The sequence below is a fragment of the Gossypium hirsutum genome, chromosome A05 (genome assembly GCF_007990345.1).
Source record: "Gossypium hirsutum isolate 1008001.06 chromosome A05, Gossypium_hirsutum_v2.1, whole genome shotgun sequence".
Classification (NCBI taxonomy): Eukaryota; Viridiplantae; Streptophyta; class Magnoliopsida; order Malvales; family Malvaceae; genus Gossypium; species Gossypium hirsutum.
This window is the reverse complement of record NC_053428.1, coordinates 97,133,029-97,199,421: the sequence shown is the minus strand read 5'-3', so window position 1 is coordinate 97,199,421 and position 66,393 is coordinate 97,133,029. Positions and strand designations below refer to the sequence as shown.

Genomic DNA, 66,393 nt, shown 5'->3' with positions numbered 1-66,393 from the left:
TAAGGCTTTATTTATTATTAAAGTTGAAAAAAACTAAAATATTGATAAATATATAATTTTTTCAAATCAAATTACAATTTTACTCAAATTAATATTTTTTATTTTTGGAAAAGGCTTTTTTAATGTAATTACATTTTATTCATCATTAATTTTTTTTACATCATGTCTAAAATTAATATTTTATCTACTCAAAATTACTTTTATAAGGCAATGCTAAACACGATCAAAACTTTTCAAAAACAATTTTCAAATTTATTTTTTAATAACAATATTCAAAAGCACTTTCAACTTCAATGACAAATTGACCCTAAAGTAAATTTCTACTCAAATCTATTAGTTACATTTAAAAATAAATAACGTTTCAATTCCAAAATTCTATATAACGATGCTTGCGAAACGAGATCGTAAGTTTGTCTAAATCGCAGATTTGATTTAAGACTCTAGATGAATGAAAGGAAATTTGGAGTTCAACTCAACCTGAATCACATACAATCCAAGTCAAAATTGAAAAGGTAACAACAAAAATCAAGTAACAATAGAACGAGAAAAAAAATTAAGAATTAGGGTTTGTTAGAATTAAGTGACCCAAATTTTTATTTAAATAAAATACGATGGAAAATAAAATAAAAGTAAAATCCATATAGAACTAGACTTCTTTTATTTTTATTTTAGAATAAGGTGTTTAAACCTTATTAAACTCCATCTATTTTATATTGATTAGGATGAGGTGTTTTAATCCTACTAGAATATGACTTTGCAAGCCTATAAATAGACATAGTCTATTCCTCTTGTATTTTGAGTTAAATTTTTCGACATAGTGAATTTTCTTCTCCTCTGCCCGTGGTTTTTTCCCGGAAGGGTTTCCACGTAACAATTGTGTGTTCTTTATTTTATTTGTTTTATTTTATTTTATTTTTCACAAATTGGTATCAGAGCGTCCGAGTTATTCATCTCGATCACGGTAATGGCGTCTTTGAAGTATGAAATTCCGCTGTTGGATCGCAACACCAGATTTGCGTTGTGGCAAATTAAGATGCAAGCAGTTCTTGCACATATGGATCTGGAGGATGCCCTGCTAGGGATAGATAAGATGCCTTCGACATTAACAGATGAAGAGAAGAAGCGTAAGGATCGAAAGGCATTAACACAATTACATCTGCATTTGTCCAACGAAATTTTGCAGGATGTGATGAAAGAGAAAACTACCGTTGCATTATGGAAGAGGCTAGAACAAATATGTATGTCGAAAACTCTAACAAGCAAGTTGCATATGAAGCAGCGTATTTATGCTCATCGTTTGGAGGAAGGTGCGTCTGTACACGAACACTTAACAGTGTTTAAAGAAATTCTCTCAAACTTGGAGGCCATGGAGGTTCAGTATGATAAAGAAGATCTAGGGTTGATTCTACTTTGTTCGTTGCCCCCGTTTTATTCAACCTTTAGAGACACGATTTTATATAGCCGCGAGTCTCTCACAATTGATGAGGTTTATGATTCTTTAACCTCGTATGATAAGATGAAGCATCTTGTGGTTAAACCCGACTCTCAGGGAGAGGGTCTCATTGTCCGTGGGAGACAAGATCGGAATGCTGATGATGATCGTGGTAGGACACAGGAATGGAATCCTCGTGGTAAATCTAAGGGTAGATCGAAGTCTTCAAACAGAGGTAAAACTTGTAACTTCTGTAAGAAGAAAGGGCACATTAAATCTGAGTGCTATAAGCTACAAAATAAGATTAAAAGGGAGACTGCGAATCAAAAGAGAAAACAACCAGAAAATTCCGGTGAAGCTGATGTTGTAGAAGACTACAGCGATGGTGAACTTCTAGTCGCTTCTGTCAATGATTCTAAAGTAAGTGAGGAGTGGATACTTGATTCAGGTTGCACCTTCCACATGAGTCCCAATCGGGATTGGTTTACAACTTACGAAACAGTTTCTGAAGGTGTTGTTTTGATGGGAAATAATGTTTCGTGTAAAATCGCAGGTTTTGGAACAATTAAAGTTAAGATGTTTGATGGAGTTGTCAGAACACTTAGTGACGTGCGGCATGTTCCAGAATTGAAAAGAAATTTAATTTCGTTGAGTACTCTTGATTCAAAAGGGTACAGATACATAGCTGAAAGTGGGGTTTTAAAGATTTCCAAAGGGTCCCTTGTTGTGATGAAAGGGCAGAGAAAGATTGCCAAGTTATATGTTTTACAGGGTTCTACTGTTACTGGTGATGCAGCTGTCGCTTCCTCTTCCTTTTCAGATGATGATATTACTAAACTTTGGCATATGCACCTAGGGCATATGAGTGAGAATGGCATGGTAGAATTAAGCAAAAAAGGACTTCTTAATGGACAAGGAATTTGCAAACTGAATTTCTGTGAGCACTGTGTTTTTGGGAAGCAAAAGAGAGTTCGATTCACTAGAGGAATCCATAACACGAAGGGAATGTTAGAGTATATTCATTCTGATCTGTGGGAGCCATCCAGAGTGCCTTCGAGAGGTGGAGCTAATTATATGCTAACCTTTATTGATGATTTTTCCAGAAAAGTTTGGGCGTTTTTCCTGAAGCAGAAAAGCGATGTGTTTTCCGCATTTAAGTCTTGGAAAATTATGATTGAAAAACAGAAGGGAAAACAGATAAAATACCTTCGCACAGACAATGGCTTAGAGTTTTGTTTTGATAAGTTTAATAGATTGTGCAAGTCAGAAGGGATCATGAGACACTTGACAGTTCGTCATACTCCACAGCAAAACGGCGTTGCAGAACGAATGAACAGAACGATCATGGAGAAGGTTCGATGTATGTTGTCAAATGCCAACTTACCGAAGGCATTTTGGGCAGAAGCGGCCTCTACTGCATATTTTTTGATCAACCGATCTCCATCCGTTGCCATTGAGAAAAAGACTCCACAAGAGGTATGGTCTGGTAATCCTGCTAATTATTCTGATTTAAAGATTTTTAGGTGTCCTGCGTATGCTCATGTTGATAATGGAAAATTGGAACCGAGATCTATTAAATGCATTTTTCTTGGTTATAAAGCTGATGTAAAAGGGAATAAGTTATGGTGTCCTGAAAATAGAAAAGTTGTGATTAGCAGAGATGTTGTTATTGATGAAACTGCTATGCTACCTAACTTATCTCTTAGAGGCTCTTCCAATAAAGAAAATCAAAAGCAGGTGGAGCATCAGATTAGTACAGAGTCAACTCCTCAAGCCAGAATAAAAATTGAGAATAGAGTTGCTTCTTCACCACAATATTCTATCGCCAAAAATAGAATTAGAAGAGAAATTAAACCTCCAAAGAAGTATGCTGAGGTTGATCTAGTTGCTTATGCTTTAAATGTGGCTGAAGATATAGATGCGAATCAAGAGCCATCTAATTATTCTGAGGTGGTTAGCTGTGAAGACTCAGAAAAGTGGATGTTTGCTATGCAAGAAGTGATGGAATTACTCCACAAAAACAGAACATGGCACATTGTGAAACTTCCTAAAAGTTAAAAGGCTGTTCGTTGTAAATGGGTGTTTAAAAAGAAAGAAGGGACTCTAGGAGTTGAAGAACCCAGATATAAAGCAAGGCTTGTTGCAAAGGGTTACAGTTAAATTCCAGGAGTGGACTTCACAGATGTGTTCTCTCCAGTTGTTAAGCATAGTTCAATTCGAGCTTTGCTTGGTATTGTGGCCATGCATGATTTGGAGCTTGAGCAGTTAGATGTAAAAACTGCATTTCTGCATAGAGAACTTGAGGAAGATATTTACATGCAACAACCAGAGGGTTTTATAGTCTCAGAAAAAGAGGACTATGTTTGCTTGCTGAGAAAGTCCCTTTACGGTTTGAAACAGTCACCAAGACAGTGGTACAAGAGGTTTGATTCCTTTATGACTTCTCATGATTTCAAAAGAAGTAGTTTAGACAGTTGTGTTTACTTTAAGAAAAACAGTGATGGTTCTTTTGTGTATCTACTTCTTTATGTTGATGACATGTTGATAGCAGCAAAAGATAAATGAGAGATAAGAAAGGTTAAAGCCCAACTAAGTGAAGAATTTGAGATGAAAGATTTAGGACCAGCAAAGAAGATACTTGGTATGGAGATTCTCAGAGATAGAAAAGCAAGTAAATTGTACCTAAGTCAGAAGGGGTACATTGAGAAAGTTTTTTGCAGGTTCAATATGCAGAGTGCTAAGCCTGTTAGTACTCCTTTAGCAGCCCATTTCAGACTTTCATCGGCCTTGTCTCCTTAATCAGATGATGAGATTGAGTACATGTCACATGTTCCATACTTTAGTGTAGTGGGATCTCTCATGTATGCTATGGTTTGTTTATATCCAGATTTATCATATGCAGTCAGTGCAGTTAGCAGATATATGGCAAATCCCGGTAAAGAACATTGGAAAGCAGTTCAGTGGATTTTAAGATACTTACGAGGCACTACTGATGTTTGCTTACAGTTTGGAAGAATTAAAGATGGAGTTATAGGGTACGTTGATGCTGATTTTGCTGGAGACCTTGATAGAAGAAGATCTCTCACAGGTTACGTCTTTACAATCGGAGGTTGTGCAATTAGTTGGAAAGCCACTTTGCAAACTACAGTCGCTTTGTCTACCACTGAAGCTGAGTATATGGCGATTACTGAGGCTTGTAAAGAAGCTATTTGGTTGAAGGGACTATTTAGTGAACTCAATGAAGACCTTCAAATCAGCACAGTATTTTGTGACAGTCAGAGTGCCATCTTTCTTACAAAAGATCAAATGTTTCATGAGAGAACAAAACACATTGAATTTCATTATCATTTTGTTCGTGATATTATTGCTCGTGGTGATATTGTTGTGAGCAAAATTAGTACTCATGAAAATCCTGCAGATATGATGACTAAGTCACTTCCTATAACCAAGTTTGAGCATTGCTTAGACTTGGTTGGTGTTCATTGTTGAAGTTAAACCCTTAAGGGGTTTTATGGAAGAGGTGGAGAACTTGTTTATTGAAAGTTCGCGATGAAGAACTTGTTCATTAAGAATTTGTGTCAAGGTGGAGATTGTTAGAACTAAGTGACCCAAATTTTTATTTAAATAAAATACGATGGAAAATAAAATAAAAGTAAAATCCATATAGAACTAGACTTCTTTTATTTTTATTTTAGAATAAGGTGTTTAAACCTTATTAAACTCGATCTATTTTATATTGATTAGGATAAGGTGTTTCAATCCTACTAGAATATGGCTTTGCAAGCTTATAAATAGACATAGTCTATTCCTCTTGTATTTTGAGTCAAATTTTTTGACATAGTGAATTTTCTTCTCCTCTGCCTGTGGTTTTTTCCTAAAGGATTTCCACGTAAAATTTGTGTGTTCTTTATTTATTTTATTTTATTTTATTTTTCACAGGGTTCTTTAAGTGTAACACCCTGTTACCTAACCCGCTCATGGGATCCAAGTTATAAGGTGTCACATTCGTTTCCGGAGCAACTACAATCGATAATATCCAATTCAATGTCAATATATATTTAAATTTAAGTAATTCATGCTAATTAAACAATATATCATTATTTCCAAGCCTTATACAAGCATACGAAGACTCTTTTATTAACTCGGGGTCAAAATGGATCAAATTGTAAAGAATACAAAATTTTGAATTGACGTCGTGACTTCGGGGGGTTTCCTAGTTGTGATGTGACTATTGATTTGCCACAATTCGTTGTGGCAAATTAGAGTCTTTTCAACACTGAACGAGCTTGTTTTCTAATCATTTTAGATTAGTTTGTTACATTTTCCATTTTTAGTAGCTTATATTTAATTTTAGTAAAATAAGTGTTTTTACGCATATTTTGGCTATGGAATGACCTAATGGGCCAATACGGGCCTAAGGAAGGACTAACATATCAATATAGTGTGTAGGATACTATTTTTAGGCTAAAAATGCGAAGGACAAAGGCAACGTCACAACACCAGCATGTGGTGTCGCAACACCGCACTTCGAAGCTAAGGAAGTCACCCATGAAGTACAGTATCGTGACACCGATCCAGTGGTGTCGTGACACTAGAGCGACATGATGCAAAAATAAGTCAAGGGTGTTTTCATTTGCACAACATTTTTTATTCAATTTTAGGGTTTGTAATTGACCTAGTTAAGGTAGAACATTTGGCTATAAATATTAATGTTTAACTTAAGTTTAGTAGACTTTATTCTAACTTAGATTCAATTTGGATCCAAGCTTTCGTTTATTGAGCTTTTATTACTTTCTTTTTTGTTCTCAATTGGAATCGACATTATCTTCACAATTGTCAAAGGAATTTCGGCTTTCGCATGCAAATCGATATCGAAATAGACCAATTTCTTTATTCCTTTTTTGTATTTAATTATTTGCTTTGCATGTTTAATATGAATTTAAGGAAATTGCATCTAGATCCATGAGCAACTAATTTCCTTAAGGAGATTAACGATCGAATGTGGGAATAATTAACAAAAGAATTAGGGTTTGATTCCGAGTTAGTTTATTTAAATTATGTGTGATTAAACCCTAGGATTTTAGGATAAATGAGGTCGAAAGATAAGTTTACCAAATAAATAATAAATTATCCCGATTAAGAAAGTGAGATCGAAAGATAAGTGATTATTGGTCGATTAATTAATTAGTTAGAGGCCGAAAGGTAATAATTGGTTAGTTAAAAGCTAATTCACTAAAACCCGAATTCTGAATTTAATTAGGAACACTAATGTGAGTTAATCTTCTGCTTATTTGATTGAGTTAATTTCTATTGTTAAATTGTCTTCTTTAGTTTTATTTAATTTATGTTATTTCAGTTATTTAATTTCAATTTGGTTTTCGTATTATAATTTTAGGTTATTACTTGGTAATTTGCAACAAATGTAGGATTCTAACATTATCAGTGAATTCTTTGTACATATCCCGTACAACACGCAAATAACCCTTTTGGCATGCCAATTGTATCCTATCCTTTCTTATGTTCATCCGATCACATTTAACGCATCAGATCAATTCTTTATAATTTAGTCCATTTCTCACATTTTTGTACTCATTTGTATACAATTCAAAGTACATTCACACAATATAAATTTATGATTCAAACACATACATTTCATTTACATATATAAATATACCATATGGACTTACCAGCCAAGAACAACAATGTCCAAAGTGTCGAGAACTAATCCATAATTTTCTCTATTCCTTGATTATCTTCTAGTTGAATCAAATCTCGATCTATACAATAATTTATTTTAATTTATTAGTTTAAATTACCTTATATCATCTTATTTCGTGCATATGAAATTTTAATTTTATTTTACAAAAGTTCCCTATAGTTTAACATTTTATTCAATTTATTCCCTAAAACTGAAATTGCCATAACTTTCAAATTTGAGCCTCGATTTCAAAACCGATCTCAATATCATCCTTTTAACCTCTAAAGTCTATATTTGCATAAAATTCATATAAATTTTGAAATGTTTACACTTTAGTCCCTAAACTCAAAACTAACACATTTTCACTTTACAAACTAGCACTTTTTCATATCTAAGCTTAAAATAAATCAATTTAGTACCAAAAACTTCAAGATTTAACAATAGTAACTTTTAGAAATTTTAAAAATTTCATAATTAATCCTTAGGCTAACTAAATCAAGCTCCCAATATCTCAAATATATAAAAATTACAAGAAATGGACTAAAAATGACTTACCAATCGAAGATATAAGCTAGGACGTTCAAACCCTCTTCTTTTCTTCTTAGAAATGGTGTGAAGAAGATGGTGGGAAAGAATGGATTCCTTTTTCTATTTAATTTTATGTTATACATTATGTTTTAATTATTTTAAATAAACAAATAATATAAATTAAACAAAATTTATAAAATTAAAGGCCACCAACCGTCTATTATACTCATTAGTGTCCTAATTTCTAAACCAATCCTTGATTTTTAATATTTTTCAAGCCTTTTAACCAATAAAAATCAATAGGGATTAACTTTTACAGCTTTTACGATGTAGTCCTTGTATCCTAATTAACTATCCATTTAGTAAAATTACTGGACCAAAATTCAATATAAATTATACTAGGTTCATAATATTATACAACAATATTTACGGACTCGATCATTAAAAAATGGGGTTTTGAAACCACCATTGTCGGCAGCACTGAAAAATAGGCCATTACAACTCTCCCCCTTAAGAAAATTTGGGTTAGTTTAGCTTTGCTTTTGAGAATTGCTTTTAAAAAGTTCTTTGGAAAGGTGATTTTGAGAAGTACTTTTGAAAAGTTTGGTTTAAGATTTCAGTGTTTAGTATTGTTGTCAAAAAGTGCTTTTTAGAAATAAAATGTGCATTTTAGACATGATGCTATAAAGTAACAAATAAACATTTAAATAATGTTCAAATTAGTTAATATTTTGATATTTAAATAATAATATATAAAATAATTTATTATAATTTGTTGTTAATATTTTAATATATGAAAAATAAATTTTAAATATTTTTAAAGCAACTAACTAAAGAAGGGAAAGTACCATGTGTTGGAGGGGTGAAAACGTAATTAAGTTTTCAAAAGTGCTTTTGGAAGAGAAAAGCTAAAAATTTTAACTTCTCTATTTGGGGAAAAGTTATTTTGAAAAGCCAAAAATTTCTTTCAAAAGTTGCTTGTTTAGCATTCCTTTTTGCTTCAAAAGTATTTTTCATGTCAAAAGTGCTTCCAAAAAGCACTACTAAACATAGCCTTTGTCTTCAAAATTTTTACTTGAGAAAAGATTCGGGTACTGTGATCTCATAACTTCTTTTGTTTCCCACGTAACTTCCTTAACTTTGTGTCGATGCCACAATTCTTTTACCAGATGTACTCGTTTATTTCAAAGTTTTTTATTTCCCGAGTCAAAATATTTACCAGTTCTTCATTATAGGTCAGATCAGGCTATAATTCTATCTCATTTGAACTAATTACATGGGAAAGATCAAAATGATAACAACGTGGCATCGATACGTGGAAAACATTACGAATGTTCTCGAGCTGTGGAGGCAAAGCTAGTCTGTAAGCTACTGGACCAATTCTCTCTAGAATCTTATATGACCTTATCAATCTCGGACCAATTTTCTTCCAGGGCGAGACTTTCAAAACACTTTGTCGTCCATCTGAAACTCAATATCTTTCCTCTTCATATCAGCATATGATTGTTTACGGTCTGAGGCGACTTTTAAATAGTCCCAAATAACTTCGACTTTATCTTCAGTCTTACGAATCAGATCAGTTCCTGCCAACTTTCTCTCGCTTAACTTGGATCAACATCTAGGTCTTGTTGCAATTTACCAATCATGTTCTCGAACTTATCATTAACTTCAAAAAAGGTCTTGTTGCAACTTTGTCGTGAAACTAGCAGGGTTCTTCATGGTAACTGATGGCTTTTCACTCGGATAATCATTCGTTTTGCTATTACGAGTATTACGAGTCATTGTGTAAACCTGAAAAAGACACTACACTCAAAATGAAAAATTAAGCAAACCTCACTGTTATTCACTCAGAAATAAAATCAAACTCTCAATGAGGTAATAGTTATGAGTATTTTAAAAGTGTTTATCAGAATGTGTGAGAATCAAACTCGCAAAGCAAACTTAGTGACACTAGAAGTCCAAAATAGACTAGATACCGAAGAATTATGTTGCACGGAGAAAGCAAACCTACTAACATAAGAAACAATAAAGTATTAGAATGCGTAAAAGAGCAATAAAAAGCAAAAACAAATGAAAACATAATGTTAAGAGTTAATGAAAATCGTTGAAACTCGAAAACTCGAAAATTGTGGAGCAACTTGATTAACTTTGTTTGAGGTATTCCAGATTTCCAAAAATCACAAAATTTAAAATGTAGCCTCCTTAAATAATGTAACAACATGTGGTAGCTTCATATCATGATATCTAACAAGCCTTAATAAAAAAATATATTTTAAAAAATATATAAAATTATCTCACATTAAGAATAAACCTTTGTGAATGGTTGTCCAAATTTAGATAAATCTGAATATCAATTTCTTCACATTCATTCTAAAAGTTGTGTTTTTAGTAAATTTATATATTCTAATTTTTTTTTATAAATTATCAAGTTTTTATATTATTATTTTTAAACTAAAAATAATACAAAATTTTAAAACAAGTATATGATTTTATAAAAAAATATAAAATTTATTTTATGTAAAAAATGAACCTGGACAAATTGTTGTCTTGATTCAAATAGGCCGTAATAACAATGTATCTAGATACATTTTATAAGTGTTTTTTTTGTAATTATATATATATTTAAATTTTTATAAAATTTTAGGACTAATTTACCTAAAAAGGCCCATTTCCAAGCATATTTACGGAAATGGGCTGAGTACACAATTATTTACCGAAAATAAAACTTTTTGCAAAACGCGCCTACATGGTTGTGTTTAAGGGGGAAAATGCTAACAAAGCACGCCCCTAGGGGAGCGTTTTTTGCCACGTCAGCAAAACGCTTCCACGTAAGCGCATTTTGCTGATGTGGCAAAAAAATACCCCGGGGTCGTGCTTTGCTGGCGTTTTTTCAAACCCAACGGCTAGTTTTTTTTACCGTTGTGGGGGTTTAACGGTAAAAAAAAAGTATGAAAATTCCCCCTCCGATTATTTCACACATAATTTATTCACAATTTAGCAAAAAATCTCTACAATTTCTCCCTAAAGCTCTCAAATTTATTAATAAATTTCTCAAAACTCTTTATAATTAGTTATTTACTTAATTTTTTTTCTAAATTAGTATTTTTTTATAATTTCAAAAATATTTGATCGTGTTAGCAATGGCGGGGAATTAATTCGTCTCAATCATAAACATATCTCCGTCGAACAAATGAAAATGGTAACGATTTATTTTAAATTTGGAATATTATTTAATATTTTTTTCATTTATGTAATTTTAATTAATTTTAAAATTTGAATATTATTTAATATTTTTTATTTATGTAATTTTAATTAATTTGTATTTTATAATTTTTTATAACAGTCTGTAGATTGGGTATTGCAATGTTATATTCATAATATGTCTAGTCGCCATCACTATTGATAGAAAATTTCTTGAGGGAAGCAGGTTTTTGGCACGCGACCACTATAGGCCGGAGGTGCAAGTTGGATCCAAAACTCATTACTCGTTAACAGAGAGGTGGAGACGGGAGAAGCACACATTCCATCTTCCATGTGGAGAGTGTACTATCACTTTGGAGGACATCCAGTTACAATTAGGATTGCTGGTGGATGGGGCCGCACTTACTGAGTCCATTCAAGCTGTTGATTGGAGAGTCATATGCTACAATCTTTTGGGTGCAATTTCGAATAATATTTACGGAGGTCGGATCAAGATAGACTGGTTACGAGACTCATTCCCAGAGTCGAGGAATGATTGGACTGAAGTAGAAAGAATACGATATGCTCGGGCATACATCCTTAAGATTATTGAAGGTTATCTGATGCTCGACTTGTCATGAAACCTCGTACATCTGAGGTGGCTGCTGAAACTTGTTAATTTTAGAGCAGCTAGCGAACTTAGTTGGGGTCTGTCGTGTTGGCAAGATTGTACCAGGAGATGTGCAGGGCGACGCCACTAAATAAAGCCAAAATTGGAGGTTGCCTATCACTACTACAATCATGGGCTTGGTTGCGCTTTCCATTTTTACGTCCTTGAGTGAACCACCCATATACATTCCCACTCATAACAAGGAAAATTTTTTATTTGATTTTACAATTATTTCATAAATTTAAAATAAAATTGTATGCTGAAAATTTATTTAATTAGGTGGAACCATCCGATGAGTTATGTTGGAATACCTACCGCTCTTGAAGATATACGGCTTCTATTAGACTAACGGTCGGAAGCGCAAGTAAGTATTAAATAATATATATAAAATAGTCATTCCATATTTAGTATTTAATATTTAGTATTATGTATATAACTAATATTTTTATCCCGTTCATATAGTTTTAATGGACACCATACGAGGATCCGACAATACGGGCTATAATTCTGGAAGAATTCTTTCAAAATTCGAACATTTGGCATGTTAAGGTCCCATTGGTGAATTATGCTATTGTCAAGATGCACCAGACAGATAACGGAAATTTAAATTCAGACAACTGATTCCTGAGGAACTTGAGGTACTCGATGACCAGCATAGAATCAACTTACGGTAAATGAATACGAATTGGCCGATATTCTGGTCAGAATATATCAAAATTTGGGAAAACTGGTATGATCATATACCTGATCGCGAACCGATCATCGTCCTAGAGTTAGCGTGCACCTCAGATTACATGACATAGTTTAGGATCCATGGCAAGCCATATTTGCTATCGGAAGAGCAGAGGCATCGGCAAATCAGTGTGGAAAAAGAACGACGGGCCCTTTAAATCCAATGAGAAGGGATGACGGCACGGGCCCATCAACAGCGCCCATACAATTGCCTGGCCCAATGACTCAACTGACGACACCCACATCACAGCCCCTTTAGATTATGCCAGGTGCGTATCCTAGCCCTTATATGTATCCTAACCCTTATATGTTTCCTTTTCTCAGTCCTATGCCAGGTTGGAATGCATGGCTCGGTGCATCTCCTTTCCTGATGACTCCTATTCAATCGATGATATATAGGCCATCATCACCGTAGGGATCGCACAAGACACGTCGGCTAGCTAATCTCATTACCATTCCCTATTGCCTTATGGGATTCAAACACCTCCACATTCTTTATTCTACCAAGGTGGGTCATCCTCCCAATACTTACAACCGAAGAAACCACAACCCCTACCGAAGCAACCACAATCCCCGCCAGAGCAATCAAGGAGGAATCCAGCGCGTAATCGTCGCCCACCCCATGTGGCACTGATTCCGACCAATATATTCATTGATTTTTTAAATATATTTGTAGAAGTTGTTTCTATATTATTTCATTTAATAAAAAAGAAGTTATTTTTAATATTCTAATAGTAAATTAATTTTATATTTTTAATAAATTTTAAGTTCTTTTGAATAAGGCAAAATAGAAATAATGCAATATCGTTTCATAACAGCAATTATCAACTATTTCAGTTTGGACATGATCAAATTGTATGAACTGGGTTCTTACACCATTCACACAACTTTTTTTGGTTCGTTCTTTCTCGGATATCCATATTATTACGTATTCTATGTAACAGCCTAATTTTCAGTGGTGTCGGAATAGTGATTCGAGATCACTAAATCCAACAAATGATTAGGAAATATTATTAATTTAGTGAGTATAAGTTAAATGTGAAGTTAGGAAAAATTTTGAAATAGTGAATAGTGTACTAAAAATAAATACTAAAATAATTAGAATAAAAAACGAGGTATCGAGACCTCAAGAATTTTAAATCGAGCCATAAATATTTTTATAAATATTTATGGAGTGTTAATAAGTTAGTATTAAAGTTTCGTCAAGAAATTTTAAAGTTCTGATAGTTAATTGAACAAAAAGGACTAAATTGTATCAAATGCAAAATTGTGGAAAATGATTAAATAGCTTAAATGATAAAAGAAAGAGGGTTTAAAAGGCAAATAGACCTAAGGTCTATTTGGGCTGGACGGCAACAGCATGAAATCAGCAAGAAAATAAGGAGAATTAAGGGAAAATTGCAAAATTGCAAAATTTACTTAATAAAGATAGGACTAAAGTGGAATTATCTAGATTTCTCTTTATTTTTCTGCATTCTCATCAGCAAAAACGCCATGGAAGAGTTCCCTTAAGCTGGGTTTTCATATTTTTACTTGAAGTAAGTTCAATTCTTGATTATTTCTTGAAATTTTTGTGTTTTTATGACTTTTACAACTAGGTCCACTTGTTGAATTCATTAGTTTTTGATTCTATGAAAGAAATTGAAAGTTTCTATGAATATGTGATGGAAGTATATGATGATTTGGCATGGAATTAGAGCTTCAAATTGTTTATATGCTGATTTTTTTGAAAGAATTGAATAGAAAGTGAATGTTTGGGACCTAATTATAAAAGGGTTTGAAGTTAGAGTTTTATGTGGAAATTATGAATTTCAATAGTTATGAAATAACTTATAATGTCTAGGAAAAGTATTAATTGAGAAAATTATCTTAATTGAGGGGTTAATTGAGCAATGACTGAATTGTATGAATTGTGAAATTTGGGGCAAAATGGAAATCAACATTTTGCACTAAAACTGTTTTGGACAGCAGCAGTAGTCTAACTTTGAAAAATCACCAAAAATTGTAGAAATGGAATTATAGGATGAATAAAATATGAAATTAAAACTTATTGAGTCTAGTTTCTTATAGAAGAAATGATGTAAGCAATGGATTCTAAATCATGAGATATGATGAATTTTGTGAGACAAGGTTAGAATGATTTCGGGTTCCCCTGTTCTAACTTTGTAAAATCATAAAAAAATGGATAAAAATAATTATGGGATTAAATTTATATGTTTAGAATCCTGAATGAGTTTATTTTCAAGAAAAACAAGCGAGGACATCATTCAAATCTTGTACAAGAAGATAATTAATTTTTAGTGAAGAAGGGTCAGAACTGACAGACAACAGAACAGGGGAGACTTCAATGAATAAACTGTATTAATTGGCCCAACCAAAAATTATGAAATTTTTATGGTAAGAATACATATGAGTCTAGTTTCTGGGAAAATTTATGGATATTAATTTGGAGTTCTGTAGCTCAAGATAAAAATAATTTAGTGACTATGACACAGATGGGCAGCTTGAATATTCACATAAGTAGATAGTGAAAATTATGGATAATGTTACCTACAAGTGTGTTGTTTATACTAAGGATGTGGATGGAGAGGAGGAGGAGGAAAAATATACATATATATATGAATGACTCGTGTATAAATTGATCACATGCCCAATTATAATCGATAAGTGTTGAATTAGAAATGACATAATGATTTATTTGGAATATTTATTATGAAATTATGATTATCATTGTGAGTTTATATGGCTAAAATTTTAGTGATTATTTGTTAATTTTATGAATTTCATGATGTGTTATTTCATATTTATTGATGATAAAATCGTGAATAATGTAAAAGCATGAAAATTGAATAAATGATCAAATTGAGCATTTTAGCTCAGTGACAAGATGAATTGAAGGAAAAGACCATGGTTGGACCATGGCAACAAGTGATAAGTGATAGCTTCGGCTACACTTATCTGATCAAGGAAAAGTGAAAGTGATAAGTGATAGCTTCGGCTACACTTATCTGATTAATGACAAATGACAAGTGAAAAGTGGTAGCTTTGGCTACCTGATCAGTGAAAAGTGGTAGCTCCGGCTACCTGATCAGTGAAAAGTGGTAGTACCGGCTACTTGATCAGTGAAATAGTGGTAGCTTCGGCTACAAGTAACAAGTGATTTCCGTACAAGACCATATCTGGGATATAGCATCGGTGTGATATATGCTACTGTATAAGACCATATCTGGGATATGGCATCAGTGAGATATGTGATTCGTGTAAGACCATAGCTGGGCTATGGCATCGATATGTGATATGTGATTACGTGTAAGACCATAGCTGGGCTATGACATCGATATATGAATATGTGTAAGACCATAGCTGGGCTATGACATCATTATGTGAAGATGTGTAAGACCATAGTTGAACTATGGCATCGAGAAAACGAAGTACTCAATTCCATAAGATGTTCACTAATTTGAAGAAGTTTGGTAAGTATTACATGAAATTATGCGACATAAGGAAATACGAGTTGATGAGACATGAGCATAAAACTTGGTTGATGAATGAGTTCATTTGTGATTATATATTTCTACGCATTGAGTGTAATATCTGTATGAATTGGTATTCCAAATGAGTTAATGAGAAAACTTTTAGTATGAAATAATCTGAGTTCGAAATGAAATATCATGAAAATATACTTGAAATACATTGGTATGTCTTGTATATGCTATTTGAATTCATAAATGTAGAAAGTAAATGTATGTGGAAATATGAGATGATGATATCTGTACATGGAATTAATTGATGAATATGTACATCCAAATTTATATGATAGATTTTAGTGAACATTGAAATTGGGCTCAATAAATGATTTGGCAATTTAAATCATGATTGGTAGGAAGAGTTAATGAATTGCATATTTATGAATTGTTACACGTATTTGTCTGAAATACGAGAAAGTGATGGTAATTGATACATGAAAATATGAAACTATGATATATATAAAAACATGGAATATGTTTGATAAATGTGTTCATTCATAATTATGGAATTATGTACCTCATGTGTGCTATTTGCATAAAGATGATATTTCAAATACTTTGGTGAATAAAGCTTAAATATGAAATAGTATGAAATCGAAACAAATTGTTATGAAAATGTATTTAAATTATCTGTAAGTGTTTCGTGCTTCTCGATAATGCCTCGTACTCTATTCCGGCGACGGATACAGGTAAAGGGTGTTACATTCTACTCGAGTAAGGTCGACCTTTTGGTTTGCGACATAATTCTCTATCCAGTAACAACTTCAACGAAGCAAGCGATACAGATGACCACTTACGTTCATTTGGACCGGTGAAAATACGTGTCTCCATACATTGTACATGTATTCTATTTTGTACACTTTGTCGACATATCTCATGGGATCCAAACGGAGATTCTGACAAGCTACAATTGCATGAGCACATGGATAACGAAGTGCGTCAAACGTCCCAAAATCGTAAATCCTATTTATCAAGTGTACATGATATTGCCCGCCAGTAATACATTGGCTCGGTCTGTTAAACTCCGTCACACGAAACTATAGGTTGTCGTGATCATGACACACAGTGTGCATCGTGTTGGCCTGCGCCTTCGCCTTGTTAATTTCTTGCAATACCTTCCGTAACCATACATGGCCTCCCTACATTTGGCCTTTATAACTCGCTGCTCGCTTTGAAAATAGTGCTGTCAAACGAAAATATGTCTCTCACACAACCGAGGTTATCGGCAAATAACACGTTCCTTTTAGAAACATAATTTATGCATTCAGTCAGGTTTGTAGTCATATGACCATATCGTAGGCTGCCATCATCTGCTTGTATCCACTGTTCGAAAGGTATGTTACAGAGGTAGCCTGTGCCTTGATTATTAACTGAACGTAAATTCCCCAATATTTCATGAAATCGGTGATTATTGATCTCGTACCCTGCCAATATAAGTTGATAGCGAAAATTGCATACCAATATTCCATTCAGAATAAATTGAATATTACAATCGAAAGTATATTACTAGAGATTAAATACCCGTAGTGGTCACTTACTTTCGTTCAGTCGTAGACCGATATTTCTCGTAGTAGTTGGATGCAACGTGCCTTAGACAATAACGATGGTGTGTGCGATCCCATAAGCTTCCATGTCGCTCAATTGCGGCTAGTATTCAAGGCCCCGATCTGATATAATGCAGATATTAGGTTAGGGGCATACATGCCTCCTTAACTTAGAAACAAAAAAATCTTAGTCATCAGCTGACTCCCCCGGTGTTATTGCAAACGCAATTGGAAGGATTTTCCCACCACCATCCTGTGCCACAACTAGCAATAGTCAATGGGTATATCTACCATATATAAAGGTACCGTCAATTTTTACTAATGACTTGTAGTATACAAATGTGTCCCGACATTGCTTAAAGCTCTAGAACAGACGTTTGAACGCTTGGCATCCATGGAGCAATAGGTTGTTGTAGTACGCAATGACCGTTTCAAGATCTGTTATGTAATCTGAGACATACCTCTCCAGCACCTGACACTGCTGCCAAACCTCATTATATGAAGCGTGCCACCCACTATGCATATTTTCCAACACCTTTTACTTAGCTATCCAAGCCTTGCGGTAAGAGGGCGTTTACTTCAATTGGCTACGAATACTGAAAATTATGCATGACACAGAAGTCTTGGGATCTACCTTCAACATCGGTAATATTAAGCTAGCTATCATGCCTGAATCCATCTTGGGATGATATTGTGAAACACCTGTCAACGAAGTACGTTAAATAATGCAACATTAAGTAATAACATTATTATTCAAAACTCTAAACACCCAGTGATATTGTATCAGCAACACATGTATGTGGACCTTTGTACTTTTTTATCTCTCATAAGCCTATCTTTTTCCTAAAAGAAGCCATGATTTTTCATGAACATGTACCGTCTTATACTTCACACTTGGCCTCGAACTTCTCGGATTGGATTTAACCACATTGTAGTTAATCTCGTGATTGATGCTATGTTGTTTCAAAGTACCAAGAAAACTATCTTTACTGGAAACTCCTTACCAACTTCCAAATCACTCGAATCCAATGTCAAACCTGTACGATCACGCATTCTGTGTGGTAGATTTGGAAACTCCAACACATCATCTACCGATATATCGACATTATGCATGTGAGCTGGAGGGGAGTACGTCCTGAATCGTGGATCTTCTTCTTCTTCACCTGAACCCCTTTTAATGTCTTCAGGTTCGGATGGAACAGGCTCTGGTTCAAAAAATAATGCAACTTTTGCACCATCAGAGCCTGGCTCTTGAGGTGGATCCACATTAGACTCATCATCCAACCCACCATCATCTACAACGTACGAGGTCCCCTTACTGGTAGACGTTGTAGGGAGTACATCATGCTTTCTTATGGATGTTTCGTAACATCCTCAATCAGATGTGGATTGTCAACCACTAGAAGTTGATGCCATTCTCCAATACGTATGTCTAACATTGAACATTGACCCACCGATGTGCATGTCCCATTCACTAACCGAGTGTCATGTAGGAGTTGTGTTTTTCATACTTCCACCAAATACGGGTGTTTCTGTGTTCTGCCCCTACTAACAGAGTGTCAGCTAGGGGTCGTGTATTCCTCTCGAATAACAGTTAATGTTGAAGTCGCAAATGTTTCATTTGGTGATGAAAATTGAACATATAACTCAAGATAAGGTGATCCACTAGCGAGATGAGTCAGCACCATAGCCTCAAAGTTACAAACACCTTTGATATCAAATGAGTCATATGTCATAGGATCAATCGAAGCACAAAATCGATACTTAATAGAAAAAAACCCTATTTTGCATCGTTTTGAAGATTTTGCGCCTAATTCTTTTATGAAATTCTATCAAATCTATACTTTAGTTAAAAACCATTCGCGCTGTGTTCTCTGATAAAAAAAACAACACCATTTTTGGTGTCATGAACCTCACCATCATAGTAAATAATAGCATTAATACGTTCACTTGTCTTCAATTTCTATTGCGCTTAGCCTCTCTAATTTTTCTTGCTGGAACTTATGCATCCTGAGAATGAAATTTGCCTCGTTTATAACCTAAGGCCAATTATGAACTACTGTAGAAATAGAGCGTCCACGTGGAGCTTTTTTCAGAAATTTTGCTGACATTGCATCCTATTTGAAGAGTTTTTGACACTATTTGTTCAGAAACATCTTCTCAATTTCATTTTTTTCAAGAAATACTGTAGAAAAAAAGTGTCCACGTGGGAGCTTTTTTTCTGTAATTTTGCTAACAGTGCATCCTGCTTGAAGCGTTTTTGACACTATTTATTCAGAAACTTCTTCTCAAATTTATTTTTTCACGAACTACTTTAGAAAAAGAGCGTCCACGTGGTAGCTTTTTTTCGTAATTTTTCTAACAATACATCTTGCTTGAAGCGTTTTTGACACTATTTGTTCGGAAACATCTTCTCAAAATTATTTTTTCAGGAACTATTATAGAAAAGAGCGTTCACGTGGGAGCTTTTTTTTTGTATTTTTGCTGACAGTGCATCCTGTCTGAAACATTTTTGACACTATTTGTTTAGAAACATCTTCTCAAAATTATTTTTTCAGGGTAAAAATACTCAATTTTGTTTTAAAAAATAAACACAATGTCATTGAAAAAAAAACTAAACCCTAATTTAATTAAATTTAATCTTAAACCTTAAACCCTAATTTAATTTATTTAAAACCCTAGAACCCTAATTTACTTAATTTATTTAAAAACCATAAACCCCAATCAATTTAATTAAAGCCCTATTTTAATTTATTTTTAAACCCTAAACCCTAATTTATTTAATTTATTTAAAACCATAAACCTTAAGCCCTACTTTATTTAAAACTCTCAAAACTCTAATTTACTTAATTTGTTTAAAAACCATAAAACCTAATTTAAATAATTTTTATAAACTAACACTAAAACCTAATTTATTTTTAAAATCTACTAAAACTCTAAACCCTAACTTGTTTTAACAAAAACCTAAACACTAAACCTTAACTTATTTTGGCAAAACCCTAACCTTAAAAACCCTAGGGACTAAACATGCAAATATCTCTAACATATACAAACACGGAGCAAAGCACGCCTCTAGGGGAGCGCTTTTTGCCACGTCAGCAAAATGCTTCCATGTAAGTGAGTTTTTTGGCTGACGTTGCAAAAAACTCTCCCAAGGGCGCGCTTTGCTGGCATTTTCCCTTTTAAACGTGGCCATGCGGCTCGTTTTGCAAAAAGCGGCCCTTTCCTGTAAATAATTGTGTAATCGACCCATTTACGTAAATATGCTTCGAAATGAGCTTTTTTAGATAAATTATCAAATTTTAGGGCTTTATATTATGATTTTGAAATTTAAAAATATATAATACATAAAGGATGTGTATTTGGTACATTGTTAGAGTATTATTTTTTTATTCCAGAAGCGATTTTAAAAAATTAACATATGTTTATTTTAAAATATTTTTACTTGTCAATCATTAATTCTACTTCTGGAGCCTAATACTCCACAGTAGAGTAGCAAATATTTTTCCATACATAAAACCTATTTTTTTAAATATATAAAATTATAAAAAAATATAAAAATAATTTATTATACATAATATAACATGAACAAATGGATGTCTATATTCTAATAAACCTAAATGCCACTTTGTCCAAACTCATTGCAGACATATTTTTTTTAGTAATTTTATATATTTTAAGTTATTTATAAAAATTGATTGTACAAATGTTTGAAATATATAGAATCGAATAATAACATATTGATATTTTATAAAAACTCAACGAATTAAAAAAGTCATGACAAAATAATATATAAATAATAACAAATAAAATGATAAACTTACTGAAAGAACATGTACGGCATGAAATTGGACAAAATGAAAGTCCAAAATCATCTAAATTCAAGCTTTCATTTGTTCATGTTAATTTTCGATGTGAAATACTTTTTTTAAAATTTTTTTTTATAAATTTATATGTAATTAAAAAATATTTTATATATTTTTAATTAAAAATATAAAAGTAAATTCATAATAAATCTAAAGAAATTGATGTTAAGTTCATTTAAATCTAGATAACTATTTATTTAGATTTATTTTAGACGTAGAATATTTTTTATAATAATGTTATAAATTTTTATATTTTAAAAAATATATTTGATATGTTTTATGTATTTTTAATTTCATAATAATATAAAACTTAATATTTTAGTAGAAAAATAAAAATATTAAAAAGTAAGTAAATATCACATGAATATCAAAAGTATTTATATATTTTTAAAAAATATTTTTATTAGGGTTTGCCATATTTTATAATACGCATGTTATCATATTATTAGTTGTTAATATCACATCAATATTAAAGTACGATGAAATTTAAGTTCAGATCTGAATTAAATTAAAAAAAAAATACCAACTAAGTGATAAGTTTATGTGACCAAATTCAAGCTAATATATATAATCAAAATTGAAAGAAAATGTAAAAAAAAAATGTTGGCTATAAAAATACTAGTTTCCTCCAATATATATATATTGATAAATAGAAATTTTCATGTTGTAAGCTCACTGGTTTACAATGGGAACAACTTTTCGTAGCTGAAAAAGAAGTACGATAACCGTCATCCAGCAGCTGTTACAACCAAAACCCAACGAAATCCATACAGGTAATCAAAACTCGAAGCATGAATAACTCCAATTTATGCTTTGAATTGGCGCTCAATTTCTTCTCTTCATCGATTTTTAGTTCAAGAGTTGCAGCCCCCCAGTTTTGCACCTTTTTTTCTTCTTCTAGATTTTAGATCATCATCTCTTTCTCTCACCATTGTTTTGGGTTTTCAAAAGTCTATGTATATTTTATCATTTGTATACATTTTATTGTAATTTTTAAAAAAAATCAAAAACAAAAAATTTGTTGATATTTTATTCATTTTTGCGATTTTTACGTATATATTTTATTTGGAATTTATTTTAAATACTTTTTGAATTCTTTTGTGAGTTTTTTAATTATATAAATGTTGAGGATTATTTTTTTTAATTATTGATCAAATTAATATAATTTATAACCATAGAAATTTGTTAATAGGTCATCTTTCTATTGTAAAGTTTCCAACAAATAATGAAATAAAGAAAAACCTGATTAGTTAAGTAATTATTTTATAATTTTTTATAATTAAATAATTAAAAAAGAAATTTAAGTATAATGGTACTACTAACAATGCTATTGACCCTTTTATTCATGGTTAAAATATGTTTCAAGTTTTCGTGTTCTTTATAAATTTAGAATTTAATTTTTATATTTTTATTTTTAGCAATTTTAAAATTTAATTTTACTTGTTGACATCACTTTAAATTTACTAATATAATATTTTAAAATTAAAAAAATACTCATTTAATGGTAATATAATAAAAATAATATTACAATAAACTTGAATTTAAACCACGTATAATTTTTGAAGTTGAGAAAGTAAAAAATTAAAAATTTTAAAATAAAAAAGTTAAATTCTAAATATACAAAAATTAGATTTCATCTATTTATGACGTGGGTGCTTAGCGGAGTTGTCTGTCCATAAAGAGAACAATGCACTGACGAACGGAAGTCCCCCTGCACGTAAATTAATAGCAAGATTAAGGGTAGTTCCGTATTTAGAAAATTACGGCCGCCTCTCGATTCTTTCCCACCTTCACAATTTTCGTCTACACCCCGTTTCACCGTGACGTGACGTTTTTTTTTCTTTAACCTCTTAATTGAAAGTTGAAACAGCGAAGAAAGTCAAGAAAAAGAAATTATTATTAAATTCATGGATGATGAGCTTAAAACCAAAGCAATGGCTTCAAATTCAACGAATGTAAACCCTAGCAAAGATATCGAGGCATCTAAAACTAAAGAAGAAGGCGAACTCCCTGATTCATTTGACGACGTAATCGCACTTTCCCTCTCTTTAACCCTAATTTCCATTTATTTTTCTTCCTTCTTTTTTACTGGTTTTTGGCTGCTGATGAAATATAGGAAAGTGTTCATATCTATGAATATTTGTTTGTCCAACTTTGTCGATTTATTGTGAATATATGTAAGCTTTTTGGTGTTCTTGAACTTTTGATTATGGTAGCGGGTTGTTTGTGCTTCGTTGCTGCGAAATCGAGGGGAAGAAAAAGAAAACAATTTCGTCTATTTGGATCTTAAATAAGATAAAATGAAGGCTGGATTCTTCTTTTTTCATAGTTTAAATTTTTGCAGATTTAAAGACATAATTTGTATTGCTCTTAAAAAAGCTAACTAGATTATAGTTGTATATTTTACTATGCTTAGTTCAATTTTAGCTTAGAGACCTGTTCTTGCTTTGTAAAATCATAGAGCTGAACCAGAGCTTTCAGTGAGAATTTCATTTTATTTGAATTTTACTAAGCTCTGTTTTGGTGTTTTTTTTTTTTGCTTTTTGTCTATTGTTTTGGGTTCTTTTTTTTGCTTTCACTTCGTAATAAACTTATGTACCAAAGAACATAAGTAAGTGTGCGACTTATTGTTGTGTTATTTTCCTTTTGCAGGAAAATCTGGATTGCTCCACTGCTCAGTCTAGTGGTACTATTGCCCCACCTTTGGGGCCTAATTCAGTGCCTTCTGCAGTGAAACTCATACCACCAAATCTGGCTGGTAAGTCCTAGAGGCTAACATCGAGATTCCTAAGTAGCTTTGATGTTTCCGACATATTTGGAGCTTATTTTGTTGCAGCTGAGTTGACTATTGAAATGTCCTGTTTGTATATTGAAGTATTAAACTAGTGCTTAAAATGTACTTTGACGAATGCACTATTTGGTTGCTATTTAACGGTACACATTCAAACTTCATAAGGGGCATTTCTAAGTCTTTTACTTGCTTAGTTTTTGTAGAGATTTTATTTTATGGTCTACTGCCTTCACTGCACTATCTGGAAAATGTCTTTTACCTGCAAAATAGGATGTTTTCCTAATATTGTTTAAACATTTTTCCTAAATTTTAGTATTATATTATAATGTTTCTGCTGATATACAGGGAATGCTATTGCTGGTAATAATATCGCTGGCGCTGTTGATGTTCTTTCACAACAAGCAATTCCACCAATGAGTCAGAAAAATGTTGAGAAGAATCAGTTGCCAGTTAAATCCACTAATCGTAGTTGGTATGCTCCTTCCGGAGGTAGCAATAATCTTGTAATACGCTTCTCAGATGATGATAGTGGAAGTGACTCAGAAGAATGCAGCCGACAAAAACCTGTTGAAAATAAATCCAACTCGATTAGGGATGGCACTCAGAGACCCTTAACTTCATCTGCACCAAAGTTGAACAAGGTAGGACAGACTTCAACAAATACTGCCAGAGCAATTCCCAAGAAACCTTTAAGCCGTACATTTATCTCATCAATGACCAAGATCAATGGTGGGGCCAATCCCAGGGTTGCTGTTTCTTCGGTTGATCAGGGATCACAAATTAGATCTTTTAATCCCCGCAACAAAAGTTTGGCATGCCACGATCTTTTTTCTGAGCAAGGTGTAGTTTCCAACAATAGTAAACTACAGGACTTGAGGCAGCAGATTGCACTTCGGGAAAGCGAATTGAAGCTTAAAGCTGCCCAGCAACATAAGGAAATAGTTCTGACCTCAACTATGAACCTAGACAATAGTGGAGGAAGGAAGTGGATTGCAACTTCAGCATATGGTTCAGTTGATCCAAAAGAACCAGACAAGAAACGCTTGAAACTTGGAGATTCTAATTTTGCCCAATCAAATTCAGGTGCTCAACCAGAGGTGCATCACGTAAAATCTAATTTAGTGTCAAAAGACCAAAAATTGGAGACAAAGAGTCTGCAGAGCAAGGATAAGGTTGATCATAGCAAGAAAGTAGATCCAGTAAGCAAAACCAAGTCAGGCATTAAATGGAAAAAGAAAGATGACAAGCTGGTTGACGTTTCATTGGAAGATGCATCAAAAGTGGTGAAGGATGGTAAACTTTTTTTTGTATCTTCTTTACGTTTATCTTATGCAATCCCGTGGATGCTCTGACTGACATGGTTCTTTCATCCTGCAGGTGTTGACATGCATAAAAATTTGCATCAATCCAAAAGGACCAGTAGGGAGGTTGATCCAAGTGTTTTAGCAAATCAGACTGTAGCTTTAACAAACACAAGTGCCAGTGTTATGCAAAATAACTTGGTACGTTAATGTTTTAGGGTGCTCTTTACTTGTAAATGTTTTTTAAAAATAATACTGGCACTGTATGGTTAACATATTAGATCTGTTTTGCACTATCTACTCGTGCCGAAGAAAAAGATTGACCTTCATTTTGGTGCAATTGGTATTTCAAGGATTATCTGATTAGTGAATATCTTGTTCTAAAGTTATTGGTGCTAAATTATGGACGGACAGAAATGAGTTTTATCTTCATAAAATTAGAAGTCTTAAAAAAATCAGTTTCCAAATGATTGTCTTTGTATATCATCTAAGCTTTTGGTATAGTGGTTAATAGTTTTGCAACTTGTAGAGATACGTGGAATTAAATCATCCTACTAAGGTTGGTTTAAGTAATCCACGAAGTTCTTCACCAAGCAAAGCAGTGAGAGAGCTGAATTTATCAAAAGGGAATGATTACCGTGAAGTCACATCTGGTGATAAAACACTTGATCCCCATTTAAGCAAAAGATCTCAGGTTTCTCTATGTCTGGTGATAAAATAATTTTAACCTTATTTAGCCTCATTATGACTGTGCTGAGACTTGATTAATGTTGCATTTCAGACTTCTCAAGATACTGCAAGTCTGTGGAACAGTTTGGGTAATGTAAATATCCCAGGTCATTCTAATGTGGATGTAGATATACATTCTTTAGTTGAGATTGAGGAAAAACTGGACAAGGAGCTAGAGGAAGCGCAAAAGCACAGATGCTTGTGTGAAATTGAAGAAAGAAATGCTCTTAAAGCTTACCGGAAAGCTCAGAGAGCTTTAATTGAAGCTAATGCTAGATGTACAGATCTTTATCGTCAAAGGGAACTTTGTTCGGCACACTTCAGATCTTTACTTGTGGATGATCCCTGTTTATTATGGTCTTCCAGGCAACATGAACACACTAGAATGGGATTGGATGCCTCAGACAATGTGCCTGAAAATATGGACCTTGTACCAATATCAACTCATAGATTCCTGCCTGCCTGTGACAGTCTTAATCAACCAGGGTATGATGCAAATATCCAATGTATCAATATAGCTCGTCAAAATTTGTCTCCACGGCATGATAATGGGCGAAATTTGGGTTCTGAACCATGCAGTGAGCAGGATGCTAGTACATCAGAGCCATTTCCTCATAATAGCAACAATGCTGCAAATGGAGTAAGATCTCTGTGCAGTCCAATTATTTCTGCAGATGAAGATGAAGGGACCTCTCTAATGGACCATGATTCTGTTCAACCCAGTCCTGAATATCAGCAAAAAAAAAAAAACTCTGAAGTAATTCGTAAGAGTGCAAATAATGAGTCTAATAATCAGGATTCTTTGCTTCTTGAAGCAACATTGAGGTCTGAACTATTTGCGCGGCTGGGAATGAGAACATCAAAGAACATTGATTCATGTTTCAATGAGCCTTCTATGGAACGAGGGGCAGAAAATGATGTTGAAAGTGAAAAGACCCAGATTAGCAATGGTAGTGTTACACTCTCAGAGGCAGAGAAAAAGCATCAATTTGATGTTTCAGGTAGCTTTTTCATTACAAACAATGTTTTAGCAGTGTTATTTTTGTTTGTTGAAAAATGATTAAACAATAGGCATTTCCTGATTTAGGCCCTGAAAAGCCAAATGACGTTATGCCAGAAGCTTTAGTGCTCCAGGAAAAAAATAATATTCCAAAGTTTTACGCTTCAGCAAATCCAAAGGACAATGGAATTTCTGTTGGATGTCAATTTTCAGCGACATCTATCATATTTGCACCTTCTTCCATTTTGAGGAGTGCAATGGGCCATTTGAAGGCCATGGCCCCTGTTACTAGACAAAGAGCAAATCATGTCTACAGTGAAGAGGTTGCTTATGTCAACATTGATGAAATGGAGCAGTCTGGTCAGATAGCAAATTCTTTAGAGGCAATTTGTGATTTATCTAGGAAAGGAATGGGCTCCTATACGTGCAATATTGCAATTGACCCATCTTGGCCACTCTGCATTTATGAGCTCCGAGGAAAGTGCAACAATGATGAGTGCCCCTTTCAACATGTTAAGGAGTTGTCTAAGAGAAATACATACATGAATGGAAATGATGATTCTGACAGTGCTGGTATGAATGTCATTTTACGTCTTTGGAAACCTGTGCATTGTTGCTAACCTAGTTGAAACCATCCGTTTGCAGATTCTCAGCTTGTTCTGGCATCATGTCAACAGCGAAGTAATGGTCCAACAAAACCTGTCAAATATAATGATGTTTTCTTTTCACCAACTTATATAGTCAGCTTAGACATTTTGAAAGCTGATCCACTCGAATCTGTTGTGCCTTGGGCGAATGCACACTCCTGGTGGAAGTATTTCAGTATTTGCTTAGCTTTATCAAGCTTTTTCCAGAAAGATTTACCTACAGATGAGCCTTTCTTTCATGGGGATGATGGTCGTATTGAAGTGCGTGGCAGCTGGAATAGGCAATCCTCATATTTCCAGAGTAGAAATGGAATAGCGGTTTGTAATCATACATTCTGTTTTATTTTTCTACACTTGCTCTTTTTGGGTTTGAGCTCTATAATCTTTTTCTTTTGTGTTTTGTACTTTACAAGTTTCTGGCCTGATATTTATGTACAGATGTTTACTTTCAAGTATGTCTTGTTTAAGTCCCAAGAACTGTGAGCATAAGGTTGACCTTCCATTGAGTCATCAGTAATCTCTTGTTAATTGTAAGATGTGTAGAAATTGGAAAGCCTTTTTTATTTTTCTTAGAATACATTCTCTATCTGATTTCCTGTTTTCTTTATACAGTTTCCTATGGTTATACTCTGTAGTCTTGTCATGGGAAAAACCTGTGCTCTCTCCAAGATGGTCAAAAGCAATGCTCCTTGTATTTTGACTTTGAATCAGCACCTGCTTTCACTCATTTATGTTTATTTAATACCTTGAGATATGTTTGCAATTTTTTTTTCTGTATTACAAATGACAAATTGGCATATTGTGTTGTTTACATACATATTCTAATTAGGACACTCCTTTCATGGTGTGTACTCAGAAAAAACTCAGCCAAAGCCAAGCTTCAGATGCTAAGGCCCAGTCCTTGGAGATGGCTTTGCTTGTCCTCAACCAGGAGGTTAACAAAGTGGAGGGTATGAAAAAGGTAACCTTGGCCACCTGCAAGATAACTTTTGGTTCATATTCACATACTAACACTTCTGTTTCTGCCTTCAACTCCACTTTTTAACTCGCAGGCTCTTTCTTTACTTTCACGGTCCCTTGAGGCTGATCCGGCTTCAGAGACTCTCTGGATGGTTTATCTGCTTATTTGCTATAGTCGTAGGCTGTTTGTTGGGAAGGATGACATGTTCTCTTTTGCGGTATGTAAATTTATATGCATGGTTATGATAATTATTTGGACTCTGCATGTTGGTAACATTTAGATTGGAGGTATGGTATTGTTTAAATTGTAACTATATGCTGACATGTAAAGGTTTCTGTCTACTGGTTATTCTTGGTTCTCTCTACTAATGGTAGTTCATATGGACACTAGCAGCTTTGGTTGTCCATAGAAGTTTGCTTCATTTGGAAACTAATTATATAATCCATTGTTTTATGCATGCTTTCTCCTAGTGTCACTAGTTTCCATTAGTATTTTCATCACTTAGCCACAATGGGAATGGAATAGAAGCAGAAGGGCTAAAGAAATTACTAGGCCAATGATTGCATGCATGGGAATGTTACAGTACTGGTAATTTCGGGATTGGGTAAATTGTTTGGGGGAATTGAAAAATATCTGTGAGATTGTTAGTATTGCTTTGATTGTGTGCGAGTATTTGTTCATTTGTCATTCTTTTCAGTTTGCTTAAGATATTCCCTCCTTTTGTTCCTTTCTTAAGTATTTGTGTGTTTTCAAGTATATCTATTTTGTTCTTCTCAATATTTATTCTTTTAATGTAAAATATTTGCTTTGCATTGGCATTAAATTTGTGTCCTATTCCTACTTAGGTAGCACTTCCCATCTTGGGTATTCCTTTCCTCCTCACACTAAAACAAAGCATGTATGAATGTAAATCATGTGTATGAGTTTGAGACATAACACATATAGACATGCATCCTTGTTCCTCCCTTCAGAGAATTCAGATAAAATTCAAACATTTTGTTTGGGCGTACTTCTTCTCTTGGTCTTCAGGTCAGAAACAATGAAGGATCGTATGAACTTTGGCTTATGTACATCAACAGTCGAAAACAAGTGGATGATCGGTTGGGTGCATATGATGCGGCTCTTTCAGCACTTTGTCGTGGTTCATCTTCCCCTGGAAAGGATGTACTGCATATGAGTGCATGCATCCTAGACCTGTTTTTGCAGATGATGGATTGTTTATGCATGTCTGGGAATGTTGAGAAAGCCATCCAGAAAATATATAGACTTCTCCCTGCTACGACAAATTCTGAAGGGCCTTGTTCGATGTTTACTGATATCCTCGCATGCTTAACCATTACTGACAAATGTGTATTATGGGTTTCTTGTATTTACTTGGTTATTTACAGGAAGCTGCCAGATGCTGTGGTCCAGCGGCTAGAGCGTGAGAAAGAACTTCTTCCGGTCAAATGGCCCTCTTTTGATCTGGGCAACAATGAAAAGAAAAGGGCTATGCAGTTGTTAGAAATGGTAGTAAGTTGTGTTGACTCGTACATCAATACCGAATCATTTAAGAGTGAAAGTGATCTCAGATCGGCACAACTTTTTGCTCTCAATCACATGAAGTGTTTGGTTGCACTCAATAGCACTGACTGCTGTCAAAGCATGTTTGAAAAATACAGAAAAGTTTATCCATCTTGCTTAGAACTTGTTCTGATATCAGCACGAGTGCCAAAATATGATTCTGAGAATTTGAGTTTTCTTGGGTTTCAAGAAGCCCTTAACAACTGGCCAAAAGGATCCCCTGGAATTCACTGTACCTGGAATCAATATGCTGAATATGCCCAGCAGAATGGAAAAGCCGATCTTGCGAAAGAACTCATCACATGTTGGTATAATTCCGTTTGGAAAGTTGAGTACCCTGAAACTGAAAATTTGGAACCCATAGATGGTGGGAACTCTTTTGTCTCTTGGGGAGCGAATTCAATGTCAAATTCCAGCGTTGTGGTACCTAATGCAAACGAGACAGATACAATGTTCGGATATCTTAATCTCTTTCTTTATAACTTTTTGCAAAATAATAATGTTGACGCTCGCTCAGCTATTGACCAGGCATTGAGGGCTGCCACTCCCATGGGTTTCAATCATTGTGTAAAGGAGCATGCCCTATTTTTGCTCAATGATGAGTCTCGAAAGGGTGATGTTCCTATTAGTTGGCAGATCAATACTTTGAATATGTATTTGGATACTGCTCGCTCTTTCCAAGTCTCTGAGCCACTATCTAGACATTTTATTACCGAGATTGAAAAGCCAAGAGTCCAGCAACTTGTTCGAAACATTCTCAGTCCAGTCTCGTCTGATTCTTCTCTTGTGAATTTGGTCCTTGAAGTGTGGCATGGCCCATCTCTTTTGCCCCAAAATCTAACTCAGCCGAAGGATCTAGTCAATTTTGTGGAAGCCATCTTGGCATTAGTGCCATCCAACTATGAGTTAATGTTTTCCGTGTGTAAGGTGTTAAGCCAAGGTGACTGTTTTAGGGATGTTTCTCCCAGTCTTATGTTTTGGGCTAGCTCAACCTTGGTCGATGCATTCTTTCATGCCGTCCCCATTGCACCCGAGTTTGTATGGGTGAAGGCTGCCAATATAATGGACAATGTTCCGGGCATTGAGACCATTCTTACAAGGTTTTACAGGAAGGCTTTAGCAGTATATCCATTCTCCCTAACGTTGTGGCAGTCGTATCACGCTCTAACTGATAAGACTGATGATCGGAACGTCATGGAAGAAGCGAGAGAAAGAGGTATTGTACTTGACTGAAGTCTCTTTTCATTAAATTGAGTGTATACTGTTAGGCTGGTAGTTTCAGCATTTGCCACAGAAACAATATTGGCGAGTCTTACTTAAGACGAATTGGTTTTTGAGGAAATTTTTGGCTAGGTAAATATTGAGCCAGTTCATGTGTAATAGGAGAGATTGATGTGTAAGTAGGAAACACAAAAGAACATACAAATTATAGGAACTAAATTGAAATAGGGATTTATGTTTTGGTGGGATACTAATCTGAAATAGGTGAAGATTTGTTTAGTTGTAAAACAATCCCAGTTGTTGCGCCCATTTTGCCTTGGATTTTATGTTGCTTTTTTCCTTCAATCAATGTAATTGCTCATATATTTTGTTTTCATTTGCGATTTGAGTAAATTTTGGTTCATTTTGTTTTGTTCCACCGCTTGTTGGATCCTCTTTCTCAGCGTAAAGAGGAGAAATAAATAAATCAACTTATCAGTACGAGGGTATGATTATTAAATGTCTAAATAACTTTAAAAGATTTTAAAGTTAAAGCATATTCGACACTTAACCAAAATTTCCATGAAGAATGGCGTTTAGTAGTATTAGTTGGATTTGTGCGGTGCCTGACTAATGCTGCAAATGTGGAAATCGTTCAAGTAAAAAATCATAATAATATATGATTTCACCGAAATAATTAACTTATAGCAGACTAACTGAAGATGCAATGTGGAATGATAGCACAAATGAGCGGTGCAAGCACATACAGCATCTAAAAATTGGATTCAGGTGCGTAAAAAAAAAGATTAAATATTAAGGCCCAACCGGGTTCGAACCGGTGACCTCTTGATCTGCAGTCAAATGCTCTACCACTGAGCTATAGACGCTCTGTGATCTTATCATGCTGTATTAATATTTATATAGACTCTAAATTTATATGTGAATCAATTTTCAACCTATCTTATCATTTCACACTTTTTTAGAGAAAAGTTTATATAACACAGTCGATCACTTGATGCTATTTTATTAATTTGTCAAACATCAATAACATCTAATATCAAAATTAGTGACATGCCATTCGTTACTAGTCTGATGATTTAATTAGTAAAATAGTTGAGGTGGTGGGTTAATTAGAGAAATAGACGAAGTCGACACTTTGGGGGTCTGATTTTGAAAACTTCAATACAAAATTGGAAGTCGGTCCCTGGAAGTCGTTCCCTGGAAGTGTCGACTTTAAAGTCGAACCCCTGGGAGACCACTTCCCTAATTTGTCATGTTTTTTTCACGCAGCAGCAACTCATGAGCTTGCATGAAGATACAGGAAAATACAGGAAAGAAAGGAAACCATAGAAACCCGTGGCAGCAAGCATGAAAGCAAGAAAATGCAGTGTTTCATTTTCATGTAGCAGAGCAAAGAAATAATGGACCCATGAACAAGCATGAATGAAAGAAACATAAAAAGTATCCTAGCATGCAGAAGTAAAGGAATTATTGAAGCATGCTGAGGTAAGCAAGTATGGGTTAATTATTATTTTTGAATAACTGTTTTAAATTTTATGCAATTTAGTCATTTTGGTTTTGTGTATATAAATGAACAACCACTCTTCTCGTATTTTCAATCAAAAAAAATTTCTTCTCTCAATTCCTCCCAATATCTTTTTCTTCTCCCGTTATCTTTCCAACACAACATATGCGTAACAAATTCTCTACAAATTCCTCACTAATAAGTAAGTTATTTAAAAAAAAAAACTTTTTTAGTTGATAAATGTGAAATTTAGAGATTAGTTGAATGTTTATTGTTATATTTGATATTTTTGTTATTTTAGATGTTAATATCTTGCTAGATTGTTATATGTTAGTATATTATTTGTTTAAAGATTGATATATTAATAATTATCATTTTTAAATTTGTTTAAAATTTGAGTTTATTTTTATATAAAAGGGAAAATATTGGTATATTGATATATTACAGTTTATTATTAGTTTGTTTGATTGAAGGTTAATATATTGATATAGTTTATTAATTGTTTGTAGAATAGTTGGTCTATTTTTTGTTTAAATGTTGAGATATTTTTAAGTTTTTGTATATTTTGTTATTTTTTTATGTTTATTTTATTAGGAAATATAAAGAATATTTTAAAGTACCAAACTTTTATTTGTAATGTTAGTTATTAGTATTACTTTTGGGATTATTGTTAGTTTCAGTATTAGTATATTGGTGTGCATATATATATATATATATTATTTTTAATTGTTTGAAAAATATATAGTTTATTATTTGTTCAAATATTTTTTTTTATGTATTTTTTTAAAGTTTACAGTAAGGTGTTTTTATTATTATGTATTTGAAAAGATAATTGTATTTTAATTATAAATTTGGTTATAGATTTATATTTATGGAATGATAGATTAATATATATTGTTTGTTGAGTGTTCGTAAAAGTATATAGTTTATTGTTAGTATATTAAGATATCTATTTAAATGTTATTTTATTGATATATTTGAGTTTATTGTCAGTTTAAATGTTAGTTACTAATTGGAGATGAATTAAAAATTTTGTAACAATAACCAGTGGGGGAAGTTTGTTGAAATGCAAAGGTAGACATATTTCATCACGCATTGATCAATCGGTAAAATCTTACAACTAAAAACTTTTTCGTATGCAAAAAATTGATTTTTAAAATATATATATTATGAAGTTTTCTTTATTTTATTTAAAAATTGAAAATAACTAATGTATCTATTTTATTATATTCATCGTTAGAGGCAGATGGAAGGAGCACATCATTCGACATCGAAATTTGGGTTTTTCAATGCGACTCTCGCACAACATTGGAAAAAGATTCTTGCATTGGTTGCAACGTTGGTTGAATGTTGGAGGCTTGAAACACACACATTCCACTTTTCGTGTGGAGAATGCACGATAACATTAGAGGACTTGGCACTACAACTTGGCCTCCTGACTGACGGTCGGCCTGTGATTGGAAATGACGTTGTCAGGTGCAACATTTATGAGATTTGTGAGGAGTATTTGGGCATGGCTCTGGAGAGTTAATACATAAAAAGTCTTCGTTTGAAAATAACATGGTTGGAACAAAATTTTACAATGAACGAAAATTTGAGTTTAGAGGAAATTGAGGAAGCTAAAAGAGCATATGTTCTTGAAAATAATAGGGTAAAGTCACAAATACCATTCATCAACATAAGAGAATATATATACATGTCATATCACATTTAGAATTGAAATAGGAGAACTACTCTTATTCGCCCCCTACTTCCAATAATATAGAAAATATAACACCGGGACATTATTATTTAAATCAAAACTAAAAGGAAATTAGGACTAAATTGAGAGGATTAATAATTTGTTGGAACCTACCGGCTAAATAAAAAATTTTGGTGGCTAAAATTCGAATAGTTGTATCTCAACCTTGGTTCAGTTAGGATATAACCAGATGGCTCCAAAGTGGGAGACATAATAATTAGGATTGAGTGGCGACAATGGTTTGTAGAGACCGCACCGAGGGAGTATATATTTGTGTGTGGAGGAACAAAATTCCTCTCAATTTTGCTTCCCAAATCTTTTTCTCTAAGCATCGTCTTCTTCAGTTGCCCTGAAGAAGAAAAAGATGTAGTTGAAGGAAGTTTTGCAAGTTGCAGCCATCGTGTGGAATTAAGTCTAGAAGTCGAAAGATTGGGAACTAATAAATTTCCTTATCCCTCTGAACTTGTGGATTGAAGAAAAGAAATAGAGTAAGAAAATTCAATGTTTCTGGATAATTGTAGAATTTGGGTCTTAAGGGTTGAACACCTTTAGTTTAACTGATACATGGTTGTCATGTTTAGCTGCCAAGATGAATGAGGCTCTAGGGTTCAAAGAAGCTAAGATAAGGAGGCACAAAAACAAGGTGAATTTCCACTCTCCATTTCTGGTATGCTGTATGTTGATTAGTGAAGGTTGAAAGCATAAAGATGAGTAGGATTATATGTATCTGCCAGCATATCGTTATTAAAGTAATGGTTATGGATTCCATGAAATGCATGTATATATGTGCATAAATGTACTCAGGAATAATATAAGGGATTATTAAAGGGTTTAGATGAAGTTAAGATTAGGGAATAAGGGTTGAATCTGTTAGATACCTTTATACAGTATTGTTGTATACACCGTTGATGGGCGAAGCTCCAGGCCTTGCGAAGGGGACACTTCGGTGTTTGAACATCAAGGTTAGGATGGTGATTGGAGGAATGGATGGAATGCAATGGGAAGAGTAGATAAAAGATCATGGCTATGCCATGGGTCCAATCGGAGGCTATAAACCGAAAATGAGTAAGACCATAACTGAAATATGTTATGGCATCATGATAAAAGTGAGAAAGACCATAGTTGAAAGATGTTATGTCATCATGATAAAAATGAATAAGACCATAGCTAAAAGATGCTATGATATCATATAAAAGTACGCTATAACAATAATAGGACTAAGACCATGGCTGAAAAACGCTATGACATCCTTTGATAGTCATCGGGATAGTAAACACGAAGTTAAATTGTGTAAGACCATAGCTGAAAGACAATACGACATCATAGGTAGTCCACTGAGACACTAAACACGAGGTAGTCCACCAAGACACTAAGCACAAGGTAGTCAGCTGGGACTGCAACAAGGGAAGTCTGCTAGGGTGTAAAAATATGGGGATTGTAATTAGAAAACCTGCGGTTCATGAAGACTGTCAAGAGTGAAAGTAAAGTTCGCAGGTGACTAGATTGATAAGTCATCAAAAGAAATGAGTTAGTGTGGCTAAGGAATATAGACCACTGGAATAATGAGTGACGCCAAGGTTATGTCTCAACCTAAATAGGGTGAAGGGAAGAAGAGGCCCCTTAAATAAGGAAGTACACCTAGTAAACACTTTATTAGTCTGCCAAAGAAGTTGCGAGTTCCACACAATTTAAACAGGCACAGGTTAGTCCGCCTTAAGATGCAAGCATGTGACGTAAGTTGATAAAAGTCAGCTGAAGGGTTTAATGAACAAGTCAGGGTCTTCATGAAGGCATGTCCAAACGACTAGTAATGCCCGTTTGAGGATAGTGGAAAGAGGAGGTTAGACATCGTCATAAAGAATGGCAGAAACCTTTGTGGATCTATTACGGGTAGAAACTATAGGTCCTGAGAAGCTTCATTGAGAAGAAGATCTACATAGTAAGGGATAAAATGTCGTTTAAAAAGCCTTAATACTTCCGGGCAGTTAAAACATTGAAACCTGATGCAGACAATAGGTGTAGAAACCTTGGGTAATCGCTAAGCGTCGCTGCCTAAAAGTAACATATGCAATTGTCAGAGAGATAAATTTTGTGCTGAACATCTCACCCCTTCTATAAAATTTTATATGTGAAACTCACTAAGTTTCCTCAAACTTATAAGATTTCTTTTTGAGTGCATGTTAGTTAAAGAATTAATAAGTGAGAGGGACCAAGCCAGACTCTACTTGGTGCTAGGTAAAACTCTGTAGCTGGGCATGTGTATAGAGGGGCACTCGTAGAGGCTTCATCTCAGAGTTCAAGTCGTCTACAAGTATTTTCGTTTCTCTGTCCAAAATTTGTAATCAATCATAGGAATCGAGATTTAAAGTTTTATTTTTAGTATAAAACGACTTGTAAATTTAGTTAGTATAAAACGACTTGTAAATTTAGTTAGACTTTCAAACCCACATTGTTTAAGTATGTAATTAAACCCGAAATAGAAAGTTGTGTAAGTAATTCTGATTAGTGTAGCATTCGATATCCAGATCTGGTGATTGGAACATACAGATTATAAATGCCCAACTTGCTAAGATAATAATCACATTGGTTTTTTTTCCCAAAGCCTTTGCAAGTATATCTGCCAATTGATCTATAATAGAGACATAAGAAGGAGAAATAATACCCTTTTGAATTGCATCTCTAATAAAATGACAATCCACCTCAATATGTTTCATACGTTCGTGATTAACAGGATTATGAGCAATATACAAAGCAGACTGACTATCACAAAACAAAGGAATAACTTTATGGTGATACACCCTGAGACTGAGCAACAAAGCCTTCAACCATTTCAATTCACAAGTAACAGAGGCCATAGAGTAATACTCTACTTTAGTTAAGGATCGAGAGACAATGTGCTACTTCTTAGTTTTCTAGGAGACAGTCAATTTTCTAAGAAACATGAGCTAGCCAATTAGAGACCGTCGAGTAATGGGATATGAGGCCCAATCCGAGTCACACTAGCCTTGTAAAGACAACTCATCATCTACATAGAGGAAGATACCCTGGCCTAGAGCATATTTTAATTAACAAACTACTTGAATTGCCTCGTCCCGATGTTCTTGCTTTGGATGTAGCATAAATTGAGATAACCCATGCAAAGAGTATGCTAAATTTGGACGTGTAACAACCAAATATATAAGGTGACCCATCAATCACCGATAGGATTTTGGATCTACAATTAATTCTTTTGTAGCATGTGCTAGTCCGTGGTTTTGTTCAATCGGAGAGCCAACTGGTTTGGCTCCCAATAATCCTGCTTCAGAAATATTATCAAGTGCATACTTACGTTGACACAAGAAAAAACCTTGAGCACTATGAGTAACCTCAATACCCAAAAAATACTTTAGTACTCTGAGATCCTTCATATGAAAACAATTATCGAGATAGGTCTTAAAAAACTTCAATGAAGTAGAATCCTTACAAAAAAAGATCAAATCATCGACATACAAAGCACATTAATCTGTACAACACCTCTAGTATATGTAAAAAGGGAATAATCAGTGAAAGATTGTAGGAAGCCATACTCTTTTAGAGCCGTAACGAGTTTTGCAAACCAATAATGAGGTGCCAACTTCAAACCATACAAAGATTTTTGAAGCCTACGCACCGTGCCCGGATCCAAAAGGGCAAACCTAGGTGGAATTTTCATATATACCTCCTCATCAAGACCACCGCACAGAAAGGCATAATGAACATCCATTTGATGAAGCTCTTTATCTTTGATGCAACGATGGCCAATAAGGTTCGAACAATCACCATATTTTCCACTAGAACAAAAGTCTCATTATAATCAATTCCTTCAATCTGATGATTGTTGAGGACAACTAAATGGGCCTTCAATCTTTCAATGGTACCGTCGGAGTTGTATTTGATCTTATACACCCATTTGCTACCTAGAGTTTTATTTCTAGGAGGAAAAGACTTTATCATCCATGTGCCATTAGCCTTCAAAGCTCGAACCTCCATTTGCATAGAACTACGCCACCCTGCATTTTTCACAGCCTCCTTAAAAAATTGTGGCTCCATTCCTACAATTACTATTACAAGAAAATTTCTGTGTTTCATGGTAAATTTGTCACAATTAATATAATGTGCTATAGGAAAAGGCATACCTAAGGAAGGACAGGAGGCGAATGATATGTGTAACACCCCTCGCCCGACCTGATCATCAGACCCGAGTTATAACATGCTACTATAGTTAATGGAACTATCACATGTAACCACAACATTAACTTATTCAATAATTTACTACTATCATAAACATGCACAAAATAATATGAAAGCAAATCAGATACCCAATCAAGCTTATAAAAGCTATTAAGTTGACTCGAGCATGAATGAGGACCAAAGTGCAAACTCTTCAAAGTGTGAGCATAGGTATGGATACCTAAGTCAAGTACTGACACCATCTTTTGCTTTGATGTTTCAAAAATCAAGTTAAAATACAGAAGTATCGATACCAAATTAGATATCGATACCATTTTGGCATTCCACCATTTTAAAAATTTTGGACACAAGTGAACTTATATCGATACCTTTATAAAGTGTTAATTTTTGAAGATGAGTACCGATACTGTATATTGGTATTAATACCAATTGGGCATTCTGTCATTTTAAAATACTGTTCATTTGGTAAAGAATCGATATTTCCATATATAGTATCAATACTTTTTACCAGAAGGTCAAAAATCACATGTTTTGGTATTCTTTCATGCCCAAATCAAAATCAAACATAAGTGGTGCCTTTAGGCACACTACAACCTACATAAAACCTATTTCAGCATATACCAAAACCTTCAATTCACCAATTTCAACATAACTCATTTTGGCACTTATATCATCTCTATTAAACTTCTATCTAAGAAAATCATACCACTTGAATTATGCACTTATTCCATACATGGAAATTTCCAATACCAACCAAGCATACAATTGGCCATTTACAAGTCAATCAAACTATTGAATGTCAAATAAGTACCTTACTAGACATATCAACCTAAAGAATCATTAACCATTACTCACATAGAGGATGCCATTCACCTTCAACAAGTATTCAAACATCATCATTATTCTTGTCATTCATAGGCCTCAACTAAATTTAACATATTGTCATCATGCACACTTATAAACATAACATGTAAGCATCCAAAATTATACATTATTTATGATTCAAACTCATAAAATTCAAAGTAAAAACATATGCCAAACATCTATTATATACATTCCACATAATCGAGTCTAGAGAATTTAAAAGTCTACCAAGTTAAAAGCTAGATAGTATGAGTTTTGAGATGATCCGATCAACATGTTTCGCAAAATGACCACTACATAAACAAAAAAAAAGAGAAAATAATAAAATTCACCTCCATTCATAATTAACATAACAAATTAGCTAACTATACAACTTTCTCGTCATAACATTTCACAACTCAAGTGAGTTCATCACATATGAGTCTTATAACATTTCATGTCAGATCCCAAATCTGATGGATCCGAGAAGAAGGAATCTAGTTGTGAACATATGTTTGGCGTATTATAGTAGTGTAGTCAGCCATTAACAAATTTTTGGCGAACTAATGTTTGGTGCATAAGAGTATCAGCCCATAGAAGTATTTAATGATTTATTCTCTTAGTATTCCTCAATAGAAGAAAGGGTATGACAAGTTAAGAGTACGCCTCAGAATTTCTGGTTAAGTATAACATGCCATATTTGAGTTATCACCATAGTTCTGGTATGCCTGGTTTGTTCGAATGAGATGTATGTGGGGTTCTGTAATGTGATTGGTAGGATCAATTGAATGGTTTGATAGGTCAAATAGCATCGACATCAGATTTTCTTTTATATTTTCTCTGATTTTTGTAAGACAATAATGGGACCACTTCTGTATGCATTTGACACTTGTAATAACCCATTTTTCAGTGGTGTCGGAAACGGTGGTTTCGGAATAAAAAATTCAAAGAGTGAGTTCGAATAATTAGTATTTAAATTATATGAGTCAATAATAATTTTTGTATTGAATTTTGATTTGAGGAACTTTAACTAACTGAATTAAAAGTTACTATAAGTGGTTCGGTTCAAAAGTCAAGTGGTTATTGAAAACGAGGTATTAGGATCTCATTTTCATAATTTAAGGCTGCAAATATTTTTATTAAATATTTACAGAGTCGTATTATATGTGAATTGAAGTTTGGTCTAGTAATTGTGATGATTTCTTGCTTTAAAAGAGGTAAAAGTTAATTGATATAGATTTAAAATAGTAAAAAGGACCAAAATAATAATTAAACCATGGTCAAAAAGTCCAAGCAGTGGTGGATATGATTAATCCACAACTTTTGGGTTATTTGTTCATTTAGTCCTAATTAGTTCAGGATTAAATTGAAATAAAGTTTAATTAATTAATTAATAAAAATAATTGAAGGACCAATTGTGGAATTAAAACCAAATTAGACGGTAATTATACCATAATCTCATTTGATGAGCAAATATGGATATGATTTAATAATTTCATAAGTTATATTTAAGGGTTAATTTAGTAAATAGTTAAAAAGGTAAGTTCATTTAAGAAATTAAAAGTTAAAATTTAGCAATTTCCTTTCTTCTTCACGGGGAGAGAACCGAAATACCATAGCTAGGGCATGGGAGCTTTGGCCAAACTTGAGTTCTTTGATTGGATCAAGAGCGAATGAAAAATCAAGGAAGAGAAAATTGTCGAGTAGTCTCTGTACCTTGATTGTTGCTGCAAATTAGTCTGATAAGTTCGTTCAGTTTATTTTTTTAAATGTATTATATGAACCTAATTGCATAATGTTAGATTATATTGATTTGTGTAAATGAAAATGAAAATGAAAATGAAAATAATGAATTGATATTACGTCGATCACTAATTGAGATACTTTGAGTCATTATAGGAAATCAGTCCTGTAAGTTCATTTAATATGAACTCAATTATATTTCTAATTGTTTATGAATGTTAGAGCTTAAATTATATAAAATTACTAATATTAAATTGATTTGATAATAGAATTGGAATTGTAAAAGTTATGGGAATGATAATTCCTGATATCAATGGAGACAGGCTACATTCGTACTTAAGACCGTAATGAGGTTATGGTAACTATTTAGATGTAAGACCATGGTTGGACCATGGCAGTGTATACATGTAAGACCATAGTTACGCTATGACATTCTGATGATGAGACCATAGTTGGGCTATGACATTTTGATGATTAGACCATAACTGGGTTATGGCACTATAGACGTAAGACCATGGTTGGACCATGACAATGTATACATGTAAGACCATAGTTGGGCTATGGCATTCTGATGATGAGACCATAACTGGATTATGGCACTATAGACGTAAGACCATGGTTGGACCATGACAGTGTATACATGTAAGACCATAGCTGGTTATGGCATGATGATGAGAAGACCATAACTGGGTTATGACACTATAAACGGAAGAATATGGCAGGGCCATGGCAATGCACATGTAAGACCATAGTTGAACTATGACACAATATGAAACATGTACCAGGGTTTCAATCGTCTTTACAGTATTCATCGGATGAAAACAAATGAGGATATAAATGTGACGTGTGAAACGATAAGTGGTCTATAATAGTATTTATGTGTAAAAGTGGTAAATGATGTACTTTTATATGTTAAAGAGATTATGCATTGTGATAGTAAGAAATGTGAATGCTATTGAAACATTGAAAATTGATTTGAACTAATGTTTGAGAATTACTCACGTGTTGGGAGCTGTGATTGACAGGAATTCTAATAATAACCTCGTTGACAAGAAATCTATTCATTAATCTTTTAGTTGAATTATCATTATGTTTGATTCGTTAAGCTTTATCGTTCAATTGACGAATTTACTAAGCTTTATGAAAGCTTACTTGTAACACCCCTAACCCATATAAGTCGCTGGAACAAGGTTACGAAGCATTACTGGAGTTTAGAGAACAATTATAAATAAATCATGTCATTTACTATTCATTTTCAGAAATTAATCATATCGTCCCTTGAATGGGCCTTCAAAGCCCAATTTAAGGATTAGAAACGAGTCGTGACTAAATTGGGAAATTAGAGAAATTTTTACGCAGAATTTCAAAATTTTTCCTTAGTGCAGGGCACACACGCCTGTGTGACCCTTTGACATGCCCGTGTTTCAGGCTGTGTCCTACCCCGTGTAACTCCTTGACTTAGGTCACATGGCTAGCCACATGCCCGTGTGGTCAATTTATTTTTCAAAAATTAGGTGCAGGTTTCACACGGCCAAGTCACGTGCCCGTGTGATAGACCGTGTACCTTACACGGCTGAGACACATGCCCATATCTCTACCAGTGTGCCTGTTTCTCAATTTTAAGATGCAGGGGACACATAGCCAGACTACATGCCCATGTGCATGGCCGTGTGTCACACATACCCATGTCTCTACCCGTGTGGACAAAAATAGGCCATTTTAAAGCCACATTTCTCACCCTTTTTACCATCAACCTGCACACAACACTTTCATATACCAATATAATCCAACCAAGCAACCAATGCAAGCCAAAAATCAAATTTTAGATCTAATGTGTTATTACACAACTCATTTTCATAAACGTACCACAATAACTCCATTCATTAATTGCTCTAAGATACTATTAAATAATATATATGCATTCAAACATCTTATATGTATATGTGCTACTCAAAACTATATTACAAGTTTACTTCCTTTCAACTCAACCCTATACATGCCATATAAACCTTAAAATGCATAACAAAATCTACCGGAGTGAATTGGATAATGTGGCTTGATGTGTTGATCTGATCCTCTGATTTCACGTTAATCTACAAAGAACATTAAACACACAAGAGTAAGCTTATAGAAGCTTAGTAAATTTATAGGCTTTAAAGATAAATCTTACCAAACAATCTATAAATAAACATTAAATAGAACATTCCACTAACATCTCCTGCCAACCACAATTTCAATTAATAAGGTTCACTTAATTGAGCTCAATATCAAATAACTACTAAAATTCAATCACATTAAACTACATAACACTTACCAATACTTGTCAAATTAGAGAACGTCTTACGGATTTGAGTACATCGTTTTCTTGATGCCATAGTCCAACTATGGTCTGACGTGAATATTGTCATGACCCTGTCATGGTCTTACACTCGTAATGCCATAACCAAGTTATGGTCTTTTCATCAGGATGCCATAGCCCAACTATGGTTTTACCCATATATTTACTACGGTGGTCTAACCATGGTTTTACGTACACGTTGCCATAAACCAGTTATGGTCTTTTCACTAAAATGCCATAGCCCAACTATAGTCTTACATTTAAACATTTCCATGGTCCAACCATGGTCTTATCCGTCAATTCCTCTTGTAACATGAAACGATCGTACTCAATCCTACGTTCCACTTGATTTGAACTTTCAATTCGATTTTCATATTATTACAATAATCATAATTCAATAACAATGATATGAAATAATAATAAAATCATTCCTAAATTAACAATTAATCATAAAAATTCAACCATATGAATTTACCTGGGGTAGATTGTAGAGGTTGTAGCAATTTCAAAAACTATTTTGCTACTTTCTCTTTTTCCACGTTTATCTTCGATTTCTTGATCTATAATATAAAATTTTCCATTCATTAACATCTAATTCAATTCTAATTTACTTCAAAATTTATGCCTTTCAATTTTTGAAATTACACATTTCCCCAAATTTTACAATTTTTACAATTTAGTCCCTAATCAATTAACCCATCAATTGAGCTAATTTTTCTCTATTAAAACTTTATCTAATTACTTTAGACTACTATAAAGCCTTTGATATTCAAAATTTCATCACCAAACCCTAATTTTAAACTTTTTCATAATTAGGTCTTAAAAATCAATTTCTTAGGTCTTAAAAATCAATTTCTACTAAAATCACTTGATAAAATCATCATATAATAAAATTAAAGCTTCAATTCTATGTTAATTCATCATAAATACCCAGCACTCATCAATGGTAACTTTCAAAATCACCCATAGAATCAAAAAATAATGAAATCAATAGTTGGACCTAATTGTAAAAGTCTTAAAAGTATAAGAATTATAAGAAAAAGGCAAAAATTGAACTTGCATAGTGCAAAAATATGAAAAAAAGCCTACAGGAACTCTCCTATGGTGTTTTTAGCTGAAGAATGATGAGGAAATATCTAGATATTCAATTTAGTCTTTGTTTTATTTGTTTATTTTGCAAAATTTCCAATTTTGCCCTTATTTCACCCAATTTCTTTGTTTTTTCTGCTTACTTTAGGGCTAATTTGCCCTTTTAAGTCCTTATTTATTTATTACTTGAACTATTTAATCATTATTTCTTTAAATTACAAGTTTTGTACCTTTTTTAATTTAGTCCTTTTTAATTAATTAACTATCAAAACATTAAAATTTTCTAGAAACTTTAATACTAATTCACTAACACTCCATAAATATTTATAAAAATATTTACGGCTCGGTTTATGAAATCGAGGTCTCGATACCTCGTTTTCAACCCAATTTACCTAATAAATTCTTTTAATTCACAAAATTCACTAATTCAAAAATATTTCTAAAATCACATTTGAATCATAAATATTAATTTATTAAATTTTCGATCCTACTCATCAGATTTAGTGATCTCGAATCACTGTTTCTGACACCATTGAAAATTAGGCTCGTGTTATTTGTTTTATTTCTTGTAGATACGTTTCGTGGATCGAAAGATTTGATCAGCTTGAAGAATCACACTATCTGAGAATCATTTAGTAGCTTTTGAATCATCTTGGCTTATATTGCATGTAATAGGAGAATTTGATTATGTTTGTAAAGGTTTATAAGTACCTATTGGTGTTGTTGTTAATGTGCATATGATAATGTGGTATAAGTAGCTAAGTGATATGTGCATACTTGATTTTATGTTATGAATGTGCTTGATTGTATACTTAGTTAAGGAAATGAATTGTGTAAGTACTTGAAATGTGGTGTCATTGATGGCACATTGGTTAGACCTTAGGATGATTGTTTGGCATGTTTCGGGTGTCACTGAAATGCATTTTGAAGTCTTATAATATTGTGTTGAGGATTGGTTTAGGTACCTAAGCATTTTGATGTGAATTAAGTATGTTTTGGGTCATTTTTGGGAACACACGGTCTAGGACACGGCTGTTACACGACTGTGTGTCACACATGGGAAACTCACTCAGGCGTGTGCCCTAAACGTGTTAAGTGTAGTTTTCACACGGGCTAGCACATGGTCTGCGACATGACCGTCTAACCCAACATCGAATTGAACACGGTCTAGCACATGGCCTGTGACATGTCCGTGTGAGGTTATTTTGAATGCTACACAGTCTAGCACACGACTTGCAACATAGCCTGTGAAAATATTTTGAAGGGTACATCTCGGATAACTGAAAAGTGTGTGAAATATTGTAATGACGCTGCATGTTCATATTTGAAGTAAATGAGTTGTATGAATAAAATGATGTGTGATGTAAGCACATGTGAAATCAGGTATGGAAAGGTGAATTTTGTTAAGAGAATATGAACGAGTTAGGTATGAAAATGAATCAGGGTAAGTGTATATTGTGTTGGATAAATCAACAACCATTTGTGATGTCTCCGGTAGGGTAGGTACATTACTAATCGGAGTGGCAGATCACGATGATAACAAGAATACTCATGGTGATGCCTCTAGTGAGATGAAGACTGGACTGGTAGATCACGACATGATGATGTGTAAGTCCATGTGGCTAAGACCCATGGTATAATATGATAATGAGAATATTCATGGTGATGCCTTTGGTGAGCGTCCAACTAGACACGCTTTCTCTTTTTCTCTCCTAAAAACAGTCAATTTCCCTAATTAAAAAAAATTTCACATTTAAGCCTAATTGAGCCCAAAAGAAAAGAAAAGTAAAGAAGGAAAAAATATATTTCTTTAGCTTTAGAAATTCAATGGTAAAATTGTTACCATATCCCAGATTTGACTTGATTGATCATTTTTAGAAAAGTGTCTCATGGTAGTATTTTAGTAGTCCCACTTTATACTTTAACACTAATAGGTTTAAGTAATTTTTCAAAAGACGAAAACAAAATATAAGAGATCCGTTGACATTTAAAAACTTTAAATACCGTATTGAAAAGTTTATTAAAATATGAAAGACAAATATCTCACGTAAGAAATTAGCAATCAATTAAACTTTTAAATTTAATTTTTTATAGTATCTAATATCCATTAAATAATGATGTGATATTTGATGTAGAAAAATGATAATGCATTAGTTGACATGAAAAAAATACTGTCATGAAAGTTAATAGGTTGGCCTGAAAAAATGATAATTATATACACGTAATTAAATATTTTAAAAATAAAAATTTAAAGAAATTTAATTTTTTCTTAAAAATCATGAAAAATTTTAAGAAATTATAAAATGAAAAAATAAAAACTTAAGGAAAAAAAAACAAAACCAATCAACACAAAATTTATACAACCGTTTACCCTTTTACATTCCATTTGCAACAATAATAATCCGTACACGACGGAAACCAAAACACGCAACAGTTTTGGCTACATGAGATCTTCCCTCAACTATGTGACATATGACAAAACAAACTTGGGTATCTCGGACAGCATGCAACATCTTAAACATAATTTGCAATTACTTAAATCGTTATAATTGTTTAGTTGATTGAAATGTTTTTACAGTTTTTTTTAATCATTTTTCTATAAAATGCGTGTGTGTGTTTTTTTTTACCTTTTGTAAATTTTATATTTTTAATAATTATTATTTCTTGTTAATTTTTTACTTTCTATTTTTAATAATTTTATAGAAAAATATATGTTGTTAGATTAAATAGATCATCATCAATTATTTTATTCACCAATCAAATTAAATATGATTCAAAATTACTTTAATTCTCTTCCAGTCATAAAATTCTAAAATAATCAAAAGATATAATTAGTAAATTTTTTACAATTAAAAAGTTTGACAAGTATGTTTAACTAAAAAAGCTTTAAGATGAAGGTAAATATGGTAAACCATAGGGCAAAGATTCTTGTTTTCATTAACCCAAATTATTTTCAAAACCAAAATGATTCTACTATAGAGAAGTACTTATATATGGTATTTGTAGTTTCTACCAAATTGTTTGCAAGCATTACGTCCTAGGGACACCCAGCCTCTGCCGGAAATCATCCTCCATAAGCGGAATTCCTTCGTGCAAGTTCACCTTCGGTTCCCATCCTAACACCTCCTTTGCTTTCGTAATGTCTGGCTTCCTTTGTGGCGGATCATCCGGTGTGTTTTCCACCTCTGATATTTGTACCTCCGGATTTATAAGCTGCAACCAATCAGCATTCCATTATGTCCTTCCTTTTCCTCACTATATCAGTAGCATTATAAAGCAATAAGAAACCAACCTCCTGCACTGCTTTTGCAAGTTCCTTCATCGTGAATTCACCTAACATGTACAAAAATCCACCCCAACTTAATATCGGAAATAATTAAGATGAGAAAATGAAGATGAATGGCGCACCTGGATTCCCAAGATTGATGGGTCCGGCGTCCGTTCCTTCCATAAGTTGATTAAGGCCATCTACCTTCAGTCAATTAAAAACCAAAAATGAAACATTCACTCACATGTCCTAGAAACAGTTTGTTTGATTGACATTAACAAGAAGTTGGGTTGGGTATACCAAGTCCGAGACATAACAGACGCTCCTTGTCTGTGTTCCCGGTAATTGAACTGTCAATGGCTCATTACTGCACAATTCCACGCTTAAAAAATCAGTCAGTATAAGCATACAAAGGAAACACCCAAGAAAAACGAAATTTGTTACCGGATTGCTTGAGCTATAAAATTGCTGCCAACACGCCCATCATCGATGTTCATGCGCTGTCCATAAGTATTGAAGATTCTAGCAATCCGAATCTCTGTTATCATGTAAAAAAACCCTAAGAAATTTACACGAATGAAACCGACACAAGCACTTCTTACCGATGCCATATTGCCTGTAGTAATCAAACATTAAAGTTTCCGCCATTCGTTTTCCTTCGTCGTAGCAGCTCCGAACTCCTGCGAAGTGATATACAAATAAATCGATTCCGACTCAAGTTGTAGAGCTGCATTGTATAATACACAAGGGGTCGAGAATAGAAAAAAAAAAGAAGTACCAATGGGGTTAACATTCCCCCAATAGGTCTCCTTTTGGGGATGCTCAAGTGGATCCCCGTAAACCTCTGAAGTTGAGGTAAATAAAATCCTGTTGGACAAAAATCGTACGTAGCATGAGAATGCCGGTGAACATATTCCTAAAAATCTTTATGGTAGAGAGAAGCGACCTTGCTCTGAGGCGTTTTGCAAGTCCCAACATATTCAATGTACCTATCACATTCGTCTTTATCGTCTGTTTAATATCCGAGAAACATAGTTTCCGGTTAGCAGTCGATCGAAAAGTGGTGTCGACTCTTACGGTCTTACCTTCACAGAATTGTATTTGTAGAAGATTGGAGAAGCGGGGCAAGCTAGGTGGTATATCTGATCGACCTCAACAAACAACGGCCGGCTAATATATGTATGATACATAGCTGAAACACCAATATTCGAACATGAATGTACCATACTGGACATAAAAAACAAAGTTGAATACCATGACGAATAAGTTCGAATCTTGGGTGTCCGATCCATTTCTTCAGATTGTCCTTGGAGCCAGTAAAGTAGCTATCAGCAACAATAACCTGAACAAATGAAATCATTCCGCATTTGGAAATCGGAACCAAGACCGAGATATCCGAATGCAAAATTAGACATTGGATTTCACATCAGAACTGACCTCATTCTTTTCCTTCTCCATCATCCATCAACTTGTCGACTAGGTGGGAGCCGATGAATCCGGCACCTCCAGTAACCAGAACTCGCATGTTTGTTCGACTGTCTGTCCGTAAGACAAATGATCGGATTATGTTAAAATGCAGAAATTAATGATATGAAATCTTGAATCCAAGGTCGTAGATTGAATGGCATCATTGTTGCATTTTATTTTATCATGCCCCGCATCTGTAAACTAAATAGTGTCACCATCACATTCATTTAAACACGGGATTCATCATATATTCCCGTAGGTGAGAATTGAATACTAAATACTCAAATTTTTTCTAAGTATTTTTCATATATTTCGATGAATATGTCCATGTATGTGAGGTAACATAACATCATTAGCAACAACATCCATGATCTTTACTCTTTAAAAGATTTTCTTTTTCCTTTCAAAAAAATTAAAAATAAAGTATGGATTGCCAATAACCTCAATATTAAACTCGAATTCCTGGTAAGACTTGCAAAATCTCTAAGGAGATGGACTTGGTGGCTTCTTCGAAGCTGAAATGTAAGTTCCATTTGTGACATATTTTTCAGGTACTTTCTTGAAATCTTAAGTACACACACAAAAAGAAACACTCTCAAGATTCCCATAAAACCATCCAAATACATACATATGAATATGATTTAAAATAAAAAAAAATACTTAAAACTCAAAAAAGAAAGGTTTCTTTTTCAGATCTTAATATGGACCCATAAAATTTTGTTTTTGAGAAAAAAAAAAGGATAATACCTTGGGAAAAGCTTTGTTTAAATTAATGAAATATTGAAGAAATTTGAGAAGTTTAACTTAGATGGTAGTAGAACTTAGGACGAGAATAATCATGAGATAATAAGGTGGTGATGACGTATCAAGGCGTTTTATTTTAGGTTTTGCCACCCCTAGTTTTCGACGGTTTTTACTCGGGGATCAGTCAAATCTTTTTAATCTCCCTAGATTTATACTCCCGCTACCCCGGGATTCAAATCATTAATTAAAGGCTATTTCAATATCTTTTTATATTTTATGCAAATTTTAAATTGAACTTGAATGGTAATTAATTATTTTAGATATAAGTTAAAAAGGAATAAATTATATTAGAATGATTTAAAAAGTATAATCGTAATTAAATTTTAAATATAACAAAATATTATTATATATTCATCTATATTTACTATCTTCTCCAATTTAATTAAACTTCAATTAAATTACTTAAAATAATTAATTTTTTAAATTATAAACAAACATCTTTTCTTCTTTTACAAATTTTAATCATTTTGTTTTTCCGTAAGTTAATATTTTTCTTTTTTGTACAACCAATTTTAAAAAAAAATAGAAATTTTTTGCAGTTTTTTTATGTTATTGACACATAATTTTTGTAATTATTTTACCTTGAACCTCGAATCTTGAACACGAACTCTAAAGTTCAAGGTTTGGTTTGAGGTTTTTGATTCGGGATTCAAAGTTTGAGTTTAAGGGTTTGGGGTTTAGTGTTCGAGTTTAGGGTTTAGGGTTTAGATTTAAGGTTCTAGGTTTTAGGTTCAGGATTCGAGATTCTAGATTTAATGTTCAAGGTTTTGGGTTCAAGATAAAAAAAAATTACCAAAATTATGGTCAATGACAAAAAAATTGTTAAAATGTCATTAAATAATTGGAAATGAATCATGAATAATGTGATGAGAAGATTCCATAAAATAATTTCTCTATGGATGAGTATACAATAATAATTTCATGTCTTTAAGTTTTGATGACATGGCAAAATTTTATGGGTGCCTAAAAGTCTTAATTTTTAGGATCATCCATGTAAGTTATTCCCATAAGTTAAATAGAGATCGAAAAACACAATAAATGAAATTAAAACACCATTTGAATAACATAATTTAATATTAAAATTAGAACAATTAAATAATACTAACATAAATTGTTTAAATAACATCAAGATTTCAATTTTTTTTCTCCAAATTGAGTACATTAGTTCCAATTTAGTCTCTAAACTTTTTTTCATATTAGTTCAAAAATTTTACTGTTGTTTTTCATTTTGATCTTTGAATTTAGATTTTGTTAAGATGTAATGGCATGACACTCTAACATTGTATGATGTCAACACCAAAAAATTTTAAAGATATATATAATCTAAAAAACAAAAAAGATACATAATTTTTATATATTTTTTTTAAAATCAAGTTATGACATAACACAACTTAGTGGAATCCAAGTTTAAGGACCAAATTAGAAAAAGCTGCCAAGTTCAGAGACTAATGTGAACAAAAAAAAAATTTAGAAATCTAGTTTTGAGGATTTGTCAAATTGAACATTGAAGCCAAACTCAAGTACAAAATTAAAACAAAAAAACCCAAATACCGATTGAAAAATCAAACCAAATAAAAATGCCAAATAATATATTAACCCTTTAATAAATAACACAAAACAATATATATATATTTTCTTCCTTTTTCTCATTCTTTTGTACTTTTTCTTTTCTCACCCATCATCTCATGCCAAAAAGAAAAAGCCAGCTATTTAAAATCTAAGGCCTCACATCTACAATGTCTTATGTATACTCTTTTTGTATATAATGTAGACCTAATTTTTAACCCGGGCCCATATATATACAAAAATAAAGCATAAAACAGCCCAAAATATTGGTCCAAAATACAATAGACCAAATTGTAGTGGCCCAACTCTTTAACTGGCCTAAATGGCCTGAGCCAATAACACAAAATTCCAGCAACCCTAAGGGTTCTGAAAGCAGTTGGCGCCGTAGCCTCCTACGATCACCTCCGCCACCCACGCATGCCCTGCTCCACGTTCGCACCCACGTCTTCATGACCTGCAAGTTGAGCAAAAATAGCCAAAAACTGCTTGTATTTTGGCTATAAAAGCCTTTGTTTTTAAGTGTAAAAGGGGGATTTTTTCCTTTCTTTTCAAGAGAAACAATTGCTTCGTCGGCTTCAAGTGGGCAATTGGAGGCCTGGACATTAGTCATTCGGCTGGAGGTTGAGAGAACATCTCAAAAATTTTAGGGTTTTTTGTAAATGAAAAAGCTTTGGGGTTCTCTAAAGGTTTTTTTAATGTTTTAAGGAAAAGAAATAAAATAAGGGTTTTAGTAAATTTTAAAGCAGTGCAATGCGCGTTGACTGATCCATGGGTTGGATTTGCGCATTTCCACCTTAAATGGTTAATTTGCACATCCAGTCCCTCCCATGTGTGCCATTTTTGATTTAATTATATCCTGTTTCTTACACTTTTTCCTTGAATTTTGCGCGCCTTTCCAGTTTTGTTCGCGCTTGTGTCACGGGGCTAGACCTTTCGTCTTACAATCCGTGCGGCCTTAGGCGATTTGCTCGTCCAAACTCGCCAAAATCAGCCTTTACTCGAATGAGGATTCCTTAAGAAATCCTCCAAGGCACCAACTCGTACAGCGGAAGCAAACTTATGCCAAAAGAAGCTTATAAAGAACAACAGAAAGGGGCGCTCGCAAAGTGTTTAAGTAAATGCTCTCTATTCTCTTATTCACAAAGAATAATGAAACAATGAATGGAGTGAGTACCAATAAGGGGGAGGCTCTCTATTTATACTTGAGCTCCCCAAAATCGACGGTCAAGATACAATTATATTGACGGACGAGATTAACGATATCCCATGAATTAAGGGATTTACAAGATATGCCTTATCAAATCTAATCTAATCTTTACAAGATATGATTCTCTTTATCTTTTAAGATTAGTTGCCTAAAATAGCCTAAGTTGCCATATCTCCGCTATTGGGCCATCCAGGCTTCTCCAACAAATCTTTCAATCGGGTCAGTTCTTGTGGGCTGAATGATCCCCATCTAATTGATCGACCTCCATGGGTCGCATCTTGTGCCATGGTCACAAGCTTGGAACTTTGGCCTGTGACATTCTCCCCTACCCATTCTCGCAACGCCCTCATTGCGACTTCTGAATGACACTTGCTTGATTCATCTCGAAACTCTCTCGTTGCATTGGCTTCTTCCTGGTTTGCTTTGCAATCGAGTAGTCCATTTCTTCGAAACTTTTGCCTCGACTTCCGTCGCCTCTTAACTTGAACCGTTGCACTCGTGGGTACATCTCGTTGGCAAAAAGTCTCCACTTTAACTTGCCCTAATTCTGACTTGGTTCCATTGGAATCTCCTCGATTCACACATCTTGGCTTCGTTCCGCCCACAATCCCTCGGCCTTCTTGCTTACAAACTTTGAAAGGGCCCTTACGATCTTGCCAAGCCAACAAGTCAAAAATCAAAACACTATCACTGTGTTTGCAATGTACCTTACTCGTGGCATTCACCTGTCTCGACTGCTTTCGCACGACTTCTTTCTTCTTGAAGTCTGATGCACAATCCACCTTCCCTAAAGGTGGCGCTTCCGCAGTCGACTCTACAGGTCTCATATAAGACTCACGCTCCACTAACTTTTTCGAAGGGGCTTTCGTAACATTTTGTTCTGTCGAGTTAATGCTTCCCCAATATGAAACATCTTCGACTACGACAACACCTTGGTCCCAACCTTCATATCCCAATGCACTGGCACAACAATCTTTGATGACAGACCAGTGATAATATGGATTTCGTCGGCCCATGAAAATAGAACTGTCTGAATCCTGTCAAGGAAGTTCAAACCAATCACATAATCGTAATCATCTAATTGGATTACCTCAAAGTTTTCCTTGCCTTTCCATTCACCGATTTGTAGCTCCACATTACGAGCTATTCTCACAGTTGGGGCTTCCTCGGAATTTACTGTCTTGATCTTTTTTATTTGATTTCCTAATCGATAGACCAAGCTTCTTGGCAGCCTTTTATGATATGAAAAAGTTCGACGCTCCCGTATCAATAAGAACACTCCGCTTCTGACCTGCAATGTTGATGTCCACAAACATCAACCCCTCTCTACTATTCCTTTTGCTAGGAATAACAACCATCGAACCGACCCTCGATGTTCTTCCCTCCATAGGCTTCGCCTCTTCTTTCAGCTTAACTATAGCCGACATCATCGATCTCTTCGGACATTTTCCCACAAGAAGTTGTCCACGTCTCTCACGGACCTTGCACCTTTGAACTTCTTTGGTTTGGGAACATCCATTGCTTATTGCTTCGGCTTTGAAGACAACATCCCATTACTCAAAGCAGCTTTGTAAATTGTGAGCTCCCTTTCAAGCTCTTCGATCTCTTTCTTCATGGTTAACATCATATCCTTGAGATTCTTATCTCTCTCTGCCAGCTTTTTCGTAATGGAGTTCATTAACTCATTCAGCTTTTCTGCATTGGCACCGAGAGAATCTAACACAAAATTTCTGAGTTGCTCTTCCCTTAAGTCAAACCCATCTGTGCGTCCCTCGGCCAACTCAAGCGTATCCTTTATTTCCCTACGGATTCCTCGAGATTAGCAACTCGATCTTCCAACGCTGACAACATGTCCTTCGAGCAACTTACTTTTCTACCCCTTCTACGGGTCTGCATCGGCTCATTCTGATCAGCAACTTCTTTTGACATCCCAACAGTGCCTTCGAACCAATAGCTCTGATACCACTTGTCACGGGGCAAGACATTTCGTCTCGTAATCCGTGCGGCCTTAGGCGATTTGCTCGTCCAAACTCGCCCAAGTCAGCCTTTACTCGAATGAGGATTCTTTAAGAACTCATCCAAGGCACCAACTCGTACAACGGAAGCAAACTTATGCCAAAAGAAGCTTATAAAGAACAATAGAAAGGGACGATCGCAAAGTGTTTGAGTAAATGCTCTCTATTCTCTTATTCACAAAGAATAATGAAACAATGAATGGAGTGAGTACTAATGAGGGGGAGGCTCTCTATTTATACTTGAGCTCCCCCAAAACCGACGGTCAAGATACAATTATATCGACGGACGAGATTAACGATATCCCATGAATTAAGGGATTTACAAGATATGCCTTATCAAATCTAATCTAATCTTTACAAGATATGATTCTCTTTATCTTTTAATATTAGTTGCCTAAAATAGCCTAAGTTGCCATATCTTCGCTATTGGGTCATCTAGGCTTCAATCTGACAGGCTTCTCTAACAAATCTTTCAATCGGGCCAGTTCTTGTGGGCTGAATGATCCCCATCTAATTGATCGACCTCCATGGGTCCCATCTTGTGCCATGTCACGGGCTTGGAACTTTGGCCCGTGACATTCTCCCCTATCCATTCTCGTAACGCCCTCGTTGCGACTTTTGAATGACACTGGCTTGATTCATCTCGAAACCCTCTCGTTGCATTGGCTTCTTCCAGGCTTGCCTTGCAATCAGGTTATCCCTTTCTTCGAAACCTTTGCCTCGGCTTTCGTTGCCTCTTAACTTGAACCGTTGCACTCGTGGGTACATCTCGTTGGCAAGAAGTCTCTACTTTAACTTGCCCCAATTCTGACTTGGTCCCATTGGAATCCCGTCGATTCACACATCTTGGCTTCGTTCCGCTCACAGTCCCTCGGCCTTCTTGCTTACGAACTTTGAAATGGCCCTTACGATCTTGCCAAGCCAATAAGTCAAAAATCAAAACACTATCAGTGTGTTTGCAATGTACCTTACACGTGGCATTCACTCGTCTCGACTGCTTTCGCATGACTTCTTTCTCCTTGATGTCTGATGTACAATCCACATTTCCCAAAGGTGGCGCTTCCACAGTCGACTCTACAGGTCTCATATCAGGCTCACGCTCTACTAACTTTTCCGAAAGGGGCTTTCGTAACATTCTGTTCTGTCGAGTTAATGCTTCCCCCATATAAAACATCTTCGACTAGTTGAATTGACGACAACACCTTGGTCCCAACCTTCATATCCCGATGCATTGGCACAACAATCTTTGATGACAGACCAATGACAATATAGATTTTGTCGGCCCATGGAAACAGAACTGTCTGAATCTTGTCAAGGAAGTTCAAACCAAGCACATAATCGTAATCATCTAATTGGATTACCTCAAAGTCTTTCTTACCTTTCCATTCGCTGATTTGTAGCTCCACATTATGAGCTACTCCCACAGTTGGGGCTTCCTCAGAATTTACTGTATTGATCTTTTTATTCGATTTTCTAATTGATAAATCAAGCTTCTTGGCAGCTTTTTCTGATATGAACAAGTCTGACGCTCCCGTATCAATAAGAGCACTCTGCTTCTGACCCGTAATGTTGATGTCCACGAACACCAACCCCTCTCTACTATTCCTTTTGTTAGGAATAAGAACCATCGATTTGACCCTCGATGTTCTTCCCTCCATAGGCTTCGCCTATTCTTTCAGCTCAACTATATCCGACATTATCGATCTCTTCGGACATTTTCGTAACATGTGTGGTCCTTGACAAAAGAAGCATTTTATTCTCTTCCTCTTGTCTCTTGGGTTGTTGGATCCCCGCTTCTCATCTCATGGTCTCTCATTGCCACTTGTGCTATCAGTTCCTCGCTTTGCATCTCGTGGTTTCTCATTGCCACTTGTGCTATCAGTACTGTGGCCATCATCGCTATGTCCCTCTTCATCTTCCTCATGGTTTCTCTCACCATTGCCCTTCCCAATGGGCTGAGACGATTCAAACTTGTCTTTCGTTAGACTAAGTTCAACAAAGGACTCTGCTTCAGCCATGGCTACAGTAAGTTCGGTGATCCTTTGCCTACGCAACTTTTGCTTTGCCCACGACTTTAGCCCATCCTCGAACCAATAGAATGCTTCTTTCTCGCTTAAGTCGAAATTTTGAAGCATCAACTCACTAAATACCCGAACATACTCCCGAACAGTGCCTTGTTGCGTGAGACGGCACAACTTAGCCCGAGCCTCATTCTCAGCATACTGTGCGTAAAACTGCTTCCTCAACTCTTTTTGAAACTCCTCTCAAGTCCCAATTGTGTTCCCTCCATGTTTCTCATTCGTGGACCTACGACGCCACCGCAAGAGAGCCACATCAGTAAAATAGATTGAAGCAGTGTTTACCTTAATTGCATCATCCTCGATGCCCATCGCTTGGAAGTATTGCTCCATTTCCCACAAGAAGTTGTCCACGTCTCTCACGGACCTTGCACCTTTGAACTTCTCTAGTTTGGGAACATCCATTGCTTGTTGCTTCGGGTTTGAAGACAACATCCCATTACTCAAAGCAGCTTTGTAAATCATTAGCTCCTCCTTAAGCTCTTCGATCTCTTTCTTCATGGCTAACATCATATCCTCGGGATTCTAATCTCTCTCTGCCAGCTTTTCCATAGTGGAGTTCACTAACTCATTCAGCTTTTCTGCATTGGCACCGAGAGAATCCAACACAAAATCTCTGAGTTGCTCATCCCTTAAGTCAAACCCATCTGTGCGTCCCTCGACCAACTCAAGCGTCTCCTTTATGTTCCCTACGGATTCTTCGAGATTAGCAACTCGATCTCCCAATGCTGACAGCATGTCTCTCAAGCGACTTGCTTTTCTACCCCTCCCACGGGTTTGCATCGGCTCATTCTGATCAACAACTTCTTTTGACATCCCAACAGTGCCTTTGAACCAATAGCTCTGATACCACTTGTCACGGGGCTAGACCTTTTGTCTCGCAATCCGTGCGGCCTTAGGCGATTTACTCGTCCAAACTCGCCTAAGTCAGCCTTTACTCGAATGAAGATTCCTTAGGAACTCCTCCAAAGCACAAAATCGTACAGTGGAAGCAAACTTATACCAAAAGAAGCTTATAAAGAACAACAGAAAGGGACACTCGCAAAGTGTTTGAGTAAATGCTCTTTATTCTCTTATTCACAAAGAATAATGAAACAATGAATCGAGTGAGTACCAATGAGGGGGAGGCTCTCTATTTATACTTGAGCATCCCCAGAACCGACGGTCAAGATACAATTATATCGACAGATGAGATTAACGATATCCCATGAATTAAGGGATTTACAAGATATGCCTTATCAAATCTAATCTAATCTTTACAAGATATGATTCTCTCTATCTTTTAAGATTAGTTGCCTAAAATAGCCTAAGTTGCCATATCTTCGCTATTGGGCCATCCAGGCTTCAATCTGACAGGCTTCTCCAACAAATCTTTCAATCGGGCCAGTTCTTGTGGGCTGAATGATCCCCATCTAATTGATCGACCTCCATAGGTCGCATCTTGTGCCATGGTCACGGGCTTGGAACTTTGGCCCATGACACTTGGGTGCTGTTCTTTGGGATTGGGAAAATTTTCATTTTTAATCCTTAGACATTTGTACGCGATGCATTTTAATCCTTAATTTTGTTTTGTAACTTTCTTTATTTGTAAATTGTCCTCTGGGTTTTATTTTTACTTCAGTTGAGTTTTTTTACTTCAATTTATGTTTTATTCCTTATTTCCCCCTTCAAAAATTTATTTGTTATTTATATTTAAACATAATATCTTGGGTTATTTCATTAATTTTGCATGGTTCTCATTATTATTTCCTCTATATTTTTTATCAGTGTATTTTGCGATTTATTTATTTCAAATCTTCTTTTATATATTTCTATATTTAAAGATCTATAGATATTCATCTTAATACTATTATACATGTATGTACATAACTTATACTAAATTATTTTTATTCTAAGTATACATTATTGATTTCCTATTATTTTATGTAAATATTTTTTATTATTATGTATATATATTATTGATTTTATATTATTTTGTGTATATATATTTCTTCTAAGGACCCTATTTTAAATGGTATATTTTATTTATTTTAAATACTTTCATATACAAGTACTTTTGTTTTTTTTATATATATAAAATGTTCATTTCAAGTATATTATTTATTTAAATTGACAAATACTATGTTATATATTACTTACTTTTTTATATACGTTATGTATTTTGAAATTTCATTTATATATTATTATTTCATATATTATTTTTATTATTATTATTTTGAGTTATTTCGAACTTTCATGTATGTTACCTTAAGATTTTTATATATATATTTGTTTGTTGGCATATTGATGATTCCAAATTGCATTTCTTCTAAATCATCTATGTTATTTGTTTTAAAACTTGCCATATGTTGTCCGTGTTAATTTGCTTGGAATTTCTTTAAATTTATTTTTAATTCATTAGCCTTCAAATGTATATTAGCATTTTTATAATATATGGTATGTAGCCATTGCATGTGCCCTAATTCGTTCCTTTGTGTTTTTTTTCGTTATTTATTCATGTCATATTAGTGTTTTTACCGTTAGACAAACCAAAATAAGTGTATTTCGATTCGGTTTTTATAATTGTTTAGTGGAAAAATTTCCAAAACAAATGCGATGTTAGATGTTTTGGAAATTTGGGAAATCGTGCCCTAACGTGCTGGGTTTTAATTTTCTGTTTGCTCAAAATAATCGAGCATCCCTTTAAAATTTCATCCGTGTTTTCTAATTTTAAAACAAGGCAATGTTTCGTGTTTGGAAATTCGAGAAATCGTGCCCTAACGTGTTGGGTTTCGATTTATCGTTTGGCCAAATAACCAAATACCTCTTTTTTTTAATTTCGTTGCGTGTTTTAAACTTCATGAGGTGATCTCAATTTTTGGAGGTTTAAAATGTTGTGTCCTAACGTGCTGGATGTGATATTTTATTCCTTTGGAACGAGTAAATCTTGAAATCCAATACGAGTTGTTCACACATTTTTAAGAGATCGTGTTTTAACATTTGTTCTTCAAGTTTTTCAACGATAGGACATTAAATAATTAATTGGTACCAATTTTGGGTGTTACGAGGGTGCTAACCCTTCCTCGTGCGTAACCGACTCCGGAACCCTTTTTTTTCAATTTTCGTGGACCTAAAATTATTGTTTTAATAAATCAAATGCTTTGTTAAAATGATCAATCTCAAGGTGATCCGATTGCACCTCAAAAAGATCGGTGGCGACTCCATAATTCTTTTTTTTTAAAGTCGATCCCCTTTTTTTAAACTTTTAAAAATGGTTTAGACATATTGTATATATAGGTATGGCTGATTTCAACAAATATGTTGTTTTCATAAAATAATTAAATATTTAGATAGATTTTTTTTGAAATTTACTGATATTTGCTATTTTTGGAAAGAAAAAAGACATGTCCTACAGGGCACTTTTTTAGGAGAGAAATGAAAACGCGCCTTGTAGGATGCGTTTTCACTTTGTTGAATTTTTTTTTCTTGCGATTGGAAATTAGAAGTTTATAGATTTTTTTTTGTTTGTGTTTGATATATAAATTGTTATTGTTTTAAGGTATGTTTGAATTTATGATGATGCCGTGGAGTTTAGTGACCTACAAATTTCATCTGTCATGTGAGTATGGAGTCATTACCTGAGAAGTCGGATCACATTGCAACTTAAGGTCCCAGTTGATAGTGATTATATAGTCTTGATTTGAAGTGTAACTAGGGCTTCAAGTTTACAAAGGTTATGCTATCAAGGAATGGAGGATAAATGGGGCCCTAGTTGATAATGGTTATGCGTCCATGGCAACGAGTTTCACCTCATCAGAGGAGGATATTTTATAAAATCCATATAGAAGTTAAAGAAAAAAAACACAGCGGCCTTTCAATATAATCAAGTAATTCATTTTGTCCATCACCACCAAAGGCGATGATCCCGTTACTATAACTTGTGATAGAGTTGGGGGCAACAAGATTTCCGGCGAGAACGAGTTATCGTATGGTGCAGAAAAGATGAAATGCGAACAACCACTTTCGCCTAGATTCTCATGTCATCTTTTCTGCACCGCACAATAACTCGTCCCCACCAAAAATCTTGTTGCCGCCAACTCTATCATAGGTTTTAGTAACAGGGTCATCGCCTTTGGTGAAGATAAACAAAACATAGTACTTGATTATACTGGAAGGCCCTGTGTTTACCGACTTAGACTTCTATATGAGTTTTATAAAGCATCATCTTCTGATGGGATGAAACACATTGTTGTGCCCGATTGCCATTTCCAATTAAAACCCTAGTTATGCTCCATCCATAGACAGCATAACCTTTGTAAACTTGAAGTCCTAGTTACATTTCAACCCAAGACTATATAATTATCATCAACTTGGACTTCGAGCTGCAATGCGATCTTGACTTCTCAGGTGATGGCTTCGTCATCACACAGTAGGTGAAATTTGTAGGTTACTAAGCTCCATGACATCACCGTGAACCCAAACATAACTTTTCTCGTACCTTGTGAGCAAATAATTTCTTTTTGAAAATATTGTAATCAACAAATAGATAGAGAAAAACTTAAATGAAAAAGTAACATAAATGAAAAAATGATTCGTACTAACCATACGATATGGTAGAAAATAAGCCAATTTAATAAATTTGTTATGTAGATTGTAAATAAGTGTACATTTGAGATGTAAAATAAAGTATACAATTTGGTGTCAATGAAAGTGGAACAAGCAGATTATGGGTGGAAACATTTATTACAACATGGATTAAAATTTAACAAACTAAAGAATGAAGTATTTGAGAAAAAATACAAAAAAGGTAATCATCGGTGCCTCGAATGTGTGCCACAATCGGCTGGGTGTTGGGTAGGCCTAGGGTTCCATTGAACAACTTGAGGTGGCGACTCCTCATCGTCTTCGTCTTCGTCTTCGTCTTCATCTTCATGTGCACCTCGATGTTGATCTCCATATTCATCTACTTCCTCCATTGTTGACGGTGTTTGGGTCTTAGCCGTCTATTGTACATCCCCCTATATTAATAGGCTGTTGCGAAGATGGCCCACCTCAATAAAACAATGATGTTGGGGGGTCTTTGCGACACTGTTGGTAGATAATTGTATGGTGTCACATAACCCAATTATAGATAAAATGTGGGAATTGACGATGATATCGGGTGCATCGGCATTGCTTGAAGCATCAACATGTAATATGGTACAGTGGGTGGCGGTAGTGTGAAATATAAACTTGGAGAAAATGTTGATTTAGTGATCGATCGTGCATGATGTGGTGTAGACTTGTTCATAGGCTGGGCCACCTGGTCCTAAAGCCCGCCTAAAAAGTTAGAGGGTTTGGGCAAAAATATAGGCCCAAAAAATGGATTTGGGAAAAAAATAAGGCTCGTTTAAAAAACGGATCGAGCCTTGGGTAAGGAATTTTTTGCCAAGGCTCGACCCAAATTCACAAAAGGACCAAAAAATCTACTGTTTTAATGCTATTTTCTTGTTGTTTTCTCCTTATTTTGCTATCATTTTAGTATTATGTTGCTACTATTTTGTTATTATTGTTTGGATATTGTATAACACTTGTTTTATTGTTAATTTTGTTATTATTTTGGAGCCATTTACTTATTAAGTTGCATCTATCTTAGTGTTATTTTAAGTATACATATTTTTTAAAATTTATTTTCAATTTGTTGGGAAATATTTATTTTAATGTTTTTGATATTTTTGATGTATTATATATATTTAAAAATTATATAAAAAATTTAATATAGGCGGTCAGATTGGGTCCAGGTTTTATAATTTTTATTTGTGCCGGGCTTTGAAAAATTTTTGGCCCATTTTTATGGTCGGATAGGGCCCGAGCCTAGTAAATGGGCCTAAGACTTTAGTTGGACTAGACTCAACCATAAACACCTTTATTATGGTGCTTGTGTAAAATAAATTGGGTTAACACAAAAAAAATATGAACCATACCGACTGGGAGATTGCACGACAACCGAGTCCTCCTGTGGAATTGGAGTAGATGTTGATCCCCTTGCGCCATCTTCTCCCGACCTAGGATTGAGGGGCCCTCGTTTTGGCCTCCTACAGTGACGTGCCTGCTCTTTTTCGCATCTGGTAGTAGATACGACTTATTGTTATACTTGAACCAATCAATGCAATCCGGAGATGTCGCCAACTCCGATGTGAGAAATGATTCACGCATTGGCAAGTAATCTTAACTATGCTGCCACATCTCGATATAGTTATTGTGGAATGCTAACTAATATTCCTCGAGTCTTTCTCGTAAGTCGATTTTGTGCAGGTCATCGAGCTCCTAGGGTGGCGGCAACATACATTGCGTACACCCGAACTGTCACATCATTCAGTTAGATTCGTGCATATCAACCATTGCAAAAATGATCAATGGCACTTTGATGTGCCAGATATTGCGATTGGCCAAAAATTCGGCTAGGATGCATTTTTGAATTCTCGGATCCGCACATGACATCCATACAAACTGCAATATGAATTTATAAATTTTAGCACGTGCCTAATATTTAATTTCAAATGCTAGATTAAATATTATATAGCTTTGAAATTCATAAACTAACCTCCTCTTTAGTTTATTAATCTAAAGCTAGTTGATATCCTTGAGCTTGGTTGTTATACCTATATGTCTCACGCGATTGTTCCACTTATTCAAATAATATGTTATTTCAAAATTACAAAAACAAAAAATTATAACACTAATGATTTTATCAAATGAACTTTACGATATTACGAGTGAGAATTCATATAGGGGTCCATCTGAGGGCTAAAAATGGTAGTCGATACCATGCCCATGACTGTAGAAAGAGCATATAACCGCTAATATTAAATTTTTCTAGTTTCGTCGCTTGACACATTTTTCGGTACAATGCCGCCAACACCGTTGATCCCCAACTAAGTTGTCACGCTTCTTCCAAGTCAACTAGTAGTAGTAGCCACTTTCAATTTACCAGATTTCGAGATTTATCTTACATAAGTAGACCCCTGATCAACCTCAAGATAAATGCATGCGCAAATTATTTTTTTCAACATCACTCGTAGAAGCCTTGATAGTTTTGAAGTTGTCCTCCAACCATCCCATTTCTATAACAGCCCATTTTTGGGTTAAATCAAAATAGTGGTTTTGGGACCACAAATATGAAGTATAAATATTTATTTTATTATTTCTTTAAGTTCTATAACATGATAGAATAATTGTGTGAAAATTTTGTTAAGAAATTTTATTGATTGAGTACTCAATTTGACTAGAAGGACTAAATTGCAATAAGTGCAAAATTTGAGTTCTATAGGCTAAAAGTAGTAAATTGTTATGAAATTCTAAATTAGAGGTCCTTAAATGGTAAATAGACCACTATACTTTAGGATGGACAAAAATGGATATGGAGTAGGAAAAACTTCAAAGCCTAAGTGAGAGGTAAATAGGTAATTTGGTAAATAAAGCCAAAATAACTAAATAAAAGATTTCATTTTCTTCAATTTAACCCCTTATAGCTGAAATTTTGGGGGAAACAATAGCTAGGGTTTTGGCCAAGCGTTCGAGCTCAATTGTAAGTCCGTTCTTGTCCTGTTTTTGATGATTTTTATATTTTTGAGATCGTTAACTTGATTTAGCTATGTCAAGGTCTGATTTGAAAGAAAATTAAAGTATAAAATTTTACCCATATTGGATGTGCATGTATTTTGATGTTTGATGGTAGAAAATGCATGTTCGTTGTTAGTTAAACAACGTTTGCAAAGTGATTTTCGGTAAAAATATGAAATAGGGACTTATTTGTAAAAGTCTATAAAATGTGTAGAAAAGTGTGAATAAATGAAAAATGTGGGCTTTTATGAATACAAACAACAATTGGCTAGGCTTGGATTGTGAAGAAATTGAATGCAATTCATTTTACGAGCCTAGAGACTAAATTGTAAAATGTTGAAAAGTTAAGGAAAAAAATCTAAATTTGGTCATAATGTTTTTTGGGATGAATTGAACAATGTGATAATTAAATAAGTTAAATGTGGTATTATAGATCAAGAAAAACGAAGTTCGAGTCTAGATCGGGGGAAAAACAAAGTAACTAACGAATAGATCATTTTGGTCGTTTTTGTAACTGAGGTAAGTTCATATACTAAATAAGCTTTACTTTAAATGTGTTTTAAATACTTTAATATATGCATGAGTTGTGTAATTGACCTTACGAACACATTTGACGATGATTTGGCAAATGAGAAATCCCAATCGAACCTTAGGAATAGATTAGGATACAAGTGACATGTCACTAGGGTTTTATGTTATGTGATCCGGGTGCTGGTCCTGTACTCCTATCGGTGGTTGAGTATACCGGTATATGTTGCGGTTACTTAACAGCTTGTGTGAGCAGCACCGAGTAGTTACGTCTTAACTGACAGCTTGTGTGAGCAGGCTAGTTAATGGCTCGAGAGTGAGCGTTTATGTGTTATGAGATAGAGGTAGCAATGGGTACATATGTGGCACCTTGTGTGCAAGGTTTCTCGAGTATCCGAATTTATTATTCCGAGTGGTTTATTAGGTATGAGAAGGATGAGATTGTGTATGAAACTATTTCGAGATGGTACATGTATGTACTTAAAGCTTATGATTATTAATTCGTGATATGATGATTTTAAGGTAAGTTTGTGATGGCAGTGATTTTTGATCATGAGAATATGGTAAATTGCATTATCTTAAGTTATGTTATTTTCATGTTAATGTATGGTAAGGTTAGCTTATTTCTTTCATACAAGCTTACTAAGCTATATAGCTTATTCCGTTTTATTTTCCATGTTTTATAGCGTCACCAAGCTAACTCAGATTGGAGATCGTCGGAGTCTGCATCACACTATCAACTGTCATTTTGGGTATCGATGATCTTAACATTTTGAGAATATGGTATGTATAGGGACTTGGTCATTTTGTTAATGTGTCATTAAGAATTTGGCCAAATGTATTGGCTTGTAATTGTCAAGGCTTGATGTGGTATTTGGCCATGAAACTTGGCTTATTTTGGTTGGATTGGTTGTAAGCTTATATATATTTATATATGCATGCATGTGCAATTATCTCTTATCTGATGTGGTTTATAAATGCTTGGTAAATGGTTGAATGTGGCTTAATGGTTTTGGATGATG

At 34.3% G+C, this 66,393-nt stretch overlaps 3 protein-coding genes and 1 non-coding gene across 8 annotated transcripts; 1 reads left to right on the top strand and 3 right to left on the bottom strand.

Annotated features, from left to right (window-relative positions):
* The first annotated feature begins 22,935 nt into the window (after positions 1 to 22,935).
* Positions 22,936 to 31,766, top strand: LOC107959875 (uncharacterized). Of its 2 annotated transcripts, XM_041114195.1 has the most exons (12): positions 22,936 to 23,204; positions 23,830 to 23,935; positions 24,314 to 25,261; positions 25,346 to 25,470; positions 25,799 to 25,963; positions 26,051 to 26,484; positions 26,578 to 26,999; positions 27,086 to 27,571; positions 27,644 to 27,963; positions 28,502 to 28,606; positions 28,698 to 28,823; positions 29,636 to 31,766. In XM_041114195.1, the coding sequence occupies exons 1-12, from the start codon at positions 23,085 to 23,087 to the stop codon at positions 31,400 to 31,402; spliced, it is 5,124 nt and encodes a 1,707-aa protein (XP_040970129.1). In that variant the 5' UTR covers positions 22,936 to 23,084; the 3' UTR covers positions 31,403 to 31,766. The 2 variants fall into 2 exon arrangements, with proteins under 2 accessions (XP_040970129.1, XP_040970128.1); XM_041114194.1 differs by having other exon boundaries at positions 26,051 to 26,999.
* Positions 31,767 to 32,184: 418 nt separating this feature from the next.
* TRNAC-GCA (transfer RNA cysteine (anticodon GCA)) lies at positions 32,185 to 32,256 on the bottom strand. Its single transcript has one exon. It is a non-coding gene; the product is annotated as a tRNA-Cys (tRNA).
* A 5,637-nt stretch (positions 32,257 to 37,893) lies between these two features.
* Positions 37,894 to 38,703, bottom strand: LOC107960980 (uncharacterized mitochondrial protein AtMg00820-like). The gene is made up of 2 exons (XM_016897224.1): positions 38,333 to 38,703; positions 37,894 to 37,930 (listed from the first exon to the last, which is right to left on the bottom strand). The coding sequence occupies exons 1-2, from the start codon at positions 38,701 to 38,703 to the stop codon at positions 37,894 to 37,896; spliced, it is 408 nt and encodes a 135-aa protein (XP_016752713.1).
* A 9,058-nt stretch (positions 38,704 to 47,761) lies between these two features.
* Positions 47,762 to 50,441, bottom strand: LOC107961473 (UDP-glucuronic acid decarboxylase 5). 4 transcript variants are annotated; one of them, XM_041114193.1, is made up of 13 exons: positions 50,340 to 50,441; positions 50,034 to 50,107; positions 49,563 to 49,664; positions 49,380 to 49,467; positions 49,211 to 49,295; positions 49,072 to 49,136; positions 48,904 to 48,992; positions 48,728 to 48,805; positions 48,570 to 48,663; positions 48,426 to 48,492; positions 48,266 to 48,329; positions 48,150 to 48,190; positions 47,762 to 48,070 (listed from the first exon to the last, which is right to left on the bottom strand). In XM_041114193.1, the coding sequence occupies exons 4-13, from the start codon at positions 49,415 to 49,417 to the stop codon at positions 47,888 to 47,890; spliced, it is 804 nt and encodes a 267-aa protein (XP_040970127.1). In that variant the 5' UTR covers positions 49,418 to 49,467; positions 49,563 to 49,664; positions 50,034 to 50,107; positions 50,340 to 50,441; the 3' UTR covers positions 47,762 to 47,887. The 4 variants fall into 4 exon arrangements, with proteins under 4 accessions (XP_040970127.1, XP_040970124.1, XP_040970125.1 ...); XM_041114190.1 differs by having other exon boundaries at positions 49,211 to 49,467; XM_041114191.1 differs by lacking the exon at positions 50,340 to 50,441 and having other exon boundaries at positions 49,211 to 49,467; positions 50,034 to 50,274.
* Positions 50,442 to 66,393: the final 15,952 nt, after the last annotated feature.

Excerpts from the sequence above, each read along its gene's own strand:
- LOC107959875 (XM_041114194.1), top strand. The coding sequence starts at position 23,085 with ATGGATGATGAGCTTAAAACCAAAGCAATGGCTTCAAATTCAACGAAT. Across the intron at positions 27,964-28,501 it reads AGAGTAGAAATGGAATAGCG|AAAAAACTCAGCCAAAGCCA; the intron begins GTTTGTAATCAT and ends GTGTGTACTCAG. Across the intron at positions 28,824-29,635 it reads ATGACATGTTCTCTTTTGCG|GTCAGAAACAATGAAGGATC; the intron begins GTATGTAAATTT and ends CTTGGTCTTCAG.
- LOC107960980 (XM_016897224.1), bottom strand. The coding sequence starts at position 38,703 with ATGGAGCCACAATTTTTTAAGGAGGCTGTGAAAAATGCAGGGTGGCGT. Across the intron at positions 37,931-38,332 it reads GCGGTGGTCTTGATGAGGAG|GATTATTGGGAGCCAAACCA; the intron begins GTATATATGAAA and ends TTTCTGAAGCAG.
- LOC107961473 (XM_041114190.1), bottom strand. The coding sequence starts at position 49,417 with ATGGATCGGACACCCAAGATTCGAACTTATTCGTCATGGTATTCAACT. Across the intron at positions 49,137-49,210 it reads ACAAATACAATTCTGTGAAG|ACGATAAAGACGAATGTGAT; the intron begins GTAAGACCGTAA and ends GATATTAAACAG. Across the intron at positions 48,071-48,149 it reads TTGCAAAAGCAGTGCAGGAG|CTTATAAATCCGGAGGTACA; the intron begins GTTGGTTTCTTA and ends GATTGGTTGCAG.